At 56.4% G+C, this 63,521-nt stretch overlaps 2 protein-coding genes and 1 long non-coding RNA gene across 9 annotated transcripts; 1 reads left to right on the forward strand and 2 right to left on the reverse strand.

Moving 5' to 3' along the window:
- Window positions 1–1,137: 1,137 nt before the first annotated feature.
- On the reverse strand, window positions 1,138–46,508 carry TFEB (transcription factor EB). 7 transcript variants are annotated; one of them, XM_070244567.1, is made up of 10 exons: window positions 46,236–46,508; window positions 17,603–17,713; window positions 7,790–8,024; window positions 7,455–7,709; window positions 6,731–6,808; window positions 4,793–4,913; window positions 4,648–4,704; window positions 4,051–4,126; window positions 3,309–3,456; window positions 1,138–2,310 (listed from the first exon to the last, which is right to left on the reverse strand). In XM_070244567.1, exons 3-10 carry the CDS (start codon window positions 8,000–8,002, stop codon window positions 1,822–1,824), a joined length of 1,437 nt encoding a protein of 478 aa, XP_070100668.1. In that variant the 5' UTR covers window positions 8,003–8,024; window positions 17,603–17,713; window positions 46,236–46,508; the 3' UTR covers window positions 1,138–1,821. The 7 variants fall into 7 exon arrangements, with proteins under 7 accessions (XP_070100668.1, XP_070100669.1, XP_070100666.1 ...); XM_070244568.1 differs by lacking the exon at window positions 46,236–46,508 and adding an exon at window positions 35,772–35,882; XM_070244565.1 differs by lacking the exon at window positions 46,236–46,508 and adding an exon at window positions 18,992–19,040.
- A 1,531-nt stretch (window positions 46,509–48,039) lies between these two features.
- Window positions 48,040–56,447, reverse strand: PGC (progastricsin). The gene is given in 11 exon segments (XM_070244138.1): window positions 48,040–48,353; window positions 49,070–49,172; window positions 49,982–50,258; window positions 50,688–50,834; window positions 52,244–52,385; window positions 52,388–52,442; window positions 52,866–52,996; window positions 53,854–53,971; window positions 54,387–54,585; window positions 56,037–56,107; window positions 56,388–56,447. Coding segments are annotated over 11 exon segments (1,479 nt in total). The 3' UTR covers window positions 48,040–48,177.
- A 398-nt stretch (window positions 56,448–56,845) lies between these two features.
- Window positions 56,846–58,770, forward strand: LOC106782263 (uncharacterized). Its single transcript, XR_011429749.1, has 4 exons — window positions 56,846–57,143; window positions 57,255–57,349; window positions 58,186–58,313; window positions 58,421–58,770. It is a non-coding gene; the product is annotated as an uncharacterized lncRNA (long non-coding RNA).
- The last annotated feature ends 4,751 nt before the right edge of the window (window positions 58,771–63,521 follow it).

Here is a 63,521-nt window from a genome sequence, read left to right on the forward strand (position 1 = left end):
CAGCCTCCGCCAGCCCAGCCTCCATCAGCGCCCACGCGCCCGGCCCCCTTTCCTTCTCTCCCCTCACGCGTTAATTGCTCCAACGCTGATTTGATCTCCCATTCTGCACAGAGGAAATTGCCCTCTTAGCCATTTTCATCCTAGGATTTCTTTATTTTTTTAATTAGGCCCCTTGGCCTCTCAGGGCCCCAGGAGGGGGAAGCCATTTCGGTCTCTGGGAGTCGAGGGAGAACTACGTAAAGCCCCAAAAGACCCTCACCCCCCAGGCAGCTGGGGCTCACGAAGCTTCCACTCACTGCCCCAAGCCCATATCCCCATCCTGGATGAGGTCATACAATCCCAGGATCTTGGAGCAGAGGCCCTTGGAACTACTGTGCAGTGGAGGAACGAAGCCCAGAGGAAAGTGGCCTCACCGCGGGACAGCCCGGAGGAGCGGGGAGTAGAACCCGCATCCCTGGCATCCTGCATCCTGTGCTCCTGCCTCCTCCCCAGCTAGTTCATGCAGGTCCCTCTCTCCCCGAATCCATGGAAGCGCGCAACCTCTCAGTCACAAGGGAGCCTGTCCTGCTGGAGACACTAAGTCAGAGAGCAGACTGCTGCCCTTGCCTCCACAGAGCATGCAGCTCCACCTTCTCCAGCGTGGTCTCAGCCCCCCTAGGGAGAGGGAAGAATCTGGAGAGGTTGTCGCTAGAACTGGGGGCAGGGAACAGGAGAAATATGCGCCCCACCCCCGGCCAGGGCTGACCTGGGCCAACGGTGTCCAAAAGCAGCAGCTAAGAACAGTAACTTGGTTTATGAGCAATCGGGTACCCCACGTCATCGGGCCCAGCGTCTCAAGCCACAGCTGGAGGTGTGAGACCGGCGTGGCTGCAGTGCCATCTTGTGGCCCTGAGGAGGGACAATGCCCCTGTCAGCACCCAAGCCCCCTAAGTCAGGCCACTTCTCCAGCTTCCCATGGCAGGGCTGGGGAGGCGGGGGAAACCAGGCGAAGGGCTTGTTTCCTCCTCTCTGTATCCCCCTACCCTGACCCCCATCGGGGGCATTCAAACTCTGATTCCAGAAAGGAGCCCGCTGGCTTGAATCCTCCCTTATTCTCTGTCAGCCCCAGACCCACTCCAAAGAGACAGGACAAGCGGGTACAAAGCACAGTGTTTACTAAAGGCACAAAGTGGGGATCCTGGAGGGGAGCTGCTCGTCCAGCAGGCACCCCACACTCTAACCTGAACCCAGCGCCCCCTCTTCCGGCCACCCCCTACCCTCACACCGCCTGGTGGAGAGCTGTTAGCACCAAAGGGGGGTGGGAGTGCCCCACCTGTATGAGGGGGGAGTGCGAGGCCGGAGGATGGGCTTGTTGCCATCTGAGTCCAGCAAGGCAGGCCTGGGCACCCCCGGGACCAGTCGCTGCCTCGGAGAAGGAGCTTTCTGAACCCCCTGCTCCAACATGTCCTCCTTCATCGGTGGGGGGTGGGGGGGTCAGGCTCAGAAGACAGAACCCTCCCAGGGCCTCTTCTCACCTCTAGCACACCCTGTCCCCTCCCTTCTCCGCCTGATTTCACCTCTGGGAGCTGGGTTGAAGGCCTGTTCCTGCCCAGCCCATCCAGAGGGCTGCCCCTGGGGAGTACTGAGCCAGGTGGGGGGCTTCTCCTGACCCCACGGGCTGCCAAGCAGGCACTAAGTCCAAACAGGGGGCCGGCGGGGAGGAGTGAGGCAGGGCAGGTGGCTACTTCACACACAAGTGCAGCCTGAAGGGTGGGAGGGAGGTGGCCCTGCCCTCCCAGCCCCCAGGCCTGCCCCTGTTCCCCGACGTGGGGATAGCCAGGGTCACAGCACATCGCCCTCCTCCATGCTGAAGCTGCTCCGGCGGCTGCTGGCCTTGGAGGCCTCAGGGGACATGGTGGAGAAGAGGGGGTCAGAGGCCAGTGGAAGCAGTGAGTCATCCAGGAGCATGAGGTCCAGATCCTTCTTGGACAGGTTGGGGAACAGGGAGCCATGCTCTGGCCCCAGAGGTTCGGGGTAGCCTGGGGGCCCTTCATCGCCCCCGTCCCCAAAGCTCAGGCTGTGGCTGAAGTCCAGGTGGTGGAATGAGGACGGTGGCTGGGGTGGCTGGGCTGGTGGGGGCAGCGGGGCCTGGGGGGGCAGAGCCGGCAGTGGCTCAGGGTCGGGGACCTCGGCCCCCAGCAGCAGGGCCTCCCCTGGGCCCTCCTCGCTGGGCAGCTCCTGCTTCACCACCTGCTGGGCCAGCTCGGCCATGTTCATGCCCGATGGAGAGGTGGTGGGGAGGCCATGCACTCGAGCCTGCATCTCCAGCTCCTGTGGGTAGGGCAGACAGAGGGCTGGGGGCACACACCCATGTGCACCAGCTGCCCCCCTGGACCCCCACTTGAGCCTGGGCCCCTCCCGTGTGGCACCCAAGACCAAAAACTGTCTTAGCTGGAAGGAAGCATAGGGTAGCTCTCGAGTCTAGACCAGTGTTTTTTCAAACTACAAGTCGCAACTCATTAGTGGGTTGTAAAACCACTGCGGTGAGTCTTGACCAGCTCTCTCTCTCTTTTTTTTAATTGAAATAGACTTGCCTAGACTAGACTAGAATAGAAATTATCAGAATGCATTGCATCTATTAAGGATGAGGGTTCTTTCATGAAACTTTGATTTTTCACTTTGAGTATGGCCATGTGTGCTGGATTGTAATGTAAATTGTATTATCTCCTATGAGAAATAGAAAAGTTGAAAAGCTTCAGTCCAATCGCCCTTGGTGTAGATGATCAGGCTTGGGTCCAAAGAGGACAGAGGCCGTCCACACAGAGCCAGGACGAGAACCCGCGCTCCAGGTAATTGACTCCCCCAAGCCTTCGCTCTTTAGTTGGCCCCCGTGATGATTCTTAGCACCATCCACCAAACAGTCCCAGCTCTCTGCCTCCCACACATGGGGGTCAGCACTTTCCTGCCCCACTTGAGGTTAGGTGTAGATATGTACTTGCATTGATGAAGGAAATGTGTGCAGAAGCGACACAGGTCACTTAAGAGTGATACATGGCTTTAGGAGCCAGATCTAGATGTGCCTGTCCATCAGCCTGGGTCCCAGAGTGAGCATCTCACAGGACAGTACCTCCAGCTGATATCTGTTGCTTAAAGGGGCCGGGGACTGTTTGTTACCAAACTATGACATCCTGACTGACACAGCCTCCTTCCTCATGGGCGTCATTCCCATGTCCCCAACTTCAGAGTGTAAGCATTGCCCCTGGGGTCAGGAGCCAGGCCAGGGGTCAGGGGTTAGAGCTACCCAAGAAGTCCAATTGCAGGGGCCAGACCTGGATGCGGAGCCAGAGCTGCTTGTTGGTCATCTCCAGGCGCCGAGAGTGGTTCTCAAGCTCCCGGGACTTCTGCAGGTCCTTCTGCATCCGCCGGATGTAATCAACAGAGGCCTTGAGGATGGTGCCCTTGTTCCAGCGCACGTCCCTGCAGGCAGCGCGGAATCAGAGGTGCACGCTCAGAGGAGCGGCCAGGTATTTGCCTTGAGCTCAGTGGGTGGAGGTCAAACCCTGCTCTAGTTTCAGAAGCCTGTGTTGTCCATCCCAGCTTTGCCCACAAACCGCAGCCCTGGCCATCCCCTATTTATGGAGGAGGCTGATCTCCATCTGCAGAGACCAGGCCCTCCCAGGTGACTTCATTGCCACAGCCCAGCTCACTAATACCAGGGAACCAAGCAATTCGGAGCAGCCTCCTTCCCCAGGCCTTCCATGCCTGCCGCCAAACCCACGCCTGCCCTGGCCTCTCACTGCTTCTACCCTCGGACCACCTCTACACCAGTCCAAGGACTCACGTGACTCCTCCTCCAGGAAGCCCCCCAGCCCCAGCCCCACTTCCAGGACATCTGCTCCTCTGTCTTGAGCTTTCCTGATTTGGCAATAGGCAATAACTCCTAGAAGGCTGCAATCAAGGGATTCTCTTCCTGTCCCTCCCCACTGGCCCGAGCTCAGGGGCTGGGTACAGATAATACCTGTCAGCTGCTACCCGCCCAGCCCCTGCCCTTCCCCCTAGAAACCCGCTCACAGGTCGTTGGCCTTGGGGATCAGCATTCCTAACTCCTTGATGCGGTCGTTGATGTTGAACCTCCGCCTCCTTTCAACTGCAGTGAACAGATTGCGGAGGGTGCATTTAGAGGGATGGGGACCCCACCTGGGGAGAAGGCCCCAGCCCAAGGAAGGCGCCCCAGCCCTTCTGGGAAGTAATGGGTGACCAACGTGACCAACAGGTTGGGATTTCTACAGGGGTGAGGGGGCCAGGGCGCAGGCCAGACGCAGTTCAGGGGCCCTGGTCAGGCTGTTAGCACAGCACAGCTGCCTGGGGCAGGACTCCTCCCGCTGCCCAGAGTTCCTCCCCAGGGGCTCCCAGGTTCCACGCCCTAAGAAAACAATCTGATAAACTCATTCCCTCTGAGGCCTGGGGATTTCATGACTATCTCTTCCCTGGAGCCCCCTCTCCCACCCCCTCCTAAAGAGGGCTGGTGGAAAGACAGCAGGGCTGAGCCGCAGGAGTGGGAGGATCTAAGTAAGGCTGGGTAGCAAGCCTTCCTAGAACCTGTGCAGGGCAGGGTCCAGGAGAGAGGGAGGCAGGGCGAGGCAGGGCGAGGGGGCTGGCGGGACTCACTCAGGTTGTGATTGTCTTTCTTCTGCCGCTCCTTGGCCAGGGCCCTGCTCTCAGCATCTGGAGGCCAGGGAAGAAGGAGAGAGGAGCTGGGAGGGAGGCAGAGGAGGAGGGAAGCCGGGGCCGCAGGGAGGCAGGGAGACGGTACCTGTAAGCTCTCGCTTCTGGGTCAGGTCCGCGGGGCAGGAGCTGCTGGTGACGCCCACCAGGGAGGCTGTGACCTGGGGGTCACCACTGTATACGTTCAGGTGGCTGCTGGACAGGGGCAGCTGTGGGGTGAGGTGGGGAGAGGAATGCAGTGAGCAGCCTTCTCTCTGTGAGGGGCCCTCCCCAGGGCCCATCGTCCCAGGAACAGCTGTTCCCAGAGATCCCTGGCGGGGGGAAGCTGTACTGGTGCCTCCTGGGCGGCAGTGTCAGCTTTAAGGGGTCTGCAGCCAGCACCAGGGATGTCAAATTCACCCTGGGCCTCTTCACCCAGCAATTCCACCTGAAAGCCTGCAGAGTCCAGAGCTGAATAAGGTGCAGCCCCTGCCCTCAGGGAACAACCAGCCTAGAGGGGCTGGAAGCACCGAGAGGGCGATCAGACCAGTGATAGTGCGCTGGGAGGATTACACCCTAGGCCTGGGAGCCCAGGGGAGGGGCACCTAATCTATTTTAGAGTTTCTGGAAGGTTTCCAGAGGGCGTGGAACTTGAATTAATTCCTGGCAAAGATGCGAGGAAGGGCACAGGCAGGGCAGATGGCCAAGCAAGAAGGCGGCTGCGCAGAGCGTGGCAGGCACAAGCAGCTCAAGCTGCAGAAGCACAGGGTGAAGCGGGCAGGGCAGGAGGAGCGCTGGCTCCTGCAGTGCCCGGTTCAACTTGCAAAGACCCTGGGATTTTGCGATGAGCAGCCAGTGGGGGTTTAACCAAGGACAGATTTGAACTCTGGAAAGATCTCCCCAGCTCCTGCCACAGAAAGACACAGAGGCAGTCACAGGCCCAGACCCCTACATGGTTCACAGGCATCTTACAGGGTACACGGAAGCCACAAAAAGGACCAAACACTCGTGCCCGCCCGCACCCTCTCTCCCTTCCCAGCCCTCGCCATTGACAGGTTTCAGGCTCAACTGGCCCTTGCCAGCTCCTGGGGGCCACTGGGCAATGTCACCAGGGCAGTGGGGATTGAGGATTGATTCCTTGCCTTCCCACCACAAGAACTGGGAACTTCCCATTGGTGGCATGGGTGGGGGCCGAGCTTAGGGTAACAGGCTCAGGCCCAAGGGGCAGAAGTGAGCAGCTGAGGTTCTAGACCTCCAAAAAAGGGGAGGGGGCACCCACAATTCCACCTGCTCAATGTAAATACCTGTCACCCTTGCACAATGCTTGCTTGCCCACAATTTCTCGCCTTATCTAATCTTCCCACAATCCTGTGGGTAGAAGGCAAATCCCCATTTTTGCAGCTGAGAAAACTGGGGCTTAGAATGGTTGAGGGACTTCCCAGGGTCATAACCAAAGCCAGAAGCCCGGCCTCTTGATTCCAAGCCTGGCTCCTTCCCACCAGCCACCTCATCTCTGCCCAGTAGGCCCAGAGAGCATTCATGCTTCCAGGAAGCTGCCAGAGGGAGGAGACTAAGCCAGCCCCATATCACTCGCCCCAGGGAGTGAGGGACACAGGCCTGTGCCCACTGGGCCCTGGGCTGGGTAGAGGAGGAGAGCCCCAGATCCCAAAGGAACTCATCAGCTCCAGGCCTTCCTGTGGCCATGCTGCTCCCTGCCAGGAATGCTCTTCCGCCTGCCCTGCGCTGAGGCCCAGCAGCAGAGCCTCCTACCCCAGCCCCATCCAGGAAGCCTTCCCCGACTGCCCAGCCACCTGTGCCCCTGAAGCCCTATCATGTGCGCAGGCTGAGGAACATCTCTCCGGATCCATGATTCTGCTTGGCCCTGGGCCCTCGCCACATGATTTGATGGAGGCGACTTTCATTTCTGCAGTGAGATGCCAGCTCTGCCCAGGTGAGGACCCGTCTCTAGCTCTCTCCAGGCTCAGAGCCACTGTAGGACCTCTGTCCCCTCCCTCTGACCCACCCACCCCACCCTGGCCAGCAGTACCGTGTTGGGCATCTGAGTTTCAGGATTGATGAAGCCCAGGACATTGTCCAGACACATAATGTTGTCGATGACATCAAACTGAAAGAGAGAAAAGTTGTCTGGGGAGGGCCCACCGGGAAAAGGACAAGGGGAAGAGGCACAGGGACAGCCACTGACCTGAAGGGATCTTAGAGCCCACCTCACCCGACCTGCTCATCGGGGGAGAAGGAAATAGACCCAGAGAGAGGATGGGCTGTCTAGGTCCCACAGGCCCGAAGTCCCAGGCCGGAGCTCTTCCCAAGGAGCCAAGGTGCCCAGGGAGGTGGCTTTATGTGCCTTCTGTGTGGACACAGCTCTGCAGTGTGTGGGGCTTTCCTGTATGAGTCTCCTGTTTCTCTCTAGCAGAGCTATCGAAAGTAGGGATGATGTTTCTCCTGTGAGACCAGGGCTCCCTGAGGACAGGGCAGTGTCTCCTCCCTCAGACTGGGACTCCCTGAGAGCGGGGCCGTGTCTCCCATTAGACTGGGACCCCCGGAGGGCAGGACTGTGTCTCCCCTCAGACTGGGCTCCCTGAGGACAAAGCCGTGTCCCCCCTCAGACTGGGCTCCCTGAGGGCAGGGCTGTGTCTCCTGTCAGACTATGATCCCAAGGGCAGCACCTCGCCTCCGCCATCAGACTGGCTGTCCCAGCAGCATACAACTGGCCCTGGCTCTGCTGGCGGCAGCCCCTGGCCAGCGGCACTCACCTCCCTCTCCGGGTTGGAGCCGATGTGCAGCATGGCCATAGGGCTGTTGGGGGCGCTGTTGCCAGCGGAGGAGGACAGCACGTGGCCTGGCCGCACCCCTGGGGAGGCGGCGGGCAGGGGCTTCGGGGAGCCCTGGGCCGGGCTGATGTGCGCAGCGAACTTGTTCCCGTAGGTCTCGGACATGTACTCCCGCACCTTCTGGTCCCGGGACTGCTGCAGGTGGTAGGAGGTGGGGTTCTCCAGGTAGGACTGCACCTGGGTGGGGGAGAAGACAAGGGCTCTAGGGGGTCCTGGGAGCAGGACGGGGCAGGGGGACAGGCTGGAGCAGGCCCTACCTTCAGCACCTCCCCGGGCACCGGTGGCGGAGACTGGAAGTGGACAGGCGTGTTGATGGCCGGGGTAGGTGGTCCCCCCAGCTGCTGCTGCTGCTGTTGCTGCTGCTGCTGCATGTAATGCATGACGGCCTGCTGCTGCATGCGCTCCCGCTGCTCCTCCTGCTGCGCCTGCTCCCGCATGAGCTGCATGCGCAGCCCGATGCGCGACGCCATGGCGGCTGCCGGAGCTGGCTCCCTGTGGACGGGGGACAGGTCTGTGAGGCATGTGTCCTCTTCAAAGCACTGGGTCTTGGGGAGGGGCCAGGACGAGGGGCATCACGCCCAGCATGGAGCAGAAAACACTGAGGCCCAGAGAGGGGAAGGGAATTGCCCAAGGTCATCAAGCAAGTGGGTGAGAGAGCTGAGACTTGAATCCAAGTTTCCTGTTCCTGGGCCAGAAACGGAGACTCCCTCTCCTCCATCCATTGCAGTTGGTCGGCCCCAAAGGCTTGGAGTCACCCTGGGCTCCTCTCTTCCTCTCGCACCACATGGTGATCCTGTCAGATCTGACCTCAGGTGCATCCTCCTGTGCCACCACCTTGCTGCCACCAGCGTGGGCCCAGCCTCTACCAGGCCTCCTCTGGATTGCTGAAGGAGCTCCTGATGCCTTGCCTCACAACATTCTCCTCGTAACTCAGTAATTAGAGGGATCCTGTCCAAACCTAAGTCTGATCCTGTCCATCCCTCTGCTCAGAACTCTCCATGGCTTCCCCTTCACTCAGAGTAAAAGTCGGAGTCCTTTCCATATAAGGCCCTCTCTAATCTGTCCCCTCTGACTCCGTCTCCTCCTGCTCTCTCCCTTGTTCCACCCACACCCGAATCCTCAAACACACCAGGCACACTCCTACCTCAGGGCCTTTGCATCTGCTTTTCCCTCTGCCTGGGATACCCTACCCCAGATAGCACCATAGCTCATTCCTTCACTTTCTCCAAGGCTCAAGTGTCCCCTTCTTCCAGAGACCTTCTACGACTCCCAATTTAAAATTGCAAAATGGCCCCCCACTCCATACGCCCCTTCCCTCTTTTATGCTTCTGCATGTCACTTATCACCATCTCACATATCATGCATTTTTGCCTAGTTATTTCACTCATTGTCTATCTCTTCCTCACTAGGAATGCAAACTCCCCTAAGGGTAGGCATTTCGTCTGCCTTGTCCACGCTGTGTCTTCAGCCTCTAGCCCAGGGCCTGGGACACGGCTGATGCTCTATGAATGTACGCAGGGAATGTTTACCATTTAGGAACCGGCCCTGGTGAGACAGCAGCAAGCCACTGTATGCCTGAGCCTGTGGAGTCTACAGTCCAGTGAATGAGAATGGCAAGTCCCCAGGCCATTATAACCTGCTCAGGGAGGGCCAATTCAGGGCACCCAGGCCTGCCAGGGCCCAGGGAGGGCCACCCCCAACCCAGTAAGTCAGCCCTAATCTCTGATAGGTCTCTGTGGGACAGGGGGACTAAGGCCCCCAGGCCTAGTCTGGAAGGAGGGAGGACAGGACAGGATGAGTCCTGGAGCTGGGCCCACTCTGTCCCTAGCTTGCTGTGTGACCCTGAGCACATCCCTTCCCCTCTCTGAGCCTCCATCTCCCCAGGCACAAAATGAAATTGTTGGAGCGGGTGACTTCTAAGGCCCCTCCTATCTAGGATGCGCCGGCTCTCTGAGCGGTGCAGGGCCGCCGGGGGTGCCAGGACTCCATAAAGGTCCTAGCAGGGGCTGGAGGTCCCATCTCGGGGACATCGCAAGAGGCAGTATGACTTCCGGTTGAGCAAGCACTATCAATCGGGGCAGACATGGGCTTGAATCCCAGCTCTGCCACTTCTTTGCTGTGTGACCTTAGGCAAGTCACTTAACCTCTCAGAGCCTCCGTTTCCTCGTCTATAAACAGTTTCTACTTCAGAAGATCGGTGAGAGCGTTAAATGAAAATAACGTGTCTTGCACAGTCCGTGGCACTTGGTAGACTGAGCGGGTGAGTAAGGATAAGCACAAGTCTGGCAGGGTCAGCCGCGGTGTAGACCAGAGGCCAGAGCTGCACCCAGGTCCTAAGAATGAGACCCAGACCTCTGAGGGTGGCACAGGAAAGCAGCACAGGTTGACATGTTCTGCCTGATGCCAGACATCGGCCTAAGTCAGCATTAGCGGAAGGTACTGGCAGATATTCAGTGAAAATCACTGGATCATGGAAATAACAATAATTTGCATCTATTCGAGCATTTACTGTGTACTGGGCATTGTTCCAAGCACTTTAACCTAGAACAGCCCCACTCGGCAGTTTTGGTTATTATTCTCCTATTACAGATAAGGAGAAACAGAGGCACCAGGAGGTTAAAAGGCGGGGACAGAGCTGGGACCCAATCCCAGGCAGCCTGGCTCCCCAGCCCATGCTGGGGGGTTCTGGAGACCACCGTCTCTGTGCAGAGCTGGGAAGGAGCTTGTCTCAGGTGGCGTGTCTGGTGGATGCAGGGCCAGGAGTGGAGCCCAAGCCACCACCGCTCCCTCTAGCACCACAGCTGCTTCCCTACCAAGTGGGACAGCATCATCTGCCCGGAGGTTTGAGTACTGGGTGACCCTTCCCTCCCCATCTGTCCTCCCTTCTCTGACCCCCAGGCCAGGAATTAGCGGAGAGGCCGCCTCAGCCCCAGGGGTCTCTCAACCCAGCTCGCAACAGGACAGTCCCGAGGAGAAAGGAGCAGACGCCCCCTTCTCCACCCTTCTCCGCCCTGTATCAGGGACACAGCTGCACCTCCGCCCCTCTCCCTGCTCTGACAGAAGGTAGCCTGTCTCTGCCCACCCACTGCAGCCCTACAGACCTCAGGGCTCCAACCCCAGCCCAGCCCAGCCCCGTCCCCTCGCAGCTGCATCCCGAACGCACTCACACACACGGCGCTGGGGAGCCTGCCCCCTCGGGAACAATCTCACTTCAAATTGGCCCCTGGAGGGAGGGGGTGGTCATCGGGCCTGGCAGTGCCAGGCAGCCCGGGGAGGGCTTGAGGAGAAGGAGCCCCTTGTTCTCCAACAGAGGGCTGGGGCCCGTCCTGGGCTAGGCTGGAGCTGGCCCTGCGCAAGGAGAGCCTGGGCTGGGCCCTCTTCAGCCTCAATGGCTGCACCAGCCTCAGTTTGCTCCTTTGTGAAATGGACACAGGTGTCCCCGCCCACCACCTGTCTGGGTGAGCCTCCGGGGAGAGGATGTTGGAGAATTGTGAACAGCAAGGTGTCTGTGCATCAGAGTGTCAGTAGCCTTGGTGACTGAGCAGAGTGAGGCTTTCCTGCCCCCACCCCCGTTGTCAAAGCTGTCACCCCCCTCACAGGGCCGCTTCTTCCCACTGCGTCCCAGCCTCCTCCCCTGGCCCCCAGCCTGGGTTGCTCTGAGCTGGCCTGGGCGGGATGGGCTTAAGGGAGGGACATGAGGGGATCTGAGGGTGGATGGGGTGGTGGAGGAGAGACCCTGGGCATGCTAACCACAGACCCCCCCCCCACGCCCCCCGGCACACCTGCTCACCCTCAAAGCCCGAGGGGCCACGCACAGCCTCCCCCAGTGCACAGCCTGGTCAGGAAGAACTGAGAGGAGGGACACAGGGAACCAAAAGGCCCCCGGACCCCTCCCCACCATCTGACCTCCAGACCCCCAGGCCTGGAAAGGGTCCACCATACATGTATTCAGCAATGCTAGGAGCCTCAGTGCCCACTCCGTGCAGACCCTGGGCTAGGGTGTTACCCCGGAGAGACTTCTCCCCTGCCCCCATCCCCAGGTAACACCCTCGTCCTGAGGGGACCAGGGGTCTGACGCCCCAGAGAATTCCCGCCCCTGTCCAGTCGCATGCAAACACGGCAGGGGCTGAAGTGTCAGCTGAGGCAGCGAGAGCTGCCCCCATCTGCACCCTCAGAACCCACAAGTCCCCTCCCACTCTGTCCACCCAGAACCTCCCACCCGACTCTACCTCTGTGCTAAGCTGGGTCCGGTTCTAGTTTAGTTGTGACCAAAATAAGCTTCGCTTTCTCACAGGTTTGGCTTTGAAGCCCCTGCTCTGCCCACACTGGCTGGGTGACTGGGAAAGCCACTTAACCTCTCTGTGCCTTGGTTTCTTCCTGGATAAAATGGAGCCAATAACGGCACCTGCCACACCACGATGTTGGAGGGAGACCGTGAGGAAGCAGAACGCCCTAGCAGGCCCCTGGGCAGTTGATACCAGGCCGACACCGATCTCACCTCCGAAACTGCGCTCCCCTGGTCAGGGCCAGAGCTGGTTTCAGACCGCCTGTGGGGGCCTCCCACCATCAGTCATCTACACCTCAGTGTAAGCAGGCTGGTCAGAACCTCCCCTGAGGGAGGATGTGGACAGAGGGAGGGGGAAGACAGGGAGCAAATCAGTGGACTCCATGCGGGAAAGGCAAGGAGAAAGAGGACCCCAGAACAGGAAAGTCTCAGATATAAGAAAGAAGATCTCAAAGACAGAGCATCAAGTGGAAAAAGCAAACTGCAGAATAAAACATACGGCCCAAGCCCATTTAGGCAGGAAATGGGCAAATGTGTAGAAAAGACTAGAAGGATCCGAATGCCCCTTTGAATGCTTGCCACGAGTCAGGGCTGGCCTATGTGCTTTTCAAATATTGACTCATGTATTCTTCACAACAACCCTATGAGGTGACTACTATTATTGCCCCTAATTTTCAGGGAGAAACTGAGGCACAGAGAGGTAAAATAACTTGCCCAAGATTACACAGATGATAAGTGGCAGAACGGAGATTTGAATGAGGCAGCCTGGTTCAGAGCCCCCATTCTTTATCCACCATTCTGGGCTCCCCCAACATCCCAAACTGTGTGCAGTGGTTACCTCCAGGGAGGTAGGGAAGAGGCAGTGAAGTGGAAAGGGGAGGAGTTTTTAGAGTTTCTCATTCTACTTTCGAAGCACTTAGCTCTTAGGACATGAATATGTGCTACTTGTGTAATTCTTTTACAACAAAGGGTTTGTGAGGGGCCCAATGTGCTTCCAATCACGTCCAAAGGTGGGGTCCCCCCAGCTGCATCTGGAGTCTGGTCCAAGCCCTGCCCTGCTCAGTGCAATGGTTGTCAGGCCAGTTGATGATCCTGGGTGAGGACACTGAGTGGCCACGAGAGGCACAGGGCCAGGGTCAGAAGCCACATGCCAGTTGGAGCAGGAGGGCCAGGACCCAGGGCCCAACTCCATTTCCACGACAGCCGCAGACAGGAGGCTTCAGAAGGGCACGATCTTTATCTGGTGCCCCTCAAACTACTCTTAGCTGAGGCAGGTCCCTTCAATTGCTTGTGGGGCCCAAACTGTCCTGGGGATTTTTCTGCCTTCCAGGTAATCCTTTAAAAATTGGAGCAGGAAGAAGAAAATACATATATCCCATGAGCCAGCAACTCCATTCCTAAGTATATGCCCAACAGAAAAGCACGCATGTGCTCACCAGGGAACATGCACTAGAATGTTCACAGCAGCACTCTGATAGCGCCAAACCTGGAAGACACCCAGATGTCCATCAACAGCGAAATGGATAGAGATGTTGTGGTCCATCCACCCACTGGAATGCTCCTCAGCAAGGAGATGGACCAGCTATTGCTACACACAACTCAGAGAACTCTCTCAGATGTTGAACGAGAGAAGCCAGACACAAAATGCTTACCATATGATCAATGCATATAAAGCTCAAAAAGAGGCGGAAAAACCTTCTGGGTTAGAAGTCAGAATCCTGGTTACCCTTGTGGGGAGTGACTGGAGGTGGCACAGGAGAGCCTGGGGTGGGGGGGGACTAGGAATGCTCTGTAATGTGATGCAGGTGTTGGTGACATGGGAGTGCCGACTTTATGCAAATGCATCCAGCTGCTCACTCACCAGTTATACACTTTTCTGTATGTGAGTTATGTAAATTTCATAAAAATTTACATAAGTCTGAGGGCAGACCTTAAATAATTTAAAAGAAGCGTTGAACAAATTACCCCCCACCCCCTACACCCGTACAGCTCCAACACAACTGCCCAAGTGTAGCTTGGTATATCCTCTTTGGAAAAGCAATTGGCAATATGTATCAAAACCTCCAAAAATATCCACTAGCCCAAGGAAGTAATCCTAAATGCATAAAAGGCTTTTATGCATAAAGATGCCCACACAGTATACAGAGAAAAATCAAAACTAATCTTGGAGAAAAATAAAAACTAATCTCAAGGTCCACAGTAGGATGGCTGAATAAGCTATGCTGTGTTCCTCCTAACGGAATGTTATGTTTACAATAAGTAATATGGGGATATGTCAAGTGACAAAAAGTAGGATGCAACATTGTATATAAGATCTGGTCATCACCATGTACAAATCTGTGTAGAAAAACCTCTTGGGAAGAAATATACAAAAATAATACTGATTTATTTGGATGATGCAATCATAAGTGATTTTTTCTTTTTACCTTTTGGAAGGTTGTTCTTTTTCCATAATGAACATGTATATCTTTCTAATAGGGAAAAATATTTTATACTAAGAGCTAAAGCTTATGCAGTACTTACTCTGTGCCAAGTATTATTTGAAGCACCTTATTTAGTGATCACAATGACTTCATGACATGAGTACCAGTAAGTACTGCCCTCCCGTTATGGATGAGCAAACAGGCACAGAGAGGTTGCACTCGCCAAAGGTCACAGAGCTAATAAGTGGTGAGGCTGGACCCCGGCAGGCTGGCTCCACCACCCTAACCCTGGAGCTTAGAGTCCAGCCTCAGTTCTGCACTTGGGCTGAGGGTTGCCACATTTTATTTTAGGGATCCCACTGAAGAAGCCCTGCTACAGTCAAGGGGTTTCAGCAGCTGATCTCTTTCATCCAGCCCAGGGGCCAGAGGGTGCTTGGGACGATGGAATGGTCTGGAATCCTCAAACACAAGCAGAAAAAACTCTACCCTTCCTCAAAGGGCAGAGATAATTTCCTGTGTTCCCAGAAAAACACATGTCTGGCGGCTGAAACAACAAAGTGTGCAAGCCCAGCGGCTCGGGTGCCTGTTTAAGCCATTTATTACGTCCTGTGCCTCTGTGGTCGGAAGACGTTTTCTTCTGATCCAGTCTGTTACAAACTGCCAGTAGTGCGGGAGCTGTCCGGTTGTGGAAATCAAACCCACCACGAAAGGAAGGCCTCCCGAACAGGTGCCAAGACTCCCGGAGGCTGGGGAAGGACCCCGTGACCTCCTGGGCAACCTTTCAACCTTGGGAAGGGCAGAGAGGGGAAGATTCCAGGACTGGGGTTGGTTTGGTCTTCTCTGAGCCCCTCTGGCAGAGGAGGTGGCCAAGGAAGGCCTGAAGAACTGGGAAACAGAACAAGAATGTCCACACAATCTCCCCGCCTTAGAACAGGCCATTCCAAATTACCAAAGCAGTCACGGGTCCCCGCAAGGCCTAGGGGGGCATCAGTTGGGTTGGACCCAAAGAGAGCCATGGGTGGGGAGGTGTCCTAAGATTCCCAGGAGCCAGCAGTCCTGCCTACAAGATGCTGTGGGAACCTGATATCTGGATGCTTGGGTTTGAGTCCCAGCCTTGGGCCCGACTCAGTGTCTGAGCCCAGCCTCAGTATTCCCATCTGTCTAGTGGGGCTTACCAGCTGGGGCCACCTCTCCCACACAGCTGTCATGACCTAAGTTGGGATGCTGAATGTAGGGGCCCCTGAAAGGGTGAAAGTGTGGGCAGAGGGGAGATATCGCCGTTTGGTCACTGTTCATTGTCACTTCATCCATGCCCAATAGAGATGTCCCTGGACGGGTCTCCTCTTTCTGTTCTAAGTTTCTTTTGAGAACAGGGTCCCATCCATTCATTCATTCACACACACACACACACACACACACACACACATACGCCCCACATCCAGGCCCCAGGGTAGGGCAGAAAATCATAGTGGTAACCGGAGCCTCTGTCCCTTCTTACTGGACAAGGGCAGGAAGACCTCAGGCCAGCTTTTCCCATTGAGGGGCACCCTCTATTTCCTCTCCAAAAGCCTTGGGTTTTAAAAGATTTCCTTCTCCAAAGCTTGTCTATCACCTAATTCACTGCAGTGTGATGGGAGATGCAGGTAGATAAGAAAGATGCCCACCTCTTTGGGTTCGAAAGAGATCATGAGCTGGCAGAGTACCTACACAGTGCCCGCACGCTGGAGACACTTAGAATACGGGTTGTTGTTCTGTTATCTGGTCCAGTGGTCCCCTGGAAGTCGTGAAAGGCAAGAATGGGGCCCTCGGGCTACTTCCAATACTGAAAAAGAGCAAATGGAAGGGACACTGGCCCCTGGTAAGTGGGCACTATTTGAGTGGAAGGTATTTGGTACTGGGAGTAGGAATGAGGTCAGTAGTACATGCTTCTAATATTTTTATTTTAATGTTCTGGCCTTGTTTCTTTTTATTGAGGTAAAATTTATCCTAGCAAAATGCACAGGTTTAAAGTGGATAGCTTGATGAATTTTTACAGATGCGTACCCCTGCATCATCACCACTGAGGTCAAGATGGAGAATGTTTCCATCGCCCCGGGAAGTTCCCTCTAGGACCCTCCCCAAGAGGGAACCTCCAGTCTGACCTCCATGCGGCGGGCAAGTGTCACCTGACCCTGGACAGACATAAAGGCTATCATGCAGGATGTGGTCCTCCGGGTCTTTCATGCCACATAATCACTCTGCCAAGTGGGGACACTCGGCACACGCTGGTCACACCTCTGTTTGTGATGAATACAGTCTGGGGAATGAATAGTGAAGGACAGCAGGAGGCTAAGGCTCCAGAAGGGTGATCTGCACACCAGCGGCAGCACAGCAAGACTTGAATCTAGGACGCACTCCATTCCACGACGCAGAGCGCCTGTCTCTCTGGGACCCACCGCAGGACGCTACAGGAGGCTGCAGGGCTGGGGACGGGGGTGCCATTGGGGGCTTGTTTTTAAATCTCTGAACAGAGAGGGGAGAAGGGAAAGGAAGGAGGAGGGGAGGCGAAGGGCAGCCACAGGAGCTCCCTGCCTGCTTAGTGGCCTCCAGTGCCAACAGCTCAGGCCCGTCAGCCCCACGTCCCAGCTCACATCCCGCAGAAAAGGGTGGGAGCTGGCACCTCCTGGCTGGCCGGCCTGTTGCCTGGGGCAAGGCAAGGCAATTGAACAGCAACGAGGGCGCTTCAAAGGCAATCCCAGACCAGAGAGGCGCCTGTGCTGTCCCACAGGGACCAGTGGGCCCTGGGTGGAGGCCCGCCCCTGGAGGACTGCCACTGAACTTTAAAGGACAGGGGGACATGTAGCTGAGGGAAGCATGGAGAGGAAAAACCAGAAAGGTCCTGGGAAATGTCCGGTCTTGTGATATGCATGGAAATAGCCCAGCCACACATGCAGACCTTCTGTCTGTCTTCTGTCTGTCTGTCTGTCTGTCTGTCTCTCTCTCACACACACACATACGTACATTGTAGAATCCCTCAACCCGCCTTTCTCCTGGTTGGATTGGGGACCCCTCTTCCTTTGCTCCTGCACCCCCCTTCTGGACACTCCATCCACTTGAGTGTCCTGCCCGTGGCCACACTGACCGCTTGAATGAGTTGTTTCCTGGCCACCCATCAGTCTCCCCAGCTATAAGGGAGCTTCCAGAGAAACCAGCTTTCTTCCTCAGAACCCCCACCCCATCCCACCCCGTCCAACTTCCCAGAACGAGACTCGGGGCCCTCGGATGCTGCTCGTCGAATGGCCCAACACGTGCTCGCTTACCACCTGCTCACTCATTCAGCACAGAGTCCCTACTGTGGACCAGGCGCTGCCCTTAGCACACACCTTACATTGGATCTCGTTTGTCCCCCGCAAACACCGCACAGGACACAGAACACTTCGGGCAGATGAAAAAACCGGGACTCAGAAAGGTTAAGCGACCTGTCCAAGGTTACCCTGCAAGAACACGGTGAAGTGGGGATGTAAGCCCCGGCCCCTCCCACATGTGTGACCACCACCAGCTCCTGCACAGATGAGGGAACCGAGGGCCCACAGGAAGACCCATGGAGATGGATTATGGTCCCCCTAAATTCCCAGCCCTGCCCCACTCCCCCCACTCCATGTCGCCCTCAGTGAATCCCACAGAGGGTCCCCCGACAGGCCTGCACATCCCTCGGCCCTCCCAGATGCCCCAGAACGCAGGCCAGACCCCACCCACCTGCAGACACCCTTCTCGCCCGCAGACAATCTCTTCTGCTAAATGGCCAAGGCCGATCAATGCCCAGGGCTCAGACATACATCTGGATCTCACCGAGGCGGGGAACGTGGGCCACGAGAGGGCCTCAGGGGGAAATTATATCAAACTGGCCAGACAGAAATGCAATTAATGGACCAGAGACCTGGCACTGGACAGCAGCAGAGGTGTGTGTGGTGGGAGCGAGGGACAGGGAGGGGAGTACAGCCCATAGAGGGCTCCCCAGACAGGAAAGAAGCCTGAAGGGCAAGGCAAGGTTTCAGGATGGGACTCCATTTCAGGATGGGACTCCACGGGCCCCAGCCCCCTCTGACCTCCCCCTGCCCGCCCCAGAGGCCTGCTCCCTTCCCCTGAGAGCGAGGATCAGCCACGCGTTTGTGGATGATAGGTCAGCCCAGATGGTCACTGATGCCCCTCACCAGGGAAGTCAAGGCCCAAGACCACCTGGCTGGTCAGTGTGTGCCATCATGGATTCAGGGCCCAACAGCTTTGACCCTCTGTTCTAAAAGGGCAGGGTGGGACTGGAAGACCTGCATTTGGCTGTCCCATCACCCAGCTATGTGAACTCAGGCAAGGCCTGTCCCCTCTCCAGGCCTTGGACCCCTGACTAATAACATGTGGTAGCTGGATGGGACCTCTGGGAGCCCCTTCCTACTCTGTCCAGGCACACTGAGGGTTGGGCAGCATGGACATGTCCGAGGCCAGGTACCCACAGAGCCAGCCTACCGGGCTCGGCAGGGGGCAACCAGGCACTGCTTCTCACTGTCACTTCTGCTGCTGCCCAGCACTCAGGAACTCCCTCTCCAGATCTTAGGGCCCCCTGCAGTTCCCTGACAGCCATGGTCCAGCCCCTCGCCCATTCCCCTCGGCTCCATCTCATCCTGCTGAGTCTGCTCTCTGGCAGACAGTTGGGTTTAGTAGAACACTCATATGCTCTGGACCCTGAGAGACCAGAGTTCAAGTCTGTCTTTGCCACTTACCAGCTGTGGGACCCAGGACAGGTACTTAACCTCTCAGAGCCTCAGTTTCTCCATCTGTAGAACAGGATAGTGGTAATGCCACCTCCCTCAGAGCAGGAGAGGGGATCAAAGGAGCTGAGCGTGTGACGTGCCCAGCACCCAGGGGTGGTCCATGAGTGTTAGTCCTCTGCCTGGGTGAGCAGCGTCGATCCAGCTGGAGTTTAGATGGGAGAGGGCCTTGTAAGGCCTCACCATGCAAAGCATGACCCCCAGCCTCACATCCCCTGGGAGCTGGTTAGAAATGCAGACTCTCAGGCCCCAGCCCAGACCCACAGAATCCGCACTTTAACATGGCATCCTAGGAGATTTGTGGGTACATTAAAGTGACTGGCAGCCTTCTGGGGGCTTGGCCACCTGGTTCTAAGCCTGCAAACTGGTGACAGGTAGGAGGAGACAGCAGGGAGGGGCAGGCCCTTGGTGGAGAGAGATACTCTGAGGGGCAGGCAGGGCGCGTCTGAGCCCACAGTGAACCTCAGCCAACAGCCCTGACCCTCAGGCCCAAAGCCAAGCTGGAGGCAGAAGGCAGAGCTCCAGGCTGGCCCTGCACTCGGTGCTCACTGGCTGCCGGGGCTCTGGCTTGTGCAGGAGGGGAACAGTGAGGTCTGTGGGAAACAGCCTGGAAGCTGACATGGTTACTGGTGGGAAAGTAACCCAGAGAGGCCATGTGAGACACACCTACTCACAAACACAGCACCCCTACACACACACCATTGCACACACATGCGCACTCACCACACACACACTGCCCCAGGACTTGCCTGCCCAAAGAACAGCTCCCACAGAGAGCAGACAACCTTGAGGACAGGGTGTGCCTGTGCCCGTGTGCCGTGTGGTCCCCAGGAGGCATGGCAGGTGCTGGAGCCCCCATGTGTCAGGCCTAGCGGGCCACCCTTTCCTCCATACTGCTCTGCGCCTCCTCACCTGCCTGAGCCCCAAATCCACCTGAGCAATGAGAAACCCAAGCCCTGCTCCCATGAAGTTGACAAGGACCCACATGTCAACTGGTCACCTGCAATGTGCCTGCTGACTGGCCGCCACATGCATGAAACCCACCAGCCCAGGTTGCTAGGGGGTACAGAGCAGGGCAGAGCTCTGCCTTCAGGGTCCCGCTGAGAGGCAGCAACACAGAGTGGAGGCTGTGCCCGCCCCCCTACCCTCCTCTGCCACAAGTTCACTCAGAGCAATAGCAAGGCCCACCCTCTCCCCAGCTCAGAGCTTCAGGAGAGGCAGGGACCCCTGTCCACCCCACCTACGGATGAGTGACAGCTCTCACCTCGACATTCCCACCTTCAGTTCAGAAACACACACCCCACTGACCTCTTTCACTGCCATAAACTGGACTGCTGGGGGCCCCCAGGCTCATGGAGGCTCCAAAGAAACCGTAAAATGTGGGGCCAGAAGCTGTAGCAGGCCTAGGATGCCCAAGAAAGAACCATTAACTAGCGGAGTGACATTGGTGCTGCTGCAGGGTATGTGATGTCATGGGTTCTGGAAAGGCCCTTGGCCCCAAAATATCTCCCCTCGGGGTCCGGAAATCCCTCCCAACCCTCTGAAAGTCACTGCCAGCAGGCTCCCACCGAAATCTCTTGTCAGCTCACACCCCGGGGAGAGGCGGCTGAAGGCTGGTCTGAGAGTGGCAAAGACGAGCAGGGGATGGGTGAGTGCCAGCCGGGCAGTGCTGACAGCCAGTGACCGTCATCTCCCCGGGGCCGCCCCGCCTGCGAGCTCTCGCCGGGAGGGGGAGCCAGCACCTCTTGGCTACGGACGGGGGTCCAGCAAGGGGAGGAGCTTCATGCACTCCCTCCACATTCATGCTAGGGGAAATCAGGTCCTGTCCCGACTGTCCCCTTGAGGATGGCAAAGTGCTGGTGACCAGGAGGGGGTGGGAGCCCGGAGAGAAGAGAGGTGGGGGGACAAGAGGGGGAATTAACCAGGTTCCAAAATAGCACAGCTGGTTCTGCCTCGCTTCACCCTGCGCAATGTCTGGCAGCTTCTGCTTTCGGTCTGACTCACGCCTGGTGGGGGCAGGACAGGGCGACCGGCACAGGCAGAGGCCGGGAACAACGACAGGCTGTTCTGCCCTCACTATACGCACCTACCCCCTGGGCCTCCTCCTCTGCCCTGCCCGTGAGCTGGGCTCCTGAGAACAGTCAATGGAAGCAGGAAATTCAGAGGTTCCCTCACCTGGGTCCTATTCCAGCCCTCCCCTACCCCAGGGCCACTCCAGTGATGGCAGCTGCCCAGACCCAGACCTCAGCTTCACTCCTGCCCTGCCAGGTACACACCAGCTGGCACCTCCACCCGTCTCCACCTGGGGAGCCAGAGGGGCCAGCCTCTCTCCCCACAGGAGAAACGGCCTTCGACAGCAGCATTCCCACCCTGGTCCCCGGAATGAGTGAGCTGCCTCCACTGGCCATGACCCCCACCCCACAGATATGAGAGGAACACCATGGTCTTACTCTCAAAATTCACAGAGTGGCTTACCCACCCCTTTCTTCGTCCTAAACACCACAAGAAGCACTGTGCCCTTAGCTGGGCAGAGAGAGGAACCGAGGGCCCTGGATTTTGTGCGTGTTGGGGTGGGGGAGGAGCATCAGAGCCTCTGGTCTCCCCTTCCCTTATCTCCTGCCCAGCCTATCTCCGTGTCCCTCTGCCTTCCGGGCTTCCCCCATAGAGGTGGGACCCGGGCAGCCAACCTGCAGCTGCCTTAGACCTCCTCCCTGGATCCAAGATGCTCAGTCTCCCACCTGAGACACCATCAGAGAGCCTCATCATCAACGCCACCTCCCCAGCCCTGTCCAAGTCATCTCCGTTCTCCTCCCAGCCCTCACACCAACACGCCTGCCCGGAATAAGGCCAGCCACCTTTCTATCCAAGTGGGGCAGGTACACGAGAGATGTTCACTCTGCCAATGCCAGCCCTGCCCACGGGGTGGGGAATAGATGCCACTAGTAAGTAGGGGGGAAAATGTCAGAGGTAACGAGGTTAGCCAGCACAGGCAGACACACTCCTGGCCCCGCATCCTGGCACACGCACCCTGACCAAACCCGGTTTGGAAGTGAAAACATCAAGGCGAAAGGCTGTGGGCAGCAACTGGGGAGATGAGTCAAAGGGGCTGAAATTTGGCCTGCCTGCCTGTGGCTATGGGGTTTTCAGTGTGGATGCACCCACCAGGCCCAGTGCCCGCCCCCTCTCCTCTCTTGCTCTTCCCCCGCCCCCACACCAAAAGCCTCACCTACACACCACTTCCCTCTCTTAACTCTTCCCATTCCCTGGGCCCCATAAGGCATGAGACTGTAGTGTGAGTCTGCAGGATGGGAGCAGGAATCAAGAGGGAGGAGGCCCCTCTCCAGGAAGTAGGCACCGGGCAGAGCCTTCACCAGGGACAAAGAAGGGTGCCCTTGAATAAACTGACCCCCCCACCCATTGCCCTGTGAATTGCATCCTGTTCCCCATAGAGACACAAAGGGAGGGCACTAGAAGGCTCAGTTCCCGAGTGACTAAAAGGCAGCCACGTGGCAGCCATGGGGCTAGTGGCCCCAGGAGGGGAAGAGGCAGGGGCAGTGAGAGAAGGAAAAGGAAGTCAGAAAAACCACTACAATCACAGTCTCAGGATGCTAGGGCTGGGAGGGGACTCGAAGGTGGCTCCAGGCTATGTGCTACCCAGCAGGTCGGTGTGGTAGCACAGAGAAGTTGGTTTGCCTCGGACGGGCCTGGAAGGGGCTGCCAGTCTCTGGCACATGGTAAGGACCCCATTTGAGGTGGGTCCCTTCCCTCTGCTCTGAGCGCCTCGAGGGATCCTGACAGCTTCCTCTTCTCACCCACGATACCTGGCACGTAGTAGGTGCTCCTTAAGTATTGAACGCAATGAATGTAGTCCTGGTGACTGGCCCCAGTGGGAAGGGTCTGCCCAGGGCAGGTGGGGGGAGGCAGCTTTGTGGGCACAGAGAGAAGGGAGCTGTGGGAAGAGGACTGGATAAGAGGCCCACTCCAAGGGGCCACCAGGCCTGGACTCAGAGAGTGCAGCAGAGGCTGTCTGTGCCCAGCCACATCCCCTGGACACTCACAGTCCAGCCTGCCCACCTGAGCACCTCTAGCTGCCAGCACCTGCATTGGTGCCAGAGGCGACGGAGGTAGCACCTGCCCTCCTCCAGCAGCCAAAGACCAGGGGAGCTAGTGAATAAACACCCAAGTCCCTCCACCCCCACCCCGCTGGGTAACTCAAAAACACATTCTACAGAGACCCGCAGTGAGACCGAGCTCCAGGTGGCCACAGCAGTCACCTGCCCCCTAACACAGTTTATCAGCTTCCCTCCCTTCCCTGTCTCACTTATCCCACCTGCTACCCATGTTTCCCGGGGTCACCTCCCAGGTAAACCACCTGCACTCACATCCTTTTCTCAGCCAGTGGGGCCTCAGGAAGCAGTTCTGACCTGAAATTGAGCAGCCAACTCGAAAGCTTAGAAAGAAAGGCCAACAGCAGGGCCAGAGTAAAATGAGGCTGCATCCCGCAGAGCAGCTGAGAGGCAGGCGTGCAGGAGCCCAGTCACCGGGGGAGACTGTGTGGCTGGATGCAATGGCCATGCATGGACCCAGAACTTTCCCACCTGTGGGAGGTAAGACTGCCCTCAGAAGCAGAGTTGGCCGGATGGAGAGAAGACCCAGGGACAGGCCAGGGTTGCAAGTTATGCGAGGAAGAAGCCCCCTTTCCAGGGGCGGTGACAGCAGCATTAGGCTACTGCTTGCAAATGCAGTAGGACTAGAAGCCCAGCACCACCTCCCACCCCCGGCTGCGCCTAGGATGGAACTACAGAACTCCAGCATTCTAGAACCTTAGCATGCCTGCTCATCCAATAGAACGGCTCTTACATTCCATGCTCAGAACTAGGCTCTGGGGACACCAAGGGAGGCCATTTGATTCAACACCAAGAGCAAGTGTTTTGAAGCAGGTAGAGCTGAATCCAAGATCTGTTGCTTACTGGCTGCATGACTTTCAGCTACTTATTTAACTCTATGGGTCCCAGTGTCCTCATGTGTAAAATGAGGATAATGTCCATCTTGCAGAGTTTCTGTAAGGATTAAATGTAAAGTATCTAATATAGGTGCTCAATAAATATTTGATGGATGCATGGATAGATGGATGGATGCATGGATGGATATAATGAGTGTATGCATGGAAGGATATAAGGGATGGATGGATGGATCTAATGGATGGATACATGGATGGATATCATGGATGCATGGATGGATACAATGGATGGATGCATGGATGGATATAATGAGTGGATGGATGGATATAATGGATGGATGCATGGATATACTGGATGGATGGATGTAATGAGTAGACGCATGGCTGGATATAATGGATGGATATAATGCGTGGATGCATGGATGGATATAATGGATGAATGGATGGACGGATATAATGGATGGATGCATGGATATAATGGATGGATGCAAGGATGGATATAATGGATGACGCATACAGGGATAGGTGGATGGATGTTTGAAAGGAGACAGAAGACACACAGTAGCTGTCTGCAATCTGGTTCCCATCTGGTTCAATATCCCTTTCTTCTAAATTTAATAACAAGAAAATGAAGCCCCATCACTCTCTAATTTATCTGTTAGAGAAATCAGTGTCTCCATTTATCAGGTTGACAAATGCAAACTAAGATCTTCCTAAAGAGCCTTAGCCACATTACTGGGGGCGGGTCATTCCCTGAAGGCGTAGAGGGCTATGTCAGAACAGAAGGTATCCTCCTGGCTCAGTCTCCATCACACTGGTCCCCACCATGTGGTCCCACCATGCCCGTATCCCTCTCCCCTCAAGCCCAACTCCACCCAGCCCCTACCCTAGAGAAGGTGGGCCAGGGGCCAGGAAGAAGAAGCGGAAGCCAACAAAAGCAGGCAGGGGGAACAGGCCAGGACGGCTGAGCAGACGAAGTCAAGAACACAGTGTGGACATGTGGGATGGGGTGAGCAGGGATTCGAGAGAAGGGTTCATCGTCTTTGGAGAAATAGAGGAAGAAAATAGCCCTGAGGGAACAAGGGAGCAGAAACAAAATGGACTGAGCAACAAAGGAAGGTCACTCCCCTGCTCCATCACCCCCAGTGGCTCCCCGCTGTCCACAGATAAAGTCTAAACTCCCTAGTTGGGCCTTCAAGGCACCCAGGATCCGCCCCCCTTAAACAAGTCCTGGCTCAGCTAAAGGGGCCTCCTCACTCTCTCTCTCTCTTCAACACAATCCAGGCCTCCAGATGCTCTCCCGCCCTACCCACTTCCATCGATTGATTCCCACTCATCTCTGGAAGCTCTGCTCCAAGGCCACCTCTTCCAGGCAGGCCACCCTGCCCTCACTCTCCTCTGATCACCATTTGAAAACAGTTACTTAATCTGCCCCAAGCCAGACTCTGGGCCTGACACCAGGATGCTGAAATGAATACAACAGCACCTGCCCTCAGGTACTCACAATCTAGTTTGGAAAAAACAGCACTCCCTGATATCATATATCGTACTTCTTCTACCACTAGTGGTAGGACTACTATCACTCTACTACCACTCTCAGACCTGAACCGAGCACTTCCCATTTGTCAGGAGCTGTGTCTAAGGTCTTCGTCATGGATTAATTCCTTTGACCTTCCCAACAACACCAGTACGGAAATGTTAATGTACTCATTTTACAAATGAGAAACTGAGAGACAGAGAGTTACCCTGTCTCATTTCCTCAGCTGCTGTATAAGCTCCCTGAGGGCTGTCCCCAGGTTTTCTCTTTCTTGGCATCTCCCAGGGAGGGGGCACTCAAATGTGACGCTGCTCGGCTTGGCATGCCCACGACTGTGGCCTTGGATGACGATGTGTTGGCTGGTTGGTGGGAATGGCATAACCAGAGAAAGATGTGCCCAAGCAGAGTGGGGAAGGAGAAAAGGCTCCCAGGTAGGGTGAGAAAGGAGCCAGCCTCAGTGGCCCTGTCTAGCTTCTCTCTTCCCCACCTGTCCCCATGGCCCAACCCTGGATTTCACAATCTTGTGGTCACCGCAGAATGCCCTGTCCATTTGCTGAGTGGGCTGAGGTGGCACTGAAGGACGGAGCCAGGCTACATGCCCAGGATGGACAGGGCACAAAGAGGGTGGGCCGAGGAGAAGGGAAGAGCGTCATCTCTGCCCAGCCCTGTGGGGTCAGGGCTCGTGGAGCACATAAGTTGAGCCCAGAAAGTGAGACATGGGGCAGACCCCATAAGAGTCACATCTGGGCACCCTCCACCTTGGCCTGAGGGGCCTGGGTGCTTGGCAGAGGCGGGACCCCCTCACACCCTAGAACTGGACTGTGCCCCCGCAGGCTCCCCAGCCTTAGAGGCCCCTTCAGGCTGGGAAACCTGAGGAGACGGGGCAGCTCAGGACTCACTCTCAGAATAGAAGCAACTGGAGGCCTCAGCACCCCCACCTCCAGGGGAGTCTAGGTTGGGGAAGGGGAGCTTCCCGGCCAGCCCGTGGAGCACAGGTAAAGGGGGTGAGGGTCCAGACCCCAGCCCTGGCTGCAGCTCACCTCTACATTCCTGTGCCCTCCCAAGAGGCACAGGGTATATACAGTGCAGGTGGGACAGGCAAACTGAGGCACAGAGCGGCCCTCCAGTTCTAGAGACCTGCTCTGCCTGCCCGACCACCAGCATCACCACTGTGCTTCTCCCAAGTACACAGGGACTCCAGACCCTTCTGTTCCAGGGTCCCCTTCCATCCTGGGGACATATACCTTCCCGGGCCTGCCTCGCTCCCCTAAGTTGGGCTGGAAAGAAGGAGGCCTGCCCTCTCCCGAGCCCTGACTCAGAGGCCGGGGTGCAGCTCGGTAAGCGGTGCACACTCTGGGCCCAGGCTGCCCGGGCTTGAACCCTAGCTCCGCCACCTGCTACCTGTGTGACCTTGGGTAAGTTCCTGAAGCCTCTCGACGCCTCGATTTCCTCAGTGAATGGGCATGATGCTCCCTGCCCTTGCACCCCACAGTTGATGAGAGAAACAAAGGGCCTCATTTGGCTCTTCAGGTATCTGAGTGGTCCCGGCCCCTCCACTCAGGACCCGCTCGCACCTAATCACCAGTCCCCTTTCCTCCTCCTCACCAGGGGCCCAGTGGCTCGGGCAGGGGGTGCTGAGGAGTGGACGAAGCCACTGCTGTCGATAGAGCTGGTGCCAGGCCCACGGCGGGCAGAGGGCCCAGGCGTACAATGGGGCTGTGTGTGCACCCAGCCTTACTCAGGAGCAGAGCTGGGCAGGCCGGCATCTGGGGTCAGGCCAGGAATTCATTTCCCTGGAGAAGGCCTCCCCACCCCCTCCCAGGCTGCACAGCTCAGGAAGGGGGGGCAGGCACCAGCCACTCCCCTGCCCAGCCCAGGGAGTGCAATGGGGACATGCCCGGTGGAGGGCACTGGGGAATAGGGACTCCTGAGTCCAGACGCCTGGCAGCTCCCAGGTGAGGCATTTTGGACCCATTACACAATCTAGGGCTGCAGCCTCCCCTGGGGGCAAAGGGAGGGTGAAGTCTGCTGCGACCCCTCCCCATACAGAGGGCTCCCTCCTCCCTCCCCAGCTTGCTGGGGCCCTGGGCTCAGCACCAGGGCCCCGGGGTGCCCAGGGAGAGGAGCCAGCTCATTCCCCAGGGGAATGAGTCACCAGCCGCTGCAGCCAGGCCGGCGGGAGACGGTGGGCAGGTGGAACCTCTCCTCTCCCCTCGCTGGCAGGTCTTCTCCAGCTGGAAAACCACTTGGCTAGCAGGGGTGCTGACCACGGCATCCCAGCCAGGCCTCTGCAGGCCACTTCCTCTGGTGCAGGGCATTACTGGCACCAGGATTTGGGGGCTTGATGCCCTCCTGGTCCCCACACCGGCTCTTAGAGCTGCAGGTATGGACCATCCCATGAAATGCCCCTGAGAAGGGACGACGGACTTCAGGTCAAGGCAGCCACTTACCCCTGAGTGAGAAACGGGGTCTGAGACAAGGCAGGAGAGGGAACACAGGCCTCTGGTGGGTGGGGGAAAGGGAGGAAGTCAGGCCACCCTATACCTCAGATTGCAGCCAAAATGGGGAGACGGGGAGGGGCCCCTTTGCATAAATCACTCTTCATTCTCCTCAGAGCCTGGGAAGCTTCCAGCCACAGGAGATAACTGCCCTTGCTCCCTCACTGGCTCAATTCACACATCCCCTCACACCCAGTCATAACGACACAAATATGTGCCCTATGGGCTGCCACCCACACTCCCAGAAGGTCATACATGAAAGTCACGGTGGTGGCCCCAGCCCAGTGGACACAGTCGGATGCTCACCCTTCCCCTCACACCTAGAGGCCCCCAACTCCCAGCCGAGCCACAGCCCAAGCACGTCACATCCTCGAGGCCCCGGTGGGAGCACCACAGCACCCCAATCTTCACCTCAGGAGAACCTGAGGGCTCCTGCTTGGTGAGAGGGAGGCCTTCCCCAGCCAGGCCCACTTCACCGAGTCCCTCGTGTGCGTGTGCGTGTGCGTGTGTGTGTGTGTGTGACCTGCCCTGAGAAGAGAGGCCGTGAGAGCCAGAAGGGGCCTTCTGAAGCTGAGCCCGTCACCCTCAGGTTACCCATGAGTAAACTGAGGCTCAGCTTGGGGAAGTGTCTGGGGAAGTGGGGAGGCTCATTTCAAGTTCAGGAGCAAAGCAGAGCCTGGACCCCAGGGCTGGGGTGGCTTAAGCCTGGTTAAACAAAGCAGGGGTGGGGAAGGTGGAGTGAGGGGGGGAAGGAAGTGGGGAGGGGAGATCTGCCACCCCCTCCGAGGTACCGCTGTCCTGGGATGCTGCGGTGGTTCCACTTTATTCATTTCAAACATTTCGTGAGCACCTACCACGCGCCAGTGCTGTGGCAGGGGCCTTTCTGCCCAGTCGCAGCCTTCACCCTCCTGTGAGATTTTGCTTCTGGGATGGAGTACTGTCTTCAGGGCACCCACGTCCCGCAGGCAGCAAGGCCGGGCAGCACGCAAACCTCTCCCCAGAGGAGCGGCCTGGCAGCCCCCCATGCCCCCACGCCCCGAGGGGAGACCCGGAACCCCCAGAACAGGCCACCTCCCAGAGTCAACGCCGAGCCGGACGGAGGGCACAGGCGTCAGACAACGAGGAGCCTGGGAAGTCACCCACCAGACTGCCAAGCTGTTTTTAGCAACAGGATCCTTTCCTCAGGCAAAATTTACCTGGAACCTTAATACGTAAAACATGAGAATGAAGCGGCTCTGGGGAGAGGCGGGGAGGGCCAGACCACCTGGCCTCCCACTGGGGGCCTCCCTGGAGCTCCCAAACTGCCCCCAAAGCATCCCCTGGGGTTTGGAGGAAGAGTTTGAAAACCAGTTTTCTCTGCCTCTTCGTGTTCCAGAAGCCCAGAGGAAGCACAGGGAGAGCTAGGACCACGGCCCGCATCCTCCAAACCTCCGGGCCAAGCTCTCCTTCCTGACCCCCAGGCAGCGGCACCCATCCCTCCCATCGCAAGGGGACACAGCAACTGCCCCCCGACACAAACACACATGCAGAAAAGAGTCTCATGGATTCAGCTCCTACCTTGTGCCCAGCACTGAGCAAAATGCTCCACGAGCATCAAAAGCTTTATTTCCACAATAATTCTATGGCCTATGTATTATCATTTCTGTCTTGTAGGTAAAGACCTGGATGTTCAGAAAAGTTAAGTGACTCATCCCATCTGGGAAGGGCAAAGCCCCCATTCCAACCCACCTGTGTGTGCCTGACCCCCGCGCCACAGCCTGGCAGAAATCACTGCCGTCATGACAGCTGGGTATCACCACTCCCTCTGAGCCCCACCCCAAGCTTCCCCTCACTCAGAACACCAGAAGTCTCCTTCCCAACTCGCTCCAACAGGACGGCACATACAGAGCTCCTCGTTAGGAATAGTAACAATAGAAATAATAAACTACCATCACCTCCTTATTATACAGAACCTACTATTTAGGGACTTCATAGATTATGATCACACTTAATCCACATGACGCTATACTCGCATCCTCACCTCATAGATAAGGCAACTGAGGCACAGAGAGGTAGATGACTTCCCCAAGGTCACAGCTAGGGAGCAACAAAGCCAGGTCTTGACCCCGGGCAGTCTGGTTGCAGAGCTTGCAAGCCTAACCACTGAGCTACACTCCCTCCCTATAATGCCTGCTGGCTCCCCCTTGGGTGCTGGCTGTACCAAGTGGCCTAGCTTGGGGCTTGCCTCTCTCCTCTGAGGCCTGTCTCTGTAGGGGTCAGAGGCCGACTGGAACCCCCAAGGGATGGACATGGGAAAGCCTACCTGATGGGCATCAAGGGTGAGGGTAACAGCCATCCCACCTTTCCCACCCCCAGGAGCTGAGCTGGAAGGATGAGATCTTGGGAGGGCAACCAACACACAAGCATGAGCAGGATGCCTACTGCGTGTCCAGCTTCAAGTTGCGGCAGGTGCAGGAAGTAGAAGACTGTCTTTGCTCTCCTGCCAGAGGCTCCAGTCCCCAGGAAGGCCCAAAGGGGTCTCCCCGGCCGCCCCCACCCCCTTCGGTACTGGCTGCACCAGATGTTGGCAGCACTTAGAAACAGGGCTAAAAATAGCCTCTACAATGAGTCAATGCTAAGAATAACTCGGGCAGGCAGCCCTCCGGGAGAGGACACTCTCTGCCAGGGAGGCACCACCTCTTCCCACCTTCCACCCCCACCCAGCCCACCCCCAGCCTTTCACTTGGAGCCCTCATAGTCAGCAGAGGGCCAGGCATATATATACCCCAATGCTATGCTGACAGAGACGCGGGCATGCCAGCGTGTACTCCCGTCACTCAAGCCAGGTGGCCAGCCGCCCTATGCAAAGGGGGGGTATGGAAGGGGTGGGCAGAAGCTGGAGAAGACCTCTGTGCTCAAGGCAGAGCCCCACTGAGGCTCCAAGACACTGGAGTTTCTTTCCCCACTCTAACACCAACTCCCCACAGGAAATGAGGAAATCATGGCCCCCACCCCTCCCCTCATGTCTCACCTGTGAACTGGGTCCCTGGTGTCAGCCAGACTGGCCCACTTCCCAGGTGCGCAGGGGGACTGAGATCAGAGAGGGACAGCAACACACTAACTAGAAAGCAGACATCAACAGTGGGGAAAGCTGGAACTCAGGGGTCCAAACCACGCCAGGCCCCGCGGTCTCCTGCAGGGAGGTCCCCCTTATTTCTTCCATGTTCTCCCCTCCGCATCCCCAGAAATGACAAGAATCATTAGATTCATGGACACCTGTACACGAAGTGAAAATTAAGAGAACACACGCACATAAGGTATCAGAGCTGCATCTGTCTGTAGCTCCAGACGAAAAATGAGAGGAGGAGCTTCGCCCCACAGTGGAGCGGACTGAGGCTCAGAAAACCGAGGGAGGTTTCAAGGGGCCCCACGGCTGGGATGAAGCCTTACTGCCTTCAGTCACCCTGGGAAGCATCTCGCAGGAGCCCACATGCCTGGCACAGCCTCATCTCCCAGCAATGCTTGAGGGAAGAGGACTACTGGGAGCCAGAGGGAGGGGGATGGAAAGGCAAGGAGCCTTCAGGAAGGGAGCAGTACTACACACAACATTTCTCTGGGAAGAATAGAGGACGGGGGGTGGGGGGGGGGGGGTGGAAAGGAAGGGGTGTCCCAGGCAGAGCACTGGCCACGGAGTCAGGAGCCCTGGTTCTATTCCCAGCTCTGTTACAGATAACTATATGATCTGGGAAAATCATTTCCTAGGCTTTGCTTCAGGTCTCAGTTTCTCCACCTGGAAAACCGAGCTTTGCACACCAAGCCTTTGAGATATCCTGGGGGATATCATAACATTTTGAAGGTGCACAATGAATATTATTACCATGTTGAAGGCTCTGACAAGTCCTGCAGCAAAGAAACCCATTTCGCTTTTTTTGACTCACACTCTCCCACACCTGCTTGACCACCAAACCCTTCTACAGAACACATCTTGGGAAACCCTGGAGTAGATTTGGGGTCAAGAATGCAAAGGCCTGCAGGGGCCAGGAGGAAACATGAAAGCTTGAAGCAGGCCCAAACAAAACCCATCAGGACCTGCAGTTAGCTGCAAGCCCCCAAAACCCTCTGGCAGCTCTGGGGGTACAGGGAGTCTGGCACTTCTGTTCTATGAAGGCCTCCCTCAGGACCCACCCAGGGTTTTGATCCCATCTGATCCTCAATAATCCTCCTGAGAGGGACGAGGAAGGAGTCAGCACCCTGTGTCACACAACTGAGGAGACTGGAGCCTGGGGAGACTGGAAAACTGGTCCAGGACCACATGGCGGCCGAGGGCTGAGGCAGGAGAGGTCATGCCCTCACTATGTATCAGCACCTTCCCTCCATTAATTCTCACTACAACTCCTTGAGGAAGGCACTGGTGCCCCCACCTCACAGAATAAGAAACTGACGGTCAACGAGACGAGAAGCACTCACTGTCCAAGGTCACAGCCAGCAAGTGGTACCACCCAGCTTTCAACCCTGGCAGCCTGAATCCAGAACTCACGCCCTTGGCCCGGCTCTGCCACTCACTAGGTAGCCACCCTAGCTGAGAAACTGAACCATTCTGGGCCTCAGGTTCCTCACCTATAAAATAGGATGATAAAAAGACCTGTGTATGATATTACTATGAAGATCAAATGTGCAAATACATGAGAGTGCTTAGCACAGTGCGTGGCACCCAGGAGGTGTTCAATTTTTGTGACCTATCATTAAATACCACGTCCACTATGGGACTTCACACCTGAGCCTCTGGGCTCTGGGCTCAGCAGGCTGGAAGCCGCCACGGCCTCCTGGAAAGCGGGGCTCTGCCAATCAGTCCTGGGGAACAGCCCCTTCCACCTCGCAACACAGACGTCCAAGCTGGGGCTCCTGGCGTGCCCCATGTAGGTGGCGGCTCTGGAAGTTGGAGTTCCCAGACCGAGGTCAAACCTGGGTCTCATGGTCTGAGGCCCCTAACAGGCCACCTCCTCCTCAGAGCCGGGGATATCCCCAGCTCACCATGGGTCACGGGCCTCTCCCCGCCATTGCCCCACAGCCCCAGGTCACGGGACGGGGAGGCAGGGGGCTCTCCAACCAGGCAGCTGATGTCCTTGTGACCTTCCCGGGCCCTCCCAGGCTTGGATATGACAACAACAACCCATCCAGAGCTCTCCCCACTTCCCACAGCCGGCTCATCCACGTTAGGTCACAAGATGGACATCATCACCCAGAAGGCCGGCTGCTGGGGGGCTAGTATGCCCACTTCACAGATGAAGAAACTGAGGCTCCGACTTGCCCTGGGCAGGGATCTAAGTAATAGAAAGGTTTCTGGCTCCTGGACCAGGGCTCAGGGCTAAGCCAGGTTCCAGCCCAGACAGGCCAGAGCCAGCTGGGGCAGCAGAGGGGAGGAGCAGGCTCAGGAGGCCTCCGGAAGCTGAGGGGGAGAGGAAATGGCTGAGCCGTGGGCCCTGGGTCTCACCTGGTCACTGCAAATCCAGCAAGTCCTGTGGGTGGGGGGAGTATCAGTAACCCTGAGTCCTCCTCTACCCCCACCACACCCCAGCAGAGGAGATGGGCACAGCTCTTGTCTAGCACTGAGATGACCCCCACCCAACTCTCTGCTCTTGCTACCATGGGCACCTCCGCCATCCTGGCTCTGCAGCCCTCTACAGACAGGGATCCCCCGCCTCCCAAGATGGCTCTCCAGCTCCAGACCCCGAGCCAACCATTCACCCCAGGCATTGTCTCCTCTCACTGCCCCCCAACATGTGGTCATCACTCAGAAGCCCTCCCTGCCATCCCTGCCCTCTACCTCTGCTGACCCCCACATGGCCCACTCGCCCAGCCACCTCGCTAAGCATTGGGTCTCCACTGCCCAGTCTGGCCCCTGGCATGCGGCTCTGGGTCTTGCACTAAGTAGGTGCTCCAGAAACATGGCAGCACGGGACAGAGAGCATCTCTAAAGCAGTGGCCCCAAATATTTTGACCAAACATATTTTCTTTGGCCCAGCACACGTGCACACACACACACGGAGTGCATATACACATGCATATGAACAAAAAAAGTTGTGCAAACAATGCTTACAATACTGTGCAATGCACTTGGATGTTTTCTATGATTCTTTTTCATTTAATATATTACGTCTTTTTCATTTCATTTTCATGGAGACCAACTAAGCTAATTTCACGGCCAGATGAGGGGCCAGTCAGTGGCCCTGATCCGCAGTTCAGATAATGGCCCTCCAAGGATGTCTGTGCAGCCCAGCCCCCGACCTGGCACACCACCCTGTCTGTAACAGGTGCCTAATAAAGGCATCCATTTGTCAGACACTTACCCGGGGCAGGCCTGTGCTCAGCATTTTGTTATGGTATCTCATTTCATCCTCACCATCGCCCTCTTGCCCTCTCGGAGGTAGGGGCTGTGAGGAATTTAACATGTGAAGAAACCCAAGGTCACACCGTCAACAGCTCAGGCAGATTCAAAGCCAAGTCTGCCTGAATCTGGAGCCACATCCCTAACCACCGCTCACACTGCCTGCCGGGTGAGTGGCCCTCAGCCCTCTCCTAAGTCTGCACACCAGCAGGAAGCTCGCCCCAAGGAGGGCCACTCCAACTCCAACTGCTGAGAAGCTGTCTCTGTATTCACTGCATCCTTTCTGTGTGTTGACTATTCGACTGCAGATGGGGCAGAGAGAAGACAGGGCTCCTGGCAGAGCCTCTCACCCCTCACAGCAGACCCTGCTCCCTCCTCCCCACCTGCCCACTGCCAGCTGACCCCAGAGAAAGCGCTGGGATGGAGGTGGCGGGTCCACCTCAGGGCTCAGGAAGACCATCCTGCTGTCTTCATCACCGATATTACTGCCCTGGGGCAAGTCCCTTGACCCCTCTGTGCCCCCATGAGCCCATCTGGGGTGACTGTGAGGTTTCCAGGGGCTGATCCAGGTCATGGAGTAAGGCCTGGGGAACACGAGCTCTTATTATTATCAACTTGAATTCCCACCATCAAAAATAATGCTCTCGAACCCTGGGCAACTTCTGCTGTTTGCACACAAACAGACTCTCATACAGGTAAACCGTCACCTGTGCAGGGCCTCCCTCACCTGGCACCACGCACCCCGCTGAGCACTCAGCATGAACTAAGTCTTAATCCTCAGGATGAACCCACACGGTGGGCATTCTAATTGTCATCTCCGTTTAACAGAGGAGGAAACTGAGGCACTAAGAGGCTAAGCTTCCCAGGATCACAGAGCTGCAAGAGGCAGGGCCAGGATTCAGACCCAGGCGGCCGGCAGGGCGTCTGCTCCCGGGCTCTGATGGAAGCGGGCGTTTCCCGGTGGCCTGGCCGGCGCCCAGCTAAGCACCTCCGCCGTCACTCCTCCCGGGGACCTGAAGACAAGCCCGGGAGACAGCAGCGGAGGCTGAAGAGCTTAGAGAGCCCGCCGGGGATGGGGGTGGTCCTCAGAGGAGGCCCTGGCAGCCGGCTCCCCATTTCGCAGGGTCTCACCATCCTCGCCCCTGAGCCTGGGCAGGGGGCAGGAGGCAGGGGGCAGGGGGCAGGGGGCAGGGGCCCCTCCCCTGCACCACCTGCCTCCCCAGCCCCAGCCCGCTCAGTATCTCCCCTACCGCGCCTCAAGAGACATCCCGATGCCAGTGCTGCCTGCGTGACCTCGTCCCCAATCTCCCACCTCCCCAAAGACGCCACCCGCACGCACACCCGCACACACGTGCGCGCACACGCCCTCCTACCTGGGGGAGGGCGGCCCCCTGCAGGGAGGCCCCCTGGAAGGCTCAGCTCCTCGGGGGGCCGCAGCCCAGGGCCGTGGCCCTGCCCCAGCGCCAGCCCCAGTTTCCTCATTTCCCCCGCACTGTTTCTCACCCAGCCCCCTGCACCTCGGCCTGAGAGGAAGTTGCACAATCCCCTGGGAGCTGCAAATGTGGCGGAGGATTACTCACGGCGCAGGGTAACCGCGCACCGGAAGTCCTCGCGCAGCGGCCAGTCGACCAAACGCGGACCTGGCGGCTCCCAGCTCCCATGTCACCCCCGCGGGGCCTCCGGCCACCTCCAGTGCCCCTCCCTGCTCCCAGAGGGAGCCTCTGGTAGCCCCCCGCCGCCCTCACAGCCTGGCCTCGGGGCCCCAGGCCACGCTGCCCCCTGCACCAAGATGGAGAGGCGCAAAGGGGCAGGAAATTGCAGAAATACCACCAGGTCCAGTGTGGCCGAATCCTAACCCACACCTCTTCCCAGCCCCGCCCGGAGACATGTGTCCTTTTAGCCAGAAGCCCCACAGTTCACCACCTCCTTGACTGACCACACACCTGTCACCTCAGCCTTGGGCCTTCCCAGGGCCTCCAGACATCCAGATCATGGTCTTACCGTAGCCCACCCTGAAATGGACCCTGAGACCAAGCATATTCCTGTGAAGCTCTGGGAAAATCTGAGTCACCGCATAATTTCCACTTGTGGGAAAACTGTCTTGCTACACATGCAATTTCAGAGGTTCCTCAACCCCCAAAGTACTTCTCTTAACAACCTGTCAAAGAAAGAGACTTGACATTTCAATAGTATTTCTTTCTGGTGGCCAAAAGATTCCCATCTTTAGTAGATAAATAATAAACACTCCTTGTCAAGAAAGGCTGGCAGTCACTACGCTGTTATCAGCCATCTGTACCTCATGGCGGTGAGTTGAGTAGGCCCTTTCGTGAGAGTAGGTTTCAGAAAGGGACAGTGTAGCAGAGGGAAGATTAGGCAGGCCATAGCTCCTGGAGAAGGCACAAGATGCCACGGGGGTGAGGTGAGCCCCAGAATGGGGAAGTCAGAGAGGCCCAGGGAGCTCTGACCCACTCTGGCCCAACCTTGGGCCCTCCCTGGGACAGCAAACTCTGGAAGGACACAGAGGGTAAGGAGGAGCCTGGCCTGGGTGTGCAGAGACCCCAAGGATGACCTCTGGCTCCTATCCCTCGCTGCCTGGACTTGCAATGGGGCCTCAGATAAGGAGAATGATATGCACCTCTTATCACCCCACACAACCTTGGACTCCCACTCAGCTGCGGACAAAGTCAGACATGGTTTTGCCTGGGCCCCAGGGCTCTCCAGAGAGCCCCTTATTTCTGCAACCCTCATCAAAAGGCTGGGGCCCTCTGGGCAGTTCCCTCACAGCCCTCTGGGGCCTGGACAGCAGCAACCAGCAACGAGGCTCACCTGCCGCCTCCAGCTCAGGGGACTGGGAGCCCAGTCAAGGGGGAAGGGCCGGCGAGGGAAGGCCCTCACTCTGCCGGAAACAGTGGCCACAGGCCCCTTTGCCGGGATGCCTCCCAAAACAGCTCCACAGCCCGCCTCTCCCCAGTCCTGACGACAAGGCCATGGAGGGAAGGGAGCAGAAACCCTTGCTACCCTCATTTTCAGACCAGGAGACTGAGGCTCAAAGCCCGTAGTGGCTTCCCTAAGGCCAGGCAGCCGGTTCACGGCAAATCTCGGTTTCCTGGCTCTTTTCCCAGATCAGAGTTTCTCAATCTCAATCCGACTGACACTTAGGACCAGAGAATTCTTTGTTGAGGGACAATCCTGAGCATTTCAGGATGTTTAGCAATATCCCTGGCCCCTACCCACTAGATGCCAGGAGCAGTCCCTGAGCTGTGACAACTAAAAATGTCATCAGACATTGCCAGGTGTCCCCTGGGAGGCAAAATCACCCCCGGTTTGAGAACTACTGGCCTAGGAGCCCCTGAAAGATGAGCGTCAGCCAATTCTAAATTGGAGGTAGCTGCAGGGGGCTCTAGAGGCCCCTTCCTTGGCCAGATGCACCAAGCAGAAGGCCTGAAGGCATCTTCATCTGGGTGGTAGTTAGCTGGGTGTTCACTTTTCTAATTATTTTTTACATTATATATATACATATATATACACATGCATGTGTTTTCAGCAATTATGCTATACTTCTCAATAAAAAGGGAGAGAAAAAGATGAGATACAAATAAATAGACATTCTAATATTTTCTTCTCACTCCTTGCTTTGAAAACCACTATAATTAGGCCAAAAAAACTGGATGAGAACCTATAGTCCATCACAGGTCTGGAGTATCCAGTGATACTCAGGGCTGTGTGTGGAGGGACTGGCGCAGCTGGCCCAGCTGCTGGATGCCCCTCAGCCCACAAGAGTTGGGCACCACAGCGCCTTTCATCTCCCACCCCTTCCCCAGGGCGTCCCAGCCACCACAAGCGCCTTCCTGGCCGAAGGCAGGGGGCTGCCTCGGCCTGGGCACCCTCACACCCGCCTCACCCTGCCCTGGGCCATTCTTCTGGGCCCCCAACACCAGGGCTTGGGGACTCATGCTAGGAAGGCACTGAGGGAGCAGCGTGGGCCTCAAAAACACCCTCCAAACACACACAAAGAAGGGAGGCAGAAAAAATAAGTTGAGGATGGAGAGAAGCGGGACAGTGAGCAGGAGAGAGACACACACACATGCACTAAAGGCCAAGGTTCCAGATGTCGTGGAACTACATGGAGGGTCAGAGGGATAGGACATGGGGGCAAAGGAAAGCAGGCGAGAGAAGGTACTGGAGGGGAGGGCAGCAGACTCATGGCCTCAGGTTCCAGGCCCAAGTCTTGGGGCTCAGCAACAGGCAGCTCCAAAAAGGCCTGAGTTGTTGGGCCCAACTTAGCACCACACCCCCAGGGCCCAGGGCTTCAAGTGGCAGGTGGGTGGCTCAGGGGCCTCCCTGTGGCCTCCCCTCACACTCAGCACCCTCTAGTCTTCCTGGAAGGAAGGACTTCGTCCAGGAAGGAAGGCTCTCGGGCCTGCAGAGGTGATCCCCAAGTGACAGGACCCAGGGGCCCGAGGGCGGGCAGAGGTCTCTATGCTGGCATGGGCCCTTTGTAAAATCTCTCTCTGGATCGAAGGAGAATGCTCTTCAGAGTGAAGGGCCCGGCACCGACAGACACCTCTCCATTCAGTGAGGACGTTATTCTGTGCTATCATGCTCTGTCCTCTGCGGGGGTGGGCGGCTGTCAGCATTGAGGGAGCAGCTGCATTCTTATTCCCACCACGCTGCTGGGCTGGCACAGTGCTAGGCCCCCAGGGGGGCTCAGTCCCACCTGTTGACCCCAGTGGTGCTCAAGGCCATGGGGTGCAGGAGTCGCTTCCTTATGCTCCCTGGGCCTCAGTCCCCTCCTCTGGATGATGTGGAGGCAGCAGCAACCGGCCTCTAAGGCCCCCAGTCCCACAGCCCCAATCAGCCTCCAGCAAAGCCAGCCAGCACTTTCCTGGCAGGGGCAGCCAGGAGTGCACCTGGCTACAGCAGGGAGGGGAGGAGAGGCAGTGGGGGTGGACAGTATAGTGTGTCACCTCCTGGCCACTCTGCACCCTTCAGGAACTGCAGAGCGCTGGGGCAGGTGCTGTCCCGAAACCAATTATAAACAAGGCAGAGGACAGGCTGTGACTTCCCTTGGCAAACAGGAGAAAACAAACCAGAGCCCCACCCCACAGCCCCACTGGTAGAACTGGGCAGGGGGCGGGGGTGCTGGCAAACTCTCTTCAGAGAGGGACAGACTGTAAGCCCCACGCCAGCCAGAGCAAGGCTGGGCCTGCATCACGGGGGACGGAGGCAACGAGCGCTTCCTTGTCCAGCTGTGTGCAAGTCCCTGGGTCTCAGATGGTAATGCTCCTACAGGGCAGAGGCCACCCATAAGGCATTTGTTGTGTCCTCATTTCCAGGCACATGATGGGGCTCAATTCACGTTCACCCACTCACTCCACAAAGATTTCCTGAGCAGCCACTATACACCAGGCTCTCTTCCAGGTGCTGGGGATACCACATCAAACAAAACAGACCCAACCCCTGCGCTCAGGATGCTGATGTTGGAGCGTTCCATTCATCTGTTCACTGGCTCAGACTCCAAGCTCATCCGCCACCCTCCTACAGGGCTGAAGGACCTGCCACCACTTCTTACTGCTTACCAGGCTTCACCCCAACTCTCCCAGCTTCCAAGGAAGACTGCACCCCCACAAGCCCAGGGGTGAGCCCCAGGATCACTCAACTATCTGCTACCCTCAAGGCCCAGGACCGCCTAGAAGATGATGGAGACAGCCACCCGCCCTCCCTACCTCTCCAGTCTGGAAGAGGAAAGGAGAAGGGCACAGCTGCTTTTTCTGTGTGTTTTATGGTTTTTATTATTAACAGGAAATACAAGTCAAACACTGATCCAATACTTGCCCTCCACGGGGTGGGAAAGTACAGTAACACGATGGGTCTCTCTACAGCCTCATTTCAACAAATCGAGGGGCCGCTGTGGACACCTCCCCCCCAATCCAGTCATGCTGCGCTGGCTCCAAGCACTTTTGCAGGAGCTTCAGACCCTGCCCCGCATTCTGACCACTCTCAGGGCTAGTGGTGTCCTTCGTGGTCCGCCTCATCCTGCCTTAATTGAGCAGCAAATATTTCCTGAGCACTTGTCCCAGAGGGTGGGGCCCACACCACAGGCTGGACAGTGGTCAGTTTACCGGGAGGTGGGGAAGGGAGGGCTGACTATACCAGGGACTGGGGGGCACCAAATGGTCTCAGAGCGGTCCCTGTCCCTGGGGATCCAGCTTGGAAAAGGAGACAAGCCTAAGAGGCCCCGGAGAGGCCCCGGAGACAGAAAGCTCTTGCCTGGGTAACTGCAAAGAGGCAGGTTCTCAAAGTGTGGCCTGGGGACCAGCAGCATTAGCATCACCTGAGAACTTGTCAGAAGTGCAAATTCCACACCATATGGAGTTTGGAGACCCACTGCAGCCCTGCTGATTCCAGACCCTCTCAGTCAGCAACCCTGGGAGTGGGCCCAGCGAGCCGTGTTTTCACAGTTGCTCCAGGTGATTCTGATGCCCACTCGAACTTGAGACCCACTGTCCTAGAGAAGGGGCATCAGAATCATTTGGGGAATTTTTAAAAATATTGATGCCTAGGCCCCTCCCCCAAGATTCAGATGCAATGGTATTTTTTAAGAGCTCCCAGGTGATCATAATATCCAGCCAGGGCTGCGGTCAGATGAACAGTCCCCTGGTCTCCTGGAAAGGTGTGCCTTGACGGACAGAGGATTCGGTTACAAGGAGGGGAGCAGGGAAGGGTGTGGCAGGAGAAGGGACCAGCATGAACAAGGGCTGGGAGGAGGGCATGGGGATCATGGGTTTCTGGATAGTCTGTTGGAATTCCTGGATTAATCCTCACGGCATCACACTTTACCCTGGGAGCCTCTTTGTGGATAAGAGCCAACGAGGAGGGCTGTCCCCAAGGAAGCTGGATGGAGGTAGGGACGGCCAGACTTCATTTCTCCTCCTCCCTATGCCCACAGTTAAGGGCCAGGAAAGAAAACTAGTGATGACTCTGCCTCTTGCTTCTGCCCCTCCCGACTGCCCTTGGCTCTCAGCCACTGCCCCATCACCTCACAGCCAAGCACTTCCGGTGGGCACAGTAAGTCCAGATCCTGCCCCATCGCTGGGATTTTCTCTGCCCTCGGTGACATCGCAGCCAAGGGCATCTGCACCTCTGGTGCAGAGAGAAGGAGGGGCAGGCAGCAGGCATGCAGGGAAGAGCAACAGGTCACCAGTGGGTAGTAAGCGGCCAGGCCAGATGCTACCCAAGGAATCCCGAGGGGCAGGGCTGGAGTGGGAGTGATGCTGCAGGCACTGCAAGTCCCCTGTGTTATCTTGTTAAATGTGGAGACTAGGCTGGGTATGGTACAACAGGGAGTGGTAGGCACTGTGGCCATGGAGTCTACAAAACCCCAGGTAAGGCATTTCATTTGAAGATGTTAGACGCACCGGGCAGGCCTGTTTGCAACCCATGGGTCTTTATTTCTTCCCTAGAGCTCTCTATGCCTCTATTTTCTCACTTGAAAATGGGAAATCAAGAAATAAATGAGTTGTAAGACTTAAGTATGATGATAACTAACATTTCCTGAACATGGCACTAGTCTAAGTCCCATCCATGCAGCACACATCGACATGCTCAGCCCTCACTACAGCACTGTTAGGTAGAGCTACTATAACCCTCGCTTTTCAGGGATGGCAATGGAAGCACAGTGGGGTTAAGCAGCTGGCCCAGGGTCACACAGCTAGTAAGTGGCAGAGCTGGGGTTCCAAGCCAGGCAGCCCAGGCCTGGAGCCCACACTCCCAACAACCCCTGGTGAGGCTACACTTCGCTCAGTGCTTGATACATGGCGGCTGCAGCTATGTCTAAGAAAGCCTGGCTGGTCACTCCACCAGGGCCAGCCTTTAGCTAAAGCTCTATTGAGGGGACTTCAGCGGTCCCCCAGACCCCACGTCCCTCCCTTTCTGAAACCTCTCCTGTCCGGGTGCCTTAGCCAAAGATCTGCAGAAGGTTCTCATCGGAGGGGACCCCACAGGTGATCTAGGTTCACAGATATGGAAACTGAGGCTGAGAGAAGCAGCGCCCTGACCGAGGCAGCGTGCGGTGCCCATGTTCTCCTCATGTTTTTGCTGTGTTTCATTGTCCCCTAACAGTCCCCACAGCCTCTTCTCCACATCTGATTAAACAAGTTAACGTCTGAGGTTTCCAAGGAGACCCAGGAAGCCTGGTTGGTAGCCATCTCATCCTCAGGCCAATCAGGAGTGCTCGCCAGGGTCCTTTGGTCTCCTGGGTCTGCAGCTCAGAAGAGCAGCAAGGAGACGAGTGTGGTCCTGGGGCAGGAGCCTCGGCAAGTCCCCACCCCTGCTCAGAGTAGGAGACCCCGGATGGAGAAAGAAGTTTCCCAGACCACCACACCTCCACCTTTTGAGAGAACTCCTAGGGCCGGCCCCATGGCCTAGGGGTCAAGTTCAGCACACTCTGCTTCAGCAGCCTGGGTTCGGTTCCCAGGCGCAGACCTACACCACTCATCGGTGGCCATGCTGTGGCAGTGACCCATGCACAAAATAGAGGAAGATTGGCACAGATGTTAGCTCAGGGTGAATCGTCCTCAGGAAAAAAAAAAAGAGAGAGAGAGAGAACTGGGAAACCCTGCAGTGGTCTTCTTTAGGGACTGAGAACACGCATCTCGGAGTCAGCTGGGCCTGCTTAGAATCCCTCCCGCTTCCAGGCTGTGTGACTTCAGGCAACTTGCTTAACTGCTGTCTGAATCAGTGTAATGAAAATAATAATTCCTACCTCACTCTAAAGAGTAAACGCATAATAAATGTTGGCAACTATTGTTTATAACTAAATTTCATTATAAAATTGTCTTATAGCATAAAAAGAATAGATGAATATTTTATTAATATACTCTTGTGTTATTGTTACATTCCCATAGACACACGTAGACAAAATTCATCTATACACGTGTACCTAGATACCTGCACTCTCACAACCACACACACAAACTCCCTTTGGTTACACACACCCCACACTGACACACAGAGCAACACCACGGGCTCACCCCGTGCCAGCACTGCTCCACCCTGAATCCTCACATGGCCTAGCGTGCATTTCATCGCCCTCTCTTCAGATGAGGATGCACACATCAAATGCATATACGCTCGCTCTATCCTGGGATGTGGACACTTCTGGCAGCTCTGAAAATCCTGACCTCCCTCCCTCTGTATCAGAGGAAGTCAACCCAATGTCCACGGTCACCTCCAGGGCAGCCCCACACCAGCCCCCAGTGCTGACGGCCCCCCATCCCTAGGACAAAGGCCCAACCTGGCTTTCATGCCAGCTGCGGTCCGGGAAACCCCTGCTGCTACTGGTAGAAATCAAGTTGACTTTGAAAAGGAAGACACAGAAGCCAGGGGGTGGCTGGGCCACTCCCTGTGGGGGCAGGTGCTAAGTAACTCTATAAACTCCTCATGATGCAATTACAGCCATAAACAGGGCCCCAGGAGGGATCAGGGCCAGAAGCCAGACCCTCAAAGGGCAGCCCTGCCTGAGGGGTAGGAGGCCCACTCACCTACTTTCCAACTGAGAGGCTGAAAGGAGGGCCTGAAGGTCAATGTGGGGAGGCACTGGGTATCCCCACAGCCCGGGGCCCTGAATGGGCTCCTGCCTGCCCTGGCCCAGCCCTGCCATCAGCCCTCAGAAGCCCAGGTGGTTCTCCGGGGACTCAGTGCTCACTTGAGATGTCCCCTGCTCCACCCCCTGCACCCCTTCCATGGACCAGAACCAGGAGACCTGGGTTCGCATTTGGCTGCACCTCACAGAGTTGAGCTGAGGACGAAATAGGATTGCAGCCGTAACAGGCCTTGTCAACTATAAGCAATATTGGCTCCTCTCCCAGAGAAGCAGAGCTTAGAGTCACCTAAAAATCACTCTCTGGTTCGCAGCTCACCCATCCCAGTAGTCAGAAGTCAGGCAGAAAGAAGGGGGCCAAGCAAACTGCTATGTTTCCCATGGCTGGGGAAACTGAGGCATGGTACAAGCTTACAGGCAGACTACCAGGCACAGCTCTCAAGGCAGCCAGCCCTTGCTCTTCCACTGCCTCTAAGGCTGCTGTTGCTGGCTGGCTCTCTCCCAGACGTGATCTGCCTGCCCGAGGGCCTGGGGGCTGTCCCCGAGGCTGGGCACAGAGAAGGCCTCAGAGGGAATAGGCCAAGGAGCCAAGAACTGTGTTCTGATATGAGCCACCTCCCCTCCAACCTCCCCCCCCCCGCGTCTGGCCGCCGCCCTACAGGAAACCAGAGACCAGCCCCCCACTGCCCCCCCCCCCCCCACCAGTTGCCCCAGAGTGCCGGGTCTGGGGCTGGTGGAATCTCAGACAGGGTGGGCGCAGGGGCCTGAGCCCACATCCCACAGGTGTCACTGGGCGCCCACCCCGGCCTTGTCCCCGTCCCTGCTAGACTAAGCAGCCCCTCCCTCAGGGTGGGAGGCGGGAGCTGGGCGGTAATTAACTGACACTTCCCCGCGAACGCTAAACCAAAGCTCTGCGCACAAGTTTAGTCCAGAAACTGTCGGCGAAGAACCGCTCCCAGAACAGACAGGCGAGTGGGCGACGGCTGGAGTTGACGCGGGATCGGGGAAGGCCGCCACCGCGGCGAGGGGCTGGCAGGGATCGGGGACGGGGGAGCCGGGGCAGTGCGGGCGCTCGCGCAGACGAGCCCCGCCCCGGGCGCCCTCCCGCCCTCCCCCCGGGCGCGAGGCTGGGGCGCGCCGGGCGGCTGCGGCGCGAACCTGCTCTCGCAACCCGGAGCAGCTAGGGGCAGCCGTGCGTGAAGCCAAAGCCCGGGCCGGGAGGGGGCCGAGGGGCGGGGACCCAGCTGGCATCGGCCCGCTCCCTTCGAGGAGGCAAGCGCACGCGCTGCCGCCAATATCTGACCCGGGTACGGGGAGGGGGGAAAAGAAGGGGCGCTGATTTGCGGGCCGGACAGCCTGGGGTTGGGCGCCGCGGACTCAGGGAATAGGGGGAAGGGGGCGTGTTTTCTGGGATTCGGGACCCAGACGGTAGGGGACACTCGGGGGGCGGGCAGATGGCTGAGAGCTCCAGCGAAGGCAGAAAGAGGGACTCGCGGAGGGTGAGCTCTGGGATTGGGGTTCCCTAAGGTCGTGGAATAACGCAAGGGGAAGAAAAAGGCTGTGCTCAGGGATACCAGGGGACGCGGGCAGGGGCGGCCGCTTCAGGAAACCAAGGGGGAGAAAGGGACGGGAAGGGAGCGAGGGATGGTACTTCCCCTCGCCCCCCCTCCAGCAGCCCAGCCCCCGGGGCGTGGCGCCGCTCCGGCCCTCCCACTCCCCCGGACCATCCAGGCAGGGCCTGGCCCGGCCGGACTCGGCCCCCGCACACCTCCCCTACCTCCGGCGCCCTCCCCAGAACCACCCGCCCCAGCCGCGTCCGGTGGAGAAGAAGCGGGCGCAGGGCCCACACGTCCCTTAAACTTCTTGCAAGTACACTCCCACGCCTCCCGCCCCTTCGACTCCCAGCTCCCCGGCCGGGAAGGCCCATGCCCGCCCCGGCCCCTCCCGCCTGGTTACATAAGGTCGCAGAGAAGCCGCCCCCGGCCCCGGCCTGAACGGAGAGGCCTGAGGGGCTCCCGGGCTCGGCGAGCAGCCCCGCTCTGGCCACGCGCCAGGCGTCCCGAACTAGACGGACAGCGGGGCGGGTGGCGGCGCGGCGCACACGGTCCCACTCCCCTCTCCACCCGGCACCCCCACCCACCCACCTGTCTCCCGGACCCACGGGATGGGAGCGGGGGAAGCCTGGGGCGGGGGTTCCGGGCCCTCCGCGCTCTCCTTGTCCCCCAGCCCCGCTCACCTAGCTCTGAAGGTCAATCCGTCCGCCGCCCGCGCCCCGCGGCTCCGGCAACTTGTCCCAAGTTCAGGTGTCCGGCCCGCGAGCTGTGCCTGCCGCCCCCTCCCGGGCTCTCCGGCTCCGCGCCACCAGGGAGGCCCGCCCCGTCCGCCCTTCCCGCTGCCGTCGGCGCCGCCGCCGCTCCCTACGTCCAACCCGCGGCCGCCGCCGTCTCTGCTGTCACCGATCCCCGCGCCCGGCGCCCGGGCTCCCGCTGTCACTCCGCACCCACTTCCCGCCGCGCCCGGCAGAGGGCAGCACCCGCCCCCGCGACTCCGCCCCGCCCCTCCCCGCCCTGCCCCGCCCCTCGTCGTCCCGCCGCGGCGCCCGCTGGGAAGCGTAGTCCTCGCTGCGGCTCTGCCAGGCACGCCGGGATTTGTAGTCTCGCTCTGTGGGCCCAGGACTGGATACAGGGACTTGGCCTTGAGCTTGGAACCATCCTTCCAGTTCGTATCTGCCCCTTTTTCAAGTTTTCTTTCTCCTCTCAGGCAGTGATGTCCCGAACCAGAGATATACCCTCTGGCCTGCCTGACCCCAAGGAGAGGCCTGCAGCAGGCTGCCTTTCCTGAGTCTAGGAAAGATGTAGGGTCCCAGATGGTGCGCTGTTGCCATAGAAATTCCTCCGTGGCAAACCTGTTACCCTCCTGGTTTATAGTAGGGTACCTGAACTGGATCTGGAGCTTTCACCCTTGACCCTGAGCGTAAGGGACAAGGTTAGGGTCAGCTGGTCAAGGACAAGGTGAAAGAAATATGAGTGTAGAATGGAACCCACCTCCTCTCCCATTATGAGTTTTCGATTTATACTGCCTCTACACTTGGGCCTCATCAGTCTGAGCTTGCTAGTACCCCCCACCACCATCAAAAATCAGATATGTTCTGATCTCCTTTCATGTCCACTTTCCTTGTTGGAAGTTACAGGGTCCTGAACCATCATACTCTGCTTTCTCCTCCTCCTCCCCATCCCATGCTGCCCTAGCTTTCTGGATCTTTTGCTGGATGGCTCCTAAGGAGAACATGGATGAAGTCCAGAGGGACAAGACCTCTTGCTCAGTTGGTTAGAGCAAGTGGGTTTGATTTCCATGTGATTCAGGTAGCTATTCCTCCTACCCACCATTGAGGGCCAGCCCTTCTTCAGATACAAGCCCTGGGACATAAGGGTTTGGATGAAAAGAAGATCAGTTTAACTCCGCCTAGACCTTCTGAAGTTTTCCTGGAAACAGGGTCTGGTGGCATCACCCTCCTTGCTAAAGGACCCATGACTGTTACAAGTACACAGAGGCATCCAGCATTCCTCAGAAATCTCCTAGTGCAAACTTATCACAGAGAAGGAGGCGGAGGCCTAGGCTGGAACGCACTGGACTCCTAGTCATACAGCTAGTGGACAAACATGGAGACATGCGTGTGGACATGCATGGGCTAATTCTGCTTGTACTTTTGGGATATTAGGTCAGCAGAGCATTCCAGGTTGAGTAGGGCTCCTTTGCCCATCAGAACAGAATGCCCTGCCTTGTGCCACTACCCACTGTCTTCCCTCTCCAGGGAGAAGCTGTGAAGAGACTCTGAGGGGTACAGGGCCCATCCCCAAGCCTCACCTTATGCCCCAGTTCTCTTAGAACCTCAGTGACCCATCCAGAAACCTCCTAGCACCTCGGGGAGAACGTGGTCCAGCAGAGGCAAATCTGCCCCTGGCTCTCTCTCTCCCATTGCCTGAGCCCAGGAACTGCCCTACAGGCTGCAACTCCCCTCTAAAAACCATGAGCTGGCCAACATGGAGAAGAATCATCTATTAGGAGAGAAAGTTGAGAGTCCAGAAAAGGAAGGCTGAATCCAAAGAAGCACAGAGAGAATCCCCTGCAGGGTGCGGGGCCGAGAGGAAGAAGAGAGCTCAGGGGGCCAGGCACTGAGTCTAGGTGGCAGTGGCGAAACCCACCCTGTTGTTGCCCATGCCGTAGACAGAATAGTAGGACCTGAGGAAGACGTCCCGGAGGACTCACAGGGGCTGGCCATTCTGGGAGGCCAAGTAGGTGGGTTTGACCCCCACAGTGCAGTAGCCATTGTTCTGCACAACACAACCGGGCAGCACTCATTCATTCACTCACATGTGGCCAGGGCACTGCTCAGCCCCGAGCCCCGGGCCAGAGGCACAAATGCAGAAATGAATGAGCCAGGGGCTCTGTCCTTGAGGACTCGCAGGCCAGCTGAGTCACCAGCAGGCGGGCTAGTGAGAGAACATTTCTGGAATGGGTGAATGCAGGCTGCAATGGCCGTCTGCAGGGTCTCCTCTCCCTGTGTTCCCTCCAGCCTCCCTCTTGCTCCCGATTGGGGCAGGTCAGCCTGGTGGTAAAGCTTTCAAGTCAAACCAACCTGCATTCAAACCTTAGCTTCACCCTAACTAGCTATATAGCCTTGGGTCACTTACTTAACCTCTCTGAACTTCCAAGTTTTCACTTGTAGAATGGAATTTAGAACCCTCCTCATCGCATGTTGTGACAATTAAGTGGGATAGTGTTGGCAAAGTGCTTCGCACAGCTGCTGACCCTGGTAAGTGCTCAACAAAGAGCCCAGTGCTTCTCCCCACCAATTAATAATAATAATTAATAGTAGATGACATGCTTCTATGTCACAGCCTCGTTCCAGAGAAGGGAATTTAGAATCAATGAATGGGGAAAATAAGTCAGCGCTGCGAGCAGTCGGGAAATGGCACAAGGTGAGCAGACCGAGCATTTCTGGCCCCGCCCCCCTGCCTTCCTCCCACCCTGACTCGTGTCCCTCCTGGCTCAGCCTGCAGGGACCACGACTTAGGTTGAGGATGTAGGAGGAGGGTGGCAGAGAGAACTGCACACCACTGATGATAAAGGAGAAGGTGGGCAGGTTCTGGGTGCTGTTACAGTCCACAAGAAACTGCAGAGAGGAACAGGGCCCACCTGAGAGTACCTGCCACCCCCGCTACCCCAGCCCCTCTAGTCCCCAGCCTGAGCCCCAAGTCTGCTTTTGGACTGGAGGTTGCAACACTAAGGGAAAGTCTTGTGTAAATCCTGCTGGCATTACACATTTGGACTCACGCACAGTAGGTGGCATTTGGGGACACCTGAGCATCTGCCCCCTAAAAACATTAGTCTTGCCTGGATTTCTTCATGAGAGATTGAAATCTATGCCCCTTCTCTGCGAGTGTCTTCTTAAAACACATAGGTCTGGAGAAGGAGTAGCCCAGCAGCCCCTCAAAGTTAGTGGGATGCACGAACTAGGCAAACACTTTGCTGGGCTCAGGAGAGAGGCAGAGCAGCGGGCACGGCCCTGTGGAGGTGAGGGGCTGTGGATTTAAGGGTTGCCCCTGTCTCTCACTGGCTTGGCCCCCAGGACTGTTCTTTCGCTCTTACTCCAAAGCCCAGCAAGTGTTTAACCTGTTTCCTCTGAGGGGCTGAAGCTCAGAGGAAATTCTGCCTAGCGGTAACCTCCCCACAGCTCCTCAGCACAAGCATCTGGCGCCCCAGAATCAGCCTCTAGGCCCCCAGGCTGCCCCCAGCCCCAGCCATCCCAGTTCCCTGCACCCTACTCCCCCCCCCCCACCCCACCCCCCACCCCCGCCAGTGCCTTGGGGCAACTAGAAGCTTGGAGGCCGAGAATCAAGCTATTCCTGTGCTCCCAGGAGAAACCATAAATGCCTCCTGGCTGGCCTCTCCTAGGAAAGAGGATGCCTCCACCAGACACACCTGTCCGTACTGGTCCTCCTGGGTCCCCGTGGCCTGCAGAAGGGCACTCACATATTGCTGGGGCACAGTGAGCAAAGATGTACCTGTGTCCATGATGGCCTGGCAGCCCTGGGAGCACCAGCAGGAGGCCTGGCCACCAATGAGGAACCTGAATGGTGTGGAGATGAACAGCCTCAGCACCCTCCAACCCAGATCAGCTGGAAGGTGGGCTTTCCCCACCACTGAGGGGCAAACAGCTACAGCCACAGAGTCAGGGTGCATCTCAGGAAGGTAAGAACTTTGCAGAGGTCAATCCAGCCATCCACCTGCCTCACACCATACCAGAGTCTATCTAAATGGCCATGGAATCTGTTTCTAAAAAAGTTCCAAGGAAGATTCTAGAAACACTGAAAGCCACAGCAACTGATTCATTGTAAGTACTTTGAGCAAATTAGTTCTCACTGCACTCACATCCCAGTTTCTAATTTGTAAACCCATAGGGTTGGACTAGAGTCTGAAGTGTTTGGGATTCCGAGTCCTGCCCCTTCCTATGTTGCCTCCATCTCACCCCTCTTCTCTAGGCTGAGCTGGGTCTTGAATCTCCAGAGGGCAGCTGTGGCTTTGCAGGGGCAGGCCTCAGGGGTCCTCTGTCCCCACCCCCCAGCAGTACCTGGATGTATGTGTGTGACGTGAAGTGCCTCAAAGCCTGCTCCAAGGAAGTGCCCACATCCCCAAAGCCCTGCCACAGACTCTCTCCTCAGCACCGATCTGCCAGTGGAGCTCCAGGGTGATGGGGCCTAGGAGATGCGCCACGTACAGCCTGTTGTCCACACCCTCAGAGGTGACTGCTCCCCCGTCCTGAGACCCCTGCTGGCTGCAGGAGGTGAAAGGAAAGGTGAGTCAGGGAGTGGCTGTGGAAAGGGACTTCCTTGTTGAGCAGTCACCCTCAGAGGAAAACAGAAGTCCTGCTCTGGCTCCAGACCGGGGCTCCCTGAGGCAGAGCCATGTCCCCCCTCAGACCGGGGCTCCCTGAGGCCGGGGCTGTGTCCCCCCTCAGACCGGGGCTCCCTGAAGCAGGGCCATGTCCCCCCTCAGACCGGGGCTCCCTGAGGCCAGGGCTGTGTCCCCCCTCAGACCGGGGCTCCCTGAGGCCAGGGCCATGTCCCCCCTCAGACCGGGGCTCCCTGAGGCAGGGCCGTGTCCCCCCTCGGACTAGGGCTCCCTGAGGAAAGACAATGTCTCCCCATATCTCTGACTGGGGCTCCCAGGCTGAGCCTATCAGAATTCCCAGTGCCTCAGGCTCCCAGGTTATGCTGCTCCACAAAGTCCTGCCTGTGGGGAAAGCACTGGTTGTCTGGCCCCTCCTCCTGACGCCCTGTTCCATTCTCCTGTCCCTTCCACTTCGTGCTGCTAGTGCACTGTGTCACTAGGAGCCTGACCTGGGCCCAGCTTGTTACTTTTCTGCTGGGACTGAAGGGAGGTAGAGCCTTGGTGGAGAGGATGGAGGGACATTCTGTGTTTGTTGCAGAGGCCTCCCCTCGTAGCCGAATGTGAGCGTGGAACTGGATGGTGCTCCTAAAAGCTAAATTCAGAGTAATTGTAAACAGAGGTAGAGAGTAAGTCAGCAACATTAGTAACAGGGTAATATCATAGAAAGTCCCACTCAACTGATTAAACTCCAGATACTAGATGCTGCCAATCTCTAGAAAGTGGTTGGTTAATTCTGGCGAGGAAAAAAGCAAAGTCCATCCCAGGCCCCTGACCCTCTTCCACCTCCCTGGGTCCCAGGCCCATCCCTGTAAATAACCTGCATTTACTTGGTAACTTGTTAGGGGTCAATGGCGGACCTAGCCCAGAAGACTCCAGGACCTGGCTGGAACAATGGATCAAAGGAGATGAAGCAATAGATTACCATACAAAGAGGTGTCCCGATGGAAAATGTTTGGTCAGAAGACAATGAGTTGACTGGGGCGCTGGGCAGGAGGTAAATCCAAGAGGTACTGAGAATCAGCAGCAACACTCACAGCAAAGCTCAGCTAGAAGAGAAGAGCTTCTGTTGTGACCAAGAAATGCAAAGAAGTCAGAGGGGGTGGGGACAGAGGCAGGGGTCGGGGAGAGGGGTGGGGTGCGGGAGGAATCAGAAGCCCAGGAGGGAAGGCCCTAGGACAGCAGTGGCTGGCGCCAAATGGCCACTGGGAGGCCTCCAAACCCCAAAGCATTGAGCCTCAGTTGTCCAGGCCTGGGGGGGTTCTGGGAGTTGGGGACCTCCAGGCGGGTCCTCACTTGCTGAGGTAGACGCTGAAGACTGGGCTGGTGAGGGCACCCTCCTGCAGCAGGCCCTGTAGGGCTGTGGTGGCCTCACGCATGGCCAGAGCAGGGTAGGCCCTGCTCGTGATGCCTTCAAACTTCAAGTAGATGAAGTTGGCCCCGGCCCGTTCTCACTCAGGTTGAACTTCTGGTTGGGGGCATGGATGCTCTGGACCTGGAGGGGCCACAGAGGATGGGAGGTGACAAGTGTAACTTCGCTCCCCATCCCACACTCCCCCAGAGACCCCTCAACACTCGTTCTTCATCCCTCCCTCACTTTTGCTCCTTCCCCTCTTGGCAGATCCTGAAAGAGCCGCTTTCTCTTTCAAGTAGCCTTCCCTGATGGCTGAAGCACTCGCCTTACCATCTCCTTCCCCAGGCTTTCAGCTCCTTAAGGAAAAGGACCTGTCACCCCATTCATCATGATTCCTCAGTGCCTGGCACATCATGGCCCCAAGTGAGGGCTGGAGGAGTGAATGAATGAGCCTTTATTATACTATTTCCTGTCCTGTACAGTAGAGCACAAGGTGTTTTTCCATATTCAGGGTGTCTGGCTCAGTCTCCCCATCAGACTCCATGTCCTGGCGTGGGGAGCCGCAGACAGCATCACTCACCATCAGAGTGTGAAGAAGCCGGTGAGGCTGCCGCTGCCATACCGCATGCAGGGAGAAGGTCTGTCTGTTGGCAGAGTGGGTGAGGGCTGCCTGGGATTGAAGTGGGCGTGGTCAGCTGCAGGGTGAGGGAATTCTGGCTGGCTGGTTGGGGGCTATCCAGCTGTCAAGCCTGTAGGGTTTCCCGCCTGTCTCCCAGCCTGTGCTCACATCCTGGGACTTCAGCACTCCCCAGGCCACCCAGTTAGGGGTAGCCAACCGAGGTTCCTGGCATTGGAAGGTGCATGGGAGCTGGTCAGCCTTGGCTCCAGAGCCCCCTCTGACTTACGGACTCTTGGGGTACCCTAGGACTGTGATCTCCCTGTGGCGGGTTGCATGGAATCCATCTCTGTCTCGCTTGCCCCCAGCAGATCGCCTGGCACAGAGTAAGTGCTGAGAAATTACTCATCAGATGAAGAAGTGAATGAGGGTCTGGGGCATCCCTGCATTCCCCCGACCCTCACCCAGTCAAGATGCTGCCGTGCCAGGATCCCAAGATAGTATAGGGCAGGGCCAATGAGGAACCCTCTGGACTAGAGGGGTCAGGACCCACACCCCAAGGCTTCGGCAGGGACCAGGGCAGCCTTAAGAAAGTAAGTGAACATCGCCAGTCTCCAAATACAACTACAGGTTGGGGACCACATCCTGTATTGTTCTCCCATTTGCCTTGGAGAAACTCAGTGAGAACTTTGTAAAGAGTGGAGCAGAGTGGGGTGGACTGGAGACATGAAGGACGATGAGCAGAGAAGGTAAAGGGGCTACACAGCTCCAGAGCCAGCTTCCCTCTGGCTTAGGTGTGCCGTGTGACCCTGGACAAGTCCCTGGTCCTCTCCAGGACCGAAGCTCCCCCCAGCAATCCCTATTGCTTGGCCATTTCCCAGAGGGTGTCAGTGCCCTGCCTGCTCGCTGCGCTCCCCTGCCCAGCCCAGCCCTCACTGCGGGCCTGGCTCTGGCAGTAGACAGAGGGCACCCACAGGCTGGAAGAACCCGTATCAGAAAGGCCCAGGAAGTTCTGTGGTGGGGTCCCAATGCTGGTCTTGCCAAAGCAGGAAGCCTGGGGGGCCATGAGGCAGTCTGTTAGCTCTGGAGGGATCCAGGGAACATCAGGCCCAGCCTCCTCCACGGACAGAGCAGGGGAGGGACCAGCCCCTGCCCTACAGCCCGCACCAGAAGCAGGGGCCTGAGCCTTCCTTCCATACTTGCCCAGAACCTACAGACCCTCAGCCCATGCCCACCCAGGGCAGCTAGCTGCAAAGTTCTCTCAGTGGACTGAGCTGCCAAGTGAGCAGGGGCCCTCCCGTGCTCTGCCCAGGGAAGGCAATCTGGGCTGGCAGGTCTGAGAGAAGGGAGCAAGCTACAGGGGACGGGTGGGAGGGTGCAGAGAGGAGGGGTGCAGCTCATGGCCCAGGCCTGGCCCTCAGCCTTTGGCAGCAGGGAGAGGGGTACCCCCGGGGAGGGTCAGGACGCACATCCTTGTAGGCCATGGGCTCATAGGCCACGCCGACGTCACCAAGGCAGTACTTCCGGACAGGGCTGTACTTCTGGGTCCTCAGGAGTTCCTTCAGTAAGCCCTTTTCCTTCGTCGTTTCATGGACGGACTTTACTTCTCCAGGGGGACTCCACAGCAGGTTGGGGGTCAGGGCGCTTCTAATAGCCCTGACCCCCAATCTCTCTCCACTCTAATGTATGCCTCAGTTTCCCTGCCACTCTGTCCCCCCACATGTGTCGCTTGTGTGTGTCTGTGTGTTTCACTCCTCCTCTGTCTCCGTCTCTGTCTCCATCTGTTTCTCTCTGTCTCAATGTCTCTTTCTATCTCTGTCTCTGACTTTTTCTCCCTCTGCCTCCCTCTTTCTTCCCCTCTCCTTCTCTTTCTCTTTTCTTTTCAAAACTCTTTTCAGGACTTGCTCCAAGATTCAGAAAACAATGACCTTCACCCATGCATGCCCCTGCCTCCCATCTCAAGGGTCCTCACCCCACCCTGGTCCTCTTCTGTCAAATAGCCCATAAATTCCTTCCCAGGAAGGGGAGAGGAACTCCAGGCATTGTCCTTTGAATATGTGCATTTTTAAAAAGGTTTCCGAGATGGCCAAGTTCACCCCAAAGAAAGTCCTCTTGTGTGGTGGCCCTCAGGCACCCCGCTGGCTGAATGTGACAGACAGAGCATGGGTATAGGGGAACACGGCTAGACTGGGACTGAGAAGACAGGATCCTAGTTCTGCCCCTCCTGCTCATTGTCTGCCTGGGGCCAGTCACAGCTCTTCTCAGGACCCCAAGACAATGGGGAAGCTGGCCTTGGTGGTCTGGAGCCCGGATCAGCTCTGGAATTGGGAGTTATGAATTGTGGGTTTCTGCCCATGTCACCCTCATTCTCCTCCTCCCAGACGTGCTTGCTGTCATTGCCTAGGGGGTCTCTGCTGGTCCACCCAGGCCTTGCTCCAGGCTGCAGAATTCCTTGCATTCTCCAGAAATTCTCTGCTAAACCCATCCACCTTGTTGCCTCATCCTAACCACCTCTACAGAATTTGCATATTAAAAGAAGTTTCTGAGAGGAGCCATCTCTTTTCCCAGGAATCACTCTTTAATGATGGAAGAGCAGCAGTGTGGCAGGCCAGGAGCTCCCGTGATGTCCTGTGAGCCATGCCACCTCACTCCCTTTCCCCTGACACCTCAGCATATGGAGATTACATTACTGGTGTTTCTGCTTGGATGATTTTGGCATCTGCCAAATAAATTTGGGGCCTTAAGGAAATTTTTAGCAATGTCTCCCTACCCAGAAATATTTGTTCCCTTCGGTGGGAGGAAACCACACCTGCCATTCAGGTCTGCTTGGGCAGTAGGACCCCTACTCTCTCTTTCGCTCTCTCTTTTTCGGGTCTGCCTTTTCTCATCAGATGGGGGAAGGGACGGTGCTTCTCCCTTCGACTGGAGTTTCCTGAGGGCAGAGGCTCTATCTCCTCCCACCTCTGGGTCCTGTCCTACACCTGCTCAGGGAGCCTTCTCTGCCCCTAGCAGAAATTCCAGACCAGAGATAGATTGGGTGTCTCCTGGCCAGGCTGCCCCTCGCAGGGTTTCAGTCTCCTGCTCAAGCTGCTGCACCACTAGCCAGGCCACAGACTTACCTGACCTCTGCCGCCTCCAAGAGCTGAAGGCCGAAGGCCACCACCGTCCACTTCAGGACGCCGATTCCCAACTGGCCGCAGAGGAAAAGCTGCTCCAAGTTGTGTGGTCACCGTGGAGTGAAGGCCTGGGCACTCCCTCTTCCTTTATATCCCGGGATCTGGTCCAGTCCCTGCCTCCCTGCCCTGGGCAAACACGACCTCAATCCCGGGTGTACCCTGTGCTCCGTGTATCAGTTGTTTCTGTGTGTTTTCCATCTCGATGGTGGCCGCAAAGGACTTTTCATCTTATTGACTTTTTAATACAAGCAGTGGAGGCCAGGAGGTGTGCGCGATAAGAGAGAACAAAGTTGCCGTGAGATGGAGCAGTGAAGACCACTTCTTGTCCAGGACCCAGAGGTTTGACAGGGGCATTTTGGGGTGAGGGCCATGGGATCTATAGGCAGGTGTCTCGTCCTCGGTACTATTGACATTTTGGAACAAATAATTCTTTGTTGGGGGGCTGTCCTGTGCCCGGTAGGATGTTTAGTGGCACCCCTGGCCTCTACCCACTACAGGCCAGCAGCAGTGCCCCAGCTGTGACAACCAAAAATGTCTCCAGGTATTGCCAATGTCCCCTTGTGGAGCAAAACTGCTGAGCACCACTGGTCCATGGGTGACGTGCTCGAAGGTCTGGCTCAAGTCCTGGTTCCCAGGACCCCCAAGCCTTTGAGGGGTGCAGTTGGGGGGTCTGGGGATGATGCAGTCAGTAGCTAGGATGATGGTAATGATAATGGCGGTGGTGAGGGTGGTGCTGATGGTGGTATCATTAGCCCTGATGCAGGTGGTGCAGCTGGGATGCCAATGGCTGAAGTCCAACCTATTTGGGGCAGCTTCAGAGGCTTTCCTGGTCAAATGGGGCATTTGGAGAAATTCTCATCATAATTCAGCAAGTACTCAGGACACACCCATAGTGTAAGCCGCACTGGCTCCTGCTTGTGCCTCTCACACTCATCTGGAACAACAGGAGCCCTGGGCAGGAGCATAGGAAGAGGGGACAAGAATGCCCTTGCTTCTCTTCCTCATTGTCTCTCTTCTCCTGCCCCATGGCGACTCTACCCCCATCTTGAGGTCTCCTAAAACTCCTGTGTCCCCCATTACCCTTCTCCCAAGCCCCCGTCTACCCTTTGTCCTGCCCCCAAGTCTGATCCATCATGTGCCTCTATCCCTCGTCTCCGGCAGCCCTGCTTCCCAGCTACAAGCTTCTCATTGCCTGAAGTGACCCGAGGCTGACCCAGCGCCCGCTAACCTGGCACAGGAGAACCCCTCATTTTGGGGTGAGTGGAAAAAGTCCCCATGCCAGTACCCTGTCTGTCACCTCATACCCTGCACTCAGGGCTCCAAACAGATTTGTCAGGCCCTTGAGCCCCAGGCAGAAGGCCAAGACCAGGCCTGCCAAACACCGATATAATTCAGCCAGTGGGGGATTTTCCACTCTGGCCACCACCACCCACAGCCTGGCCAGAGCCCTGGAGCCTCCCCTAACCCTATGATGGAGGGGAAGGAGGGACCTAGAGGTCTGCCCAGGCCTGGCACAGAGAGGGAGGCACCTGCCTGATTGTGTCTGAAGGCCAAGCCAGCTCTCATGCCTCCCTTCTGTCCCCAGGGACACGACGGACTCTGGGGTGGAGGCATGGTAGGGAGGGAGAGCCTTCCCGGGGGTGGGAGGGTCTGCAGATTTGGAAGAGCAGGCAAAAGAAAGTCATAGGATCCTTGGAATCTCGCCAACTCCTATGAATCTAGCAGAATCCATGGGATCCCCTAAGTCTCGTGAGGCCTACCAGACCCGCCAGCATGAGCCTCCAGGGACCCTTTCTTTATCTGGTAGGACCCTAGGAGTATGATGGCTGCCAGGCTATCCTTCTCCAAACCCCAGTCGCACTACATCCCTTCTAAGTGTCCCTGGCCTACTGCATCAAGCCAGGGCATCCTGATTGGCTGCCAGGCCTTAGGGTCTACAGCCCCTGCCTACCCAACCTGATCTGACAGCTCAGTCATCTCAGTGTCCCCAGACATCCCAAGTCCTCGTCTGCCCCTGGTCTATCCCCGACCTGCCCCCCCAACCCCCGACCATACCTAGAAAGCCCATTTCTCTCCCTTCTGCATGTCCAAGTTCTGCTCAAGGACTCTTCTCCTAGAGCCAGGATGTGCAGAGTCTGAGGACACCTTAGAAGTCATCCAGGGCCACCTCCCACCAAGGACAGGAGCCCCAGGATGCCTGACCCACTGGCTGCTGCCCAGGTTCATCTTCTACCCCTAAATGCTGCACGCCCGGCTGGCTCCCTCCCCTTGGTGCTGGATCCTACGTGGTCTAGTTGTTTCCTGGGGTATGGTTCCTCTCTCCACAGACTAGAAGCTCCTAGAGGCAGAGGCTGCAGCTTCCACGTCCCTGGGCCTGGCCTGGAGCTCAGGAGTGCTGAACCGTAGATGGAACCCAGGGGATTGCTCTCAATGGGGCTTCGTTATATCTCCCGCACCCCATTATCCCACTGCTCTAATTTCCACCCCACGCTCCAAAAGGATCTTCTCAAAATCCAGGGCCTGGGATCCTCTCATAGTGGTGGTCTTCCAGGAAAAAACCATTTTGTCATCACTCTCTGGTCTCATCTCCCTCTAAGCACCACCTGCCTCAAAACTTGTCCAAGTCCCCGTGACTAACTGAATAAAATCCAAACTGATCGCCCTGGCTGTCAGGACACGCTCTGTCTGGCCCCTCCGTCATTTCCAGCTCGTCTTCCACCACCATCCTACGCCTGCGCTACCCTCCAGTCATAGCGACCTCCTTGCTTCCTCCCAAGGAGGCCTGTTGCTTTCCAACCTCCATGCCTTTATCCATGCCGCACCCTCTATCCTGAATACCCTTCCCAAGCAGCGCCACCTGCAAAATCTTATTCTTCAAGACCCAGTACAAATGCCACAAAGCCTTCCTACTGTGCCCCCCTACTCTCAAATGGGCCTCTGCTGCAGAAGACTTTGCCTTTCCTCCCCTTGTGGTACATATTTCATTCCATCTTATATCCCAATGACTTGCCCCAAATCCTACTGCTTGTGACTAACAGAAGAGGTCTCTTCCTGCACATAGCTCCTTAATTAGCTCATTGATCTTTCAGAGTGTCTACAAAAGTGACACTGGTTGCTGGGAGTGTGTCAAGAAGAGATGGCAACAACATTGCACGCACACTGCCACTGCTAATCCTTCACCCTGGAAGACATCACTAATCAAACATATCGCTCTTGCCCATAGTGCTGAGACATGGCCTTAGGATTCTTACCAATCTAGTGCACCATTCAGCCATTCTCAATCAATCTTGAATTGACAATCCCCAAGCCCTTTAATGGAGGGGTTTTTAAAAAAATTCTGGATACTAAATTTCATTTAGAATTCTATACATATACCACTGGTTAAAAATCAAGGCAACTTGAAACGACAACTATTTGTACCATTCTAAATTTTCTTCTAGCTCTTAATGTACACACAGATTGTAATGTAGCTGTAATCAGTGTGTAAATGCAACTTCTGTTCTGCTCTTGTCACTTAAGATTAATACATACACATTTCTGTGCATTGCGATAAGCCACATTCTTATCACTCTCAGTGGCTATGCAGTGCTCTATCAGCTTGGGTTACTTAGTCCTATTCATGTGGGTTAATTCTGATTTCTCATTTCTATCAATGGCACTTGGGCTCACAAACTAAAAATCATCCAAAGGAAGAGAGTAGTGAGCTCCTCATGATCAGAGGCACTCAAGCAGAGGCTAAAGGAGCAGCTGTTGAGTAATACTGGTGGAGGGATCTCTTGCTGCAACTCTTGTGAGATTGGGTCAAGGATCTGAGTTCCTCTGTGTGCTCTCATCCCAGAAATAAGCTCGCGGAGCTAAAAGACCTCCCCTCCGCTGGGGGACAGGTACTCTATAAACTGGAAGTCTTTGGCAGCTATCTCCATGAATTAAATTATAGCTTCAGCTATTATCTTGGTTTTATAGTTTTTTCCTTAAATTTTGCATGTCGTTGATACTTACATCATTAGTTCAAGCAAACCTATTGGGGACAGACTGGACCTGAGATTTTTCTCTTCCAGTTCAAGGATGTATGCTTTTTTTCTTCCTATTTTGATATAATTTTCAACTTACAGAAGAGTTGCTAACATAGTATAGAGAGTTCCTGTATACCTTTCATCCAGAATCCCCTATGTTAACATCTTACGTCATAGCCATGGTATAGTGCTCGACCCCGGGAAATTCACCCTGAGCTAATACTGTGAGCCAGTCGATAGGCCTTACTTGAATGTCACCAGCTTTCCCACTCGTGTCCTTTCTCTGACTCAGGGTCCAATCTAGGTTCCCACATCACATCTCGTCATGTCTTCTTAGTCTCCTCCGGTCCCTGACAGTTCCTCAGTTTGTCTTTTATGACCTTGCTACTTCTAAAGTACTGAACAGTTATTTTTGTAGAATGTCCCTCAGTTTAGGTTATTCTGATGTTTCCTCATGATGAGGTTGAGAACATGAACTTGAGGGCGGAAACCACAGAGGCGATGTACCCTTCTCTGTGCATGATATGGGGAGGTACGTGTTATGGATGTGTCTTATGACTGGTGATTTAACCTTAGTAGCTTGGTTAAGGTGAAGTTTACGGGTTTCTCCACTGTGCAGTTACCATCTTCCCCTTGATAAGTAATAAGTATCTTCTCGGGAGACACTTTAAGACAATGCAAGTACTCTGTTCCTCACCATTCTTCTGCCCACTAATTTTAACATCCATTACCGCTTCTGGCCTGCAACGGTCATTAGGTGGTGCTTTTCTGTTTCCATCATTCTTTCTACATTGATTAATTAGAATTCCACCGTGAGGAAGAGCTGAGTTCAAGGTTTTAAAATGGACACTTACTCCCAAAATATCTCATCATTGAAGGCATGCTAGGCAGGCTGCTTTACATTTGTTTAATCAGGCAACCCTCACAGTGATACCACAAGATAGGTTACCTTATCCCCATTCTACAGAGGAGTCCGTTTTATCCATCTATATCTCAAACAGCTGGAAATTGATCTCTGCGTGTATAAACATTTAAATAGATAGACTGGTTGCTTTTTCTCTGGTCTATTGATTAATGTACCTTTGCTTGCGGACAGCAGCTTGCTTGTCTGGCTTAGGTGGAAAGGGGGATGCACTGGATGGATGGGTGGATGGATGGATGGATGGACGGGGAGGCTTGCCACATTGCAACCCAGCTGCAGGAACAGGAAGGATGGGGCAGAGCCTCAGGGTCAACTGGAATCTGGGATGCAAATACCACAAGGACCTTTCCTCTGCTTCTCATTCCTGCTTCCCTTCCCCTCCCCTCCCTTTCCCCTCTCCTCTCCTCCTCTCTTCTCCCCTTTCCTCCCCCCTCCTCTCCCCTCTTTTCTCTCTCTCTCTTTCACTGTAGGCTGGCTTTCTCCACATAACTGACGACCAGCAGTTGAGTTTTACATTTCCCGAGAAAGAATGAAACCAAAATACCCAGGAAAGCTCTCTGATTGGCCCATCTTGGGTCAGGTGCCCACTTCTGGACCAATCAGTTGTGACCAGCAGGCAGGGCCCTGTAAGAACTTGGCAGCTCCCTCAGGAAGCATTTTGAAGGGTGTAAACAGGAGAAGTCTCCAGAAGTAGGGGATGTTTCTGGGAAAATAATCTCAGAGCTGTCCATGCAGATTTATTTCTGATGACGTATTCATCCACCCCTTTTTGCACATTAAAGAATGTGATGGAGACGTGTGACACAGAATTGACTTCAGAAGACCAATCCCCGTCACTTATTGACCCTTTGACCCCGACAGTTCACTTACCCTTTCTGAGCCTGAGTTTCCCTGACTGTAAAATGGGGGTAATCATCTGCCCCACAGGGTTGCTGTAATAATACAATAAAGCCGTGACTATGATGTGCCCTCAACAGCCATGAGCTAAGTAAGAATCTTTTTCTTTAAATTGGGCAGGAGGCTGAAGAGGAAAAAGGACCTTTGGGGAGCGCTGATAATGTTCTCTTTCTTGACCTGAGTTCTGGTTGCACGAGTCTGTGAGCTGTTACTCATGATAGGTGCACCTTTCTATATGTGTATTATACCTCAATTACAAGTTTTATAAAGTCACATTTTAAAAAGAAGAAAGAGGGCCAGCCCGGTGGTGCAGCAGTTAAGTTCGCACGTTCTGCTTCGGCGGCCCGGGGTTCGCCAGTTTGGATCCCAAGGGCAGACATACACACTGCTTGTCAAGCCATGCTGTGGTAGGCATCCCACATATAAAACAGAGGAAGATGGGCACAGATGTTAGCTCAGGGCCAGTCTTCCTCAGCAAAAAGAGGAGGATTGGTGGCAGTTGTTAGCTCAGGGTTCCTCAAAAAAAATTAAAATTAAAAAATTAAAAAGAAGAAAGAAGAGGAGAAGGAAGAGAAGAAAGGAGACAGAACACCTGCCCTCAGAGAGCCCCAAAGATGAAGGGGGAAGGCAGCGCCCGATAACATTGTCCACCACAGCAGAGAGGCAGAGACGACGTTAGTGAAATAACGCTGAACATGTCTTCTTTGCATAGCTGTGTATTTATTATGTTTTAGCACCGATGTATAATGGACACATCACACCCACGATTTCATGGACACCATGGGTTAAGACAGGCTCCTAACCAAGGGGTGTCAGGAAGCAGCAGGAGGGGTGTCAGGAAGCAGCAGGATTGCAGCCTGAAATCCTTGTTCCCTAGGAGTTTGTCTCCTAGGCTGGCCACCAGGGGAAGGGGCAGAGCCTGCAGATACCTGAGGGCCTGGGGCCCCCAGCCCTGGAATTTCTATTTTTTTTAATTTTTTTATTTTGAGGAAGATTAGCCCTGAGCTAACTACTGCCAGTCCTCTTTTTGCTGAGGAAGCCTGGCCCTAAGCTAACATCCATGCCCATCTTCCTCTACTTTATATGTGGGACGCCTACCACAGCATGGCTTGCCAAGCAGTGCCATGTCCGCACCCAGGATCCAAACCGGCGAACCCCGGGCCACTGAGAAGTGGAACATGCGAACTTAACCGCTATGCCACCGGGCCGGCCCCCAGCCCTGGAGTTTCTAAGGGTTAGATTCTCCCTCCTCCTCCTCCTCCTCCCCAGCCCTGGGCCCCATCGGGGAGGGGCAGTCTCCTAGACATGAAATCCAGCCAGGACTCTCAGCCTGACCCCCAGCCAAGGCACTGCCCAGGGATGGCCCTCTCCTTTTGACAGGCAGGACTACTATGAGCACACAGTCAGTTGGCATGCCAAGTGGGCACTCCACGTCCGTGGTTCTGTCCACACTGCCGGCTCCACTTCCTCCCAAACTCCTATCCCACATCTCCAGAAATGGTACCTTGCAGAAGCCAGAGACTGGGAGTGACCCCTGGCATGGCTTCTCCCTACCGTCTACATCAGTGGATTCTAACCAGCGGCCACACACAGACA

Source organism: Equus caballus, chromosome 20 (assembly GCF_041296265.1).
Source record: "Equus caballus isolate H_3958 breed thoroughbred chromosome 20, TB-T2T, whole genome shotgun sequence".
In the NCBI taxonomy this organism is placed as follows: domain Eukaryota; kingdom Metazoa; phylum Chordata; class Mammalia; order Perissodactyla; family Equidae; genus Equus; species Equus caballus.

Excerpts from the sequence above, each read along its gene's own strand:
- TFEB (XM_070244567.1), bottom strand. The coding sequence starts at position 8,002 with ATGGCGTCGCGCATCGGGCTGCGCATGCAGCTCATGCGGGAGCAGGCG. Across the intron at positions 3,457-4,050 it reads ATCCCCAAGGCCAACGACCT|GGACGTGCGCTGGAACAAGG; the intron begins GTGAGCGGGTTT and ends CGCTGCCTGCAG. Across the intron at positions 2,311-3,308 it reads AGCTCTGGCTCCGCATCCAG|GAGCTGGAGATGCAGGCTCG; the intron begins GTCTGGCCCCTG and ends CCCTACCCACAG.